We start from the raw sequence: 60948 nt of genomic DNA, 5'->3' as shown, positions 1-60948 counted from the left end.
GTCAACATACGCAAGGCAGCGGGGCCAGACGGATTACCAGGACGTTTGCTCCGGGCATGTGCTGACCAACTGGCAGGTGTCTTCACTGACATTTTCAACATGTCCCTGATTGAGTCTGTAATACCAACATGCTTCAAGCAGTCCACCATAGTCCCTGTGCCCAAGAACACAAAGGCAACCTGCCTAAATGACTACAGACTCTTAGTACTCACGTCCGTAGCCATGAAGTGATTTGAAAGGCTGGTAATGGCTCACATCAACACCATTATCCCAGAAACCCTAGACCCACTCCAATTTGCATACCGCCCAAAGAGATCCACAGATGATGCAATCTCTATTGCACTCCACACTGCCCTTTCCCACCTGGACAAAAGGAACACCTACGTGAAAATGCTGTTCATTGACTACAGCTACAGTGTTGGTGTTGACTACTCAATCATCAAGTTTGCGGACGACACAACAGTGGTAGGCTTGATTACCAACAACGACGAGATGGCCTACAGGGAGGAGGTGAGGGCCCTCGGAGTGTGGTGTCAGGAAAATAACCTCACACTCAACGTCAACAAAACTAAGGAGATGATTGTGGACTTCAGGAAACAGCAGAGGGAACACCCCCCTATCCACATCGATGGAACAGTAGTGGAGAGGGTAGCAAGTTTTAAGTTCCTCGGCATACACATCACAGACAAACTGAATTGGTCCACTCACACAGACAGCATTGTGAAGAAGGCGCAGCAGCGCCTCTTCAACCTCAGGAGGCTGAAGAAATTTGGCTTGTCACCAAAAGCACTCACAAACTTCTACAGATGCACAATCGAGAGCATCCTGGCGGGCTGTATCACCGCCTGGTACGGCAACTGCTCCGCCCTCAACCGTAAGGCTCTCCAGAGGGTAGTGAGGTCTGCACAACGCATCACCGGGGGCAAACTACCTGCCCTCCAGGACACCTACACCACCCGATGTCACAGGAAGGCCATAAAGATCATCAAGGACATCAACCACCCGAGCCACTGCCTGTTCACCCCGCTATCATCCAGAAGGCGAGGTCAGTACAGGTGCATCAAAGCTGGGACCGAGAGACTGAAAAACAGCTTCTATCTCAAGGCCATCAGACTGTTAAACAGCCACCACTAACATTGAGTGGCTGCTGCCAACACACTGACACTGACTCAACTCCAGCCACTTTAATAATGGGAATTGATGGGAAATGATGTAAATATATCACTAGCCACTTTAAACAATGCTACCTTATATAATGTTACTTCCCCTACATTATTCATCTCATATGCATAAGTATATACTGTACTCTATATCATCGACTGTATCCTTATGTAATACATGTATCACTAGCCACTTTAACTATGCCACTTTGTTTACATACTCATCTCATATGTATATACTGTACTCGATACCATCTACTGTATCTTGCCTATGTTGCTCTGTACCATCACTCATTCATATATCCTTATGTACATATTCTTTATCCCCTTACACTGTGTACAAGACAGTAGTTTTGGAATTGTTAGTTAGATTACTTGTTGGTTATTACTGCATTGTCGGAACTAGAAGCACAAGCATTTCGCTACACTCGCATTAACATCTGCTAACCATGTGTATGACAAATACAATTTGATTTGATTTGATTTGACTACAGTTCAACACCAACACATATTTTTCAGCATATTTTCATAAATATGGACAAAAATATTTGTGTAGGCCATGTCCGGCATGCAGCGAGTTCGGCATGACTGGAGAAACCTTTTCTAGGCCATGAATTTGAAACATATTTTTCAGCACTTTTTTTTCTTTTTGTTCCTTCTGGTTCGGCATGACGGGAGACACCGTTTCTGCATCACGAATTTGAAACTTATTTTTCAGCACTTTTTCATGAACATTGCCAAAAATATTTTTCTTTGCTTCTAAAGAAGCACCCCTCGAAGCAAGGCTTGGGCACTGAGCTCTTCATCACACCTTCCACCTCACTTAAATCTCCCTCATTCACATCCATTTGACCTCCAGAGCTCGGTCTAGCTGATATTTTACTCTGTTTGAACTTGACCCCAGTCTTCTTTGACACACCATCTCCCGTTTTATCACCATCTTCATCAAACTTAGATTCAACCTCTGCTTTCCTCATTCTCTACAACCTCTTCTTCCTCTTATTCCTTCCAGTTTGGTGTGGCGCCATTTCCGTTCCAATTCTCTGGAAGCTTGCTTCAGAGCTCGGGTATTTTCTGTATACCAGGGAGCTAGTTTCTTATGAGAAATGTTTTTAGTTTTTAGGGGTGCAACTGCATCTAGGGTATTGCTTAAGGTTAAATTGAGTTCCTCAGTTAGGTGGTTAACTGATTTTTGTCCTCTGGTGTCCTTGGGTAGACAGAGGGAGTCTGGAAGGACATCAAGGAATCTTTGTGTTGTCTGTGAATTTATAGCACAACTTTTGATGTTCCTTGGTTGGGGTCTGAGCAGATTATTTGTTGTAATTGCAAAAGTAATAAAATGGTGGTCCGATCGTCCAGGATTATGAGGAAAAATATTAAGATCCACAACATTTATTCCATGGGACAAAACTAGGTCCAGAGTATGACTGTGACAGTGAGTAGGTCCAGAGACATGTTGGACAAAACCCACTGAGTCAATGATGGCTCCGAAAGCCTTTTGGAGTGGGTCTGTGGACTTTTCCATGTGAATATTAAAGTCACCAAAGATTAGAATATTATCTGCTATGACTACAAGGTCCGATAGGAATTCAGGGAACTCAATGAGGAACGCTGTATATGGCCCAGGATGCCTGTAAACAGTAGCTATAAAAAGTGATTGAGTAGGCTGCATAGATTTCATGACTAGAAGCTCAAAAGACGAAAACGTAATTTTGTTTCGTAAATTGAAATTTGCTATCGTAAATGCACCTCCGCCTTTGCGGGATGCACGGGGATATGGTCACTAGTGTAGCCAGGAGGTGAGGCCTCATTTAACACAGTAAATTCATCAGGCTTGAGCCATGTTTCAGTCAGGCCAATCACATCAAGATTATGATCAGTGATTAGTTAATTGACTATAATTGCCTTTGAAGTAAGGGATCTAACATTAAGTAGCCCTATTTTGAGATGTGAGGTATCATGATCTCTTTCAATAATGACAGGAATGGAGGAGGTCTTTATCCTAGTGAGATTGCTAAGGCGAACACCGCCATGTTTAGTTTTGCCCAACCTAGGTCGAGGCACAGACACGGTCTCAATGGGGATAGCTGTGCTGACTACACTGACTGTGCTAGTGGCAGACTCCACTATGCTGGCAGGCTGGCTAACAGCCTGCTGCCTGGCCTGCACCCTATTTCATTGTGGAGCTAGAGGAGTTAGAGCCCTGTCTATGTTGGTAGATAAGATGAGAGCACCCCTCCAGCTAGGATGGAGTCCGTCACTCCTCAGCAGGTCAGGCTTTGTCCTGTTTGTGGGTGAGTCCCAGAAAGAGGGCCAATTATCTACAAATTCTATCTTTTGGGAGGGGCAGAAAACAGTTTTCAACCAGCGATTGAGTTGTGAGACACTGCTGTAGAGCTCATCACTCCCCCTAACTGGGAGGGGGCCAGAGACAACTCGATGCCGACACATCTTTCTAGCTGATTTACACGCTAAAGCTTGGTGATCTCTGACTGTTTCATCCTAACATCGTTGGTGCCGACGTGGATAACAATATCTCTATACTCTCTACACTCGCCAGTTTTAGCTTTAGCCAGCACCATCTTCAGATTAGCCTTAATGTCGGTAGCCCTGCCCCCTGGTAAACAGTGTATGATCGCTGGATAATTCGTTTTAAGTCTAATACTGCGGGTAATGGAGTCGCCAAAGACTAGAGTTTTCATTTTGTCAGAGCTAATGGTGGGAAGCTTCGGCGTCTCAGACCAGACCAGATCAGACCAGACATCAAGATGCTGACGACAGTACACTACTGTTGTAGGCCTGATAACTGACAACGAAGAGTCAGCCTACAGGGAGGAGGTCAGAGATCTGGCAGTGTTGTGGCAAGACAACAACCCTTCCCTCAACGTCAGCAAACAAAGGAATTGATTGTCGACTTCAGGAAGCAGTGAGGAGGACACGACCTAATCCACATCAACGGGAGTGCAGTGGAAAGAGTCAGCAGCTTCAGGTTCCTCAGCGTCCCCATCACCGAGATCCTCACATAGACAGACAACACCACTGGCCTGGTCAAGAAAGCACAACGGCACCCCCACTTTCTCAGGCAGCTGAATAAATTTGGCATGCCTCCCTGGGTCCTCTTCAAATTCTACTGCAGCACCATTGAGAGCGCCCCGACCAGTTGCATCACAGCCTAGTACGGTAACTGCTCCTTCCATCTGACAGATGGTACCGGAGCATCAGGTCCCAGACATCCAGGCTCAGAGACATCGAGGCATACCCGCAAGCCACCAGACCACTGAACTCTTGAACTGGGACAGGTCTCTTGCACACGCTACTGAACTCTTGAACTGGGACAGGTCTCTTGCACACGCTACTGAACTCTTGAACCAGGACTGACCACCGGCACAAGTCTCTTGCGCTGGCTCCCTGCACCTTGCCACACATGTACACAAACACTCACACGCTACACACACTCCATGACTGATGCTACTGGACTCCTATTTATATTATTGCACAATGCCTATTTCTTATTGCACAATCTATCGCACAATTCAACAGCATCTGTAAATATCCCACTTTAATTCATTCGAGTGCATTCTTGTATTAAATGTTTTGCAAAAATTAATTCAGCTTTTATTTTTTAGTACCCTTTTATTCATTTTTCTATTGTTGTTGCATTGTCGAGTGGTGAACCTGCAAGTAAGTGTTTTGTTGCACTGTGTACTCCACACATATATTACATGTTCAGTGTCTTCGGAAAGTCTGACTTTTTCCACATTTTGTTTGGATACAGCCTTATTCTAAAATGTATTAAAACGTTTTTTTTTCCCCCTCATCAATCTACACACAATACCCTGTAATGATAAAGCAAAAACAGGTTTTTAGAAATGCTTGTTTATTTGGCATTCAGGCCAAATTTGGCACTCTAATTTGGCACTCTTTGGCATTCAGGCCAAAGAGTTCAATCTTGGTTTCATCAGAACAGAGAATCTTGTTTCTTATGGTCTGAGAGCAGTGGCGGTCAGTGCCATTTAAGATGGCGGTCAGTGCCGTTTAACGACTTAGGTGCACATTAGTAAAATAACGTCATCGTCAGCATAGCTAATAAAACTAACGCTACAATCCTGCAGTGACATTACAGTATACAGTCAGTAAACTGTTACACCGGGGGGCCCGGTGGCAATAAATTAGTAAAACCAAAAGCTTACCTAGACTTGGAAGAGTTCCAGTGTTGTGTTGGAAAGTCATAACCAGCTAGCTAACATAACACACCTCTGTTTGAGCAGGGTGTTTCAGTAGGCAAAACTAGCTAGCTGCATTCGCTAGCTAAGTGAAACTGAAAGTGAAAAACAATGACTCTCTCTATTTCTCTCTGTTAAACTGCTCAACAACTGTCTTTCTCTCTCTTTGAGTCAACTACTGACCACATGCTATGCACTGCAGTGCTAGCTAGCTGTAGCTTATGCTTTCAGTGCTAGATACATTATCTGATACTTTGATTGGGTGGACAACATGCCAGTTCATGCTGCAAGAGCTCTTGTAGGTTGGAGGACGTCCTCAGGAAGTTGTCATAATTACTGTGTAAGTCTATGGAAGGGGGTGTGAACAATGAGCCTCCTAGGTTGTGTATTGAAGTCAATGTACCCAGAAGAGGATGGAAGCTAGCTGTCCTCTGGCTACACCATAGTGCTATTCTACAGAGTGCTGTTGAGGCTACTGTAGACCTTTGCAAAATATGTATATTTTTTCTTTGTGATATCCAATTACAGTCTTTTCCCATTACTACAACTCCTGTACAGACTCAGGAGAGGCAAAGGTCAAGAGCCTTGCGTCCTCCGAAACACAACCCTGCCAAGCCACACTGCTTCTTGACACACTTCTCGCTTCCCGGAAGCCAGTTGCACCAATGTGTTGGAGGAAACACCATACTGCCAACCTTGTCAGTGCGCATGCGCCCAGCCCTTCACACGAGTCGCTAGCGCGTGAGGGGAGTAGGACATTCCGACAGGCCAAACCCTCACAACGCTGGTCCAATTGTACAGCTGCCTGATGAGTCTCCCTGGGTCAAACTCGGGTTTGTAGTAACACCTCAAGCACTGGGATGCAGTGCCTTAGACCACTGCTCCACTCTGGAGGACCCACAAAATAGTGTTTTAATCAATTAGTTGGTGACGTGATTATATTTAGTATAGTTTTCTCTAAAAAGGATCACTTTTTAAATGTTTTACCATTTTTATGAAATTCACTGAGGAGGGATGGTCCTCCACTTCCTCCTCTGAGGATACTCCACTGTCTGAGAGTCTTTATGTGCCTTTTGGCAAACATCAAGTGGGCTGTCATGTGCCTTTTACTGAGGAGTAGCTTCCGCCTGGCCACTTTAACATAAAGGCCTTATTGGTGGAGTGCTGCAGAGATGGTTGTCCTTCTGGAAGGTTCTCCCATCTCCAAAGAGGAACTCTAGAGCTCTGTCAGAGTTTTCATCGGGTTCTTGGTCACCTCCCTCGGTAGTCCCAAATGTATTCCATTTAAGAATGATGGAGGCCACTGTGTTATTGGGGACCTTCAATGCTTCAAAAATACACAATCCTGTCTCGGCGCTCTACGGACAATTCCTTTGACCTCATGGCTTGGTTTTTGCACTGACGTGCACTGTCAACTGTGGGACCTTATATAGACGGTGTGCGCTTTTCCAAATCATGTTCAATCAATTGAATTTACCACAGGTGGACTCCAAACAAGTTGTAGAAACATCTCAAGAATGATCAAATGAAACAGGATGCACCTGCGCTCAACTTTGTCTCACTGCAAACGGTGTGAATATTTATGTAAATAAGGTACCAGATTTTATTTATACATTTGCAAAAATTTCAACCAACTTGTTTTCACTTTGTCATTAAGGGGATTTTTGTGTGGATTATTTAAATTATTTATTTCATCCATTTTAAAATAAGGCTGTAATGTAACAAAATGTGGAGAAAGTTAATGGGTCAGAATATTGCCAAAGGCACTGTACTTAGCTTATAAACAAAATTGAACTTGATAACCATCTGCTTCACTAGAATATAGGAAATATATTTCAATTTAATTCGAGAAAGGCTTTACATATGTTCAGAGGGAGAAGAAAAATCCATTTCACTACCATATTAAAAGTCTTTATTGATATTTGGTCAGTACATGAGAAGGATGGAAGTCAGAATAATGAATTCAAGGTACATCGTGTAGAAACTACACACATTGTCAAACAGAAATGTATTTGCCAAGGATTAAAAAAAATAAAAGTCGACATCTAAAAGGTATCATTTAACATTGCAAAGCTACTAAAGTGAACTGTGGTTTGACTTTTATTGAGCATGACTACAACACCAGATGCTTGATCATTTGAGTTTGTCAAGAGTTCAAACAAGAACGTTATCGAGCAACATGTTCAAATAACCAAGAGACCAAAGAAAAAAAGATCTAGCTTGAATCATACAAAACTCAAGTCATATGCACATACATTAATTCATTTCACGTAATGTTCCTGTTTAGCAATGCAATTATTTTCTTTAAATTGTGGAAGAGGTATCACGATAGGCAAAGGAGAGGAGAAAAAGTTCTGGACAGCAGTTCTGTTTTTACCAACTATGTGTTTGTGTCTCGTATAAAAAGAAAAAGACAAATGACGTGTTATTATAAAGTACATTACAAAACTGTGCCACTGCTCGCGCTCAGGCCGTTCTGAGCCTGCCGCGACCCCGCAGTCCTGTTCCCCTTGACGACCAGGGCAGACTTGTCTTCGTGGGGGTCGGTGTTGGAGTCTGTGTCGTTCGAGTGCTGCGTCAGGGACGTTTCGCTGCCCGTCGGGGAGTCCACGCTCTCATACCCTGTGCTCAGCTGGCTCCCGAACCCCCCTGCTGCTGTACCCCCTGCACTGCCACCAGTCTGGCCCCCCGCTGCCTCCTCTGAGTGGTTGGAGAGTTTCGTCTCGCCCTCACCGGGGCTGGAGACCATGGGGGACGGGGGAAAGTCTTCCTCTGTGCTGCTGACCTCGCGGTACAGGCTGGGGGTGGTCGCCACACCCCTCTGGGAGGACGAGCTGCCGTTGCTTGGGCCGTTGGAGACCCTTCCGCAGTCTTTCCCGGCTTGGGCGGAGGGCTGCTCGGGCTGGCTGGGGGGCTCGGCGGAGGGTGAAGTCCTGCTGGGGCCTGCCCCGGCAGAGGCAGCCTGAGCTGGGTTCTGGGAGAGCTGCTGACGGGTCTCCCTGAGCTGCTGCTGGAGGACCAGGATGGTGCTCTGCATGCCCTCTACTTCCTCATCCAGCTGGATGATGAAATCGTTCAACTCTTGGAGGGATGAAAACAGACAAAGACACAGGTCAGAATATAGGGAGATTGGACGCAGTCAGGTTCAAGAAAGAAAGACTGCCTTTATTTACCTGGGGCTAACATTTATTTTTTTGGCCAGGAGGAAAATACACTGAATATTAGAAACATGTCTAACAAATGCCTTAACAAAAGCTCCTGCATCTGAATGTACAGGTCTGCTGAATACACGCAGAGGAGAATATAGCTCCTCTAATGCAGAGGTTACAGACCACACTTTACTGTACCACAGATTAATAACCTGGGGAGCTACAAAGCACACATGGGCCTTCACTGTGCTGAAATTTAACATTTAAAGCTTACATTTTTTTATGGATACTATTTGAACCCAGGTCTGAGTAGATGGAGGTGGGCTGTTGTGTTCTCACCATCTTGGCTGCTCTTGAGCTCCTCGCTGTACTTCTTCTGCAGGGCCAGCTCTGCCTCCAACTGGGCGATACGTCCCTGGGACAGCTGCCTCCCCAGCTCCTGGTTCTCCTGGATCAGCATCCGGCACTTGGCCATTAGCTTCTTCCCCGTCTGGCTGCAAGGGAGACAGGCCTCACATCACACAATGACCCAGGGCACAGCCAAATGCCACCCTCAGGCAAGGACAGCCCAATCAGTCCAGTGACCTAACTTGGTGGTCACTATGGTGGTGTTCCAGGTTATAATTTATGCAGTCAAGCTCTGGAGATTATCAGATCACCTCACATTGCTTGAAGAGGTGTTTAACATTGCAGGTACCACATTGAGATCTTCTGATGTGCAGAACGACTGCAAAAAAAATAAAAATAGGACATGGAACACCACCGTCCCCACCCATCCACTAACACTATGAATCTTGCCTATCCATACAGCAAGTTTCCATTTTCCAAAGTAGTACAGTTACAGATAGCGGAGACCGTTTGGACTTGGCAAAGGATACCAGAAACGATAGCATAGATGCACATTCCGATAAAACAACATTCTTATGCAGCAGCAGTACCTTTACCTTTTGAGTACCCCATGCACATTTTACTACTACAGGTGGGCGCCTACAGTCAGCAGGATGAGAACCAAGTTAAAGTACCCAATTTCAGCAACCGTACATTTGGTTTCTACACACCCAAATTGTACTTTCAACAGCAAATTAGACCCAAAGAAATCCTAGTCTGTCACAACCGACCATCTTCTAATGGTGTGAGTATTACTCAGTCAGCACCTTGGACAAGATCACCTGAGGTAATAATGCACTAACCACTGCAAAGCATCCTCAACTGACTCTTTTAAACAAGGAAAACACATGCTTAAATTGACATTTCAGAGGAACCATGGCAGCCAGAGAAATCAACTTCAGAAGTCACCACGTCACTTAAAACCTAGGAACACTGCATGTCGCATCAGACTATAGATACTTCCTAAAAACACAGCAGCTTGGACACTGGTTCCAGAAGCATGTGTGAAAATCATACTATTGAAAATGAACTGTGAGAGGCAACCGATGAGATTTGAGATTACATTTCGTAATACTTGACAACAATGCATTGTCTGACAAGGATGTTGCATTCAGCTTTACCACTTCAAACAAGCATTTTTGACCATCAATAGAATGACGTTAGCCAGGTATTGGAAAAATAAAAACCAGACATTCTTAGGAGAAACTGGATGAGCAGCTGATAGTGGATTTGAAGTCTAAAAGATTAGAAAACACACAATCGTGTTACTCTGGTTGCTACCTGAAAAGGTCAAGGGCTATCAATTCTTCTTGCTTGCCATCAAAAACGTAAAATGTTGCTTATTTTAAGAAAACTACTTCCAATGGATCATACCCATCATTGCTGGAGTCTTGTGGTGAATACAGCACAATAGTAATTTTACGGGTTGTTCCCACCACGAGTGTTGTAACTATATCGATGGCCAGATATCCAAGGCTGTTTATTGCTCTGTTTGGAATTGAAAAACCAATCAATGAATTGCATATTGCCGATAAATTACAATTTTTCCAATTAATGACATCCTTAAAATGTCAACTGGAATTAACCCCCCCCCCCCGAACCAAAAAAAGGTTTACGGTTGCTAGAGGGGAGGGAGTGTGAGGTCAACAACATAAATACATAAAGAACAATATCATATTGGACTGAATAAATACATTCTCATGAAGTGGTAACATTACTTGTTTCACACATTTGTAATCATTATGAGAAAATATCACTCAAGCACCATCTGCAGTGCGTACATTTTACAATGAACAATTTGGAAACATCAAGCGTCAAAATAATGTAGCCTACTGAATGTTATTTTTTTTCAAGGTCACCAAATCGAACAGAGCAAATGTCTGACACACTGCAGTGCAAGAGTATTTAAGAGAATCAAAAAGAGGAAAGTAAATGAAACAGAAACATAAGAGGCAACTCACAAAATAAAACATGTAAATACACTCTACCCGTATGTGGGCCCATGCTCAAAGACACAGGCAATCAGATCCTCGCTCACGCACGCCTCAACCATAGTCAATTCTGGACTGAGGGTCTGGCTCCTCCCCCAGAGTCTTAAACATTCTACTGGCTCCTCCCTAGAAAGTCTTACAGTTTATCCTAAAACCTTTCCCACAGTATTTTCATTGTATTCTACAATCTGTCCAAGAGTCTTAGAGTCTCAGGAGCACTAGTGGGTATGGGTGTGGCGTTTTCCACTTAAATGTCTTTAGCTAGCGGGGCATTGTCTTTAAATGTTCAATTGGTTATTTAGGCTAAGGTTGCTCTCCCTGCTCCGGCAGTTTGCCCAAGACTGCCTCAATCTCCACCATAACAACCCCCCCCCCCTCTTTTAATAAGGCAACTGTCTGGCTTGGGCTGAGAGAGGGGCGGTGGGGGGCATATCCGTGTCGGACGTGACCACCTCTTCAGGAACAGTCCCGACTCCTTCAGGGCCCCTGGACGGTGAGGGGGGGTGAGAGAGCTGAAACACAAGTGTCACCTGACCATACTGTTTTTTTCATTCAGTTTAGATTATGTGATATGTAGCTGGGGGACAGTAAAAGAGTACACAAAACATGGATGGCAGTTTGTTTTTTGTGTATTTGGTAAAGTCTGAGTCTTGTGGTGAGTACAGCATTTCTCAGCCATCCCCCCCACCATGATTCCTGCATGCCTGCAGAGGGGGTGGGGGGTGTGAGGAGGTCTTGACTTTTTTGTGGGGGTGGGAGGAGGAGGGGGGAGTTATTTTGATTGTCTTTACCTATCTGGTGTAAATTTCCAGGCACTCAGTTCATTTTGGGCCTGCTCCAGTTTGTCTTTAGTCTGTTCCAGTTCTCCCTTCATTTTGAGGAAAAATAAGTTGATGGCCGGGTCTACCATTGATGACCGCAGTTGGGCGGCACTGGGTTGCTGGACTTGCTTGAGGTACTGGATCTGGGTCTGCAGGTTGAAAGAGATAAGTGTCAATAAAGGCACAAGCACATAAACTCAACTTAGAAAATCCCTCCTTAAGCTTCTGAAAGTTAAAAATACATTGACTTAATTTACACAAGAGGCAATGGATGTGACTAATAATTGAGCTTTAAAGGCACAGTCCCCATTACTGTAGCTGAACAAAGTCATGCTTACACGCTATTTATTTAACTTTGTAAATCATTATTGAAAATAGGTTGCTTTCAAAAGACACCTTCCTGTTAAACTATGATTAGGAATGATTAGCCTAAGTGTGGGACTGGACTCATTTTGTACACTATAACTCTGCGTAACATTTTATGCACCAAACTGACCAAGTCAGTTTGATTGAACTCAGTTGCCTGACAGAAGGAATGGATGGCATTTTCTGTTGAGTGAGCCGCTATGCAGTCATTCAGAGAGTGAGAGGTCTGACAAGCAAGACTTCAGGAGCCTTAGTGATATGGGGGGGAAATCGATAGTTACATATTAGGGATATCATTTTTCCAACACAATTATTTTACAATATATTGTATCACTTTGACAATATCGTAATATTATTTTGCGCACCTTGGCTGTAAACGGACCTAAAAGTAGTTACTTAAGCTTGTTCTCGCATCATCTTTTTAAAATAGGGAGTCAATATGTTTTCAGGAATTATTTCCATGACTGATCAAAACTAGTTTAAGACTCTTGTCCCTCTGCAGCAGACATATGGTAAGCAATATGTTTTGAACATCGAATCGCAATAAAAAAAATAATAGAATCGCAATACAAATTGTATCCGCACCCAAGTATCGCAATAATATTGTATCATGAGGTCCCTGGCAATTCCCAGCCCTAGTGGCCAGTGTTTTATGTTAATGTAAGCTCTAGTGTTATTTTGTTTCCATCAGGAGTATGACACTAAAGACTTGGGGCGAGCGGGGAGGAGTAAACTATTGACAAACCATTGATAAGGTGGAAACTCTGCTATACTGTACCCCCCTTTCCCTGCACAGCTTGGGAATAGGACTTAGACTAAGGTCAATACCTACACTTATATCCAAAAGGTTGAGGTCTACTGCGTGACAAACATTTTGTTACTAAAATAGGCCTACATATCCCCTAGTCCCCTCATTTAGAAAAACAGCAGGAAGTATTGCAGTGGGATACTTACTGTACACTCTTGCATTTCCTGCTCCTTGGTTGCGAGCCGCATGACTAGGATGTTCTCCCTGCGTGACGCCTCCTGCTGCTGCTGCTTCAGCTTCTCCTCAGACTCCTTCAGCCCAGTCACATCGTTCGCTGAGACGGTGAGTGGAGAGAAACAACGCACAGTTAACCTGTGTCAACTGAAAAGGAGCCATCAACACCTAAACAAAAACAAACTTAAAAAAGGTGTTAAGTGTGGGTATTTGTTCTTCTAAAATGCGAAACTGATACCCAAAGCCTACCACTAAAAACAAAGGATAATCCTTTCCTATCAACAGCTGACACTCTTATTGTATTGAATGATGACTTGGTAAAATGTTGGAGTAGGCCTACATTGTTTGGGGCACTTACAATTCAGATCAGCATATTTTGCCTCCAGGATCTGAACGTAGGCTTCATGTTGGTTCCACCTAAAGGACCAATAGTAAACATGAACACACTTGTTATCACATCCAAACAGAAACAATCATCCCACCCTCCCCCATCTAACAATAGTGTTATCTATTTACCTCACACACAGTTCCTCTCTGGTCAGGGTCTTCATGTCAGATTCACTGAGGCGAACCTGAATGAAGATGGGAAAGAGTCAGCAAGTTATTGGCTTTAGCTGCATATAACTTGTCAATACTGGAATCTTGGTTAACATATAGAGGCGCCCTCTCACCTTCTTTGGAAGAGGTTCCTCATTTGTCATTCTGAGCTCTGAAAGGGAAGTAAAAGTACCAATTAATTGAGTTGAAGTTTCAAGAGCAAGCCATTCAAAAATGATACATGAGCTGCTACAGCAGATCAAGCCAATATTCTGGAAGTTACTTTTCGTAACAAGCTATGGGCATTAAGGTATAAAATAATGGGTTAGAGACCATTTTCGCTAACAATGATATTAAGCTAGTTATTCTAAACTACTGCGAAAAAGTCACGTCCGGTCGGGGCTGTATAAAAAGTGGCATGTTTATAGGTTCTCTCTAAAGGATTATGTTAACTAGCTAGCGAAATTGCTATTGTTATCATAATAAACCAACTAGCTGCAGTTGATAGTAAGCTTGAAGTATTCAAATATTTGAATGTGCGTGTGTCAGTCTCATCCATTCTCTTTGTTTGATTTAGTTCTAACGTTAGCTAGCTAGTCCTCATGCATCTCCCACGTTAACAGTGCAAATCCACAACACGTAACATTAGCTAGTTTGCTACTGTTCTAGCTTAACTGGCTAACGTTACGTTTAGCCACCTAACGTTAGTTAGTTAAAACCGGACTTCTATTACAACTCTGATTCTTTGTTATAATCGACAAACGTGATAGCAATTCCATTCGTGTGTGTTTGTTTCATTTTAAAGCATTTATTAGCAGGATAATACGCAATGGCCAGCCAACTGTTACATTAGCTAACGCTCGCATGTCTCGACAAGAAAACAAAATAACTAACACCTCACATTTGGCCCACGTCAGACTTACGAGCTACCTTGGAATTCAGTCTAACGATATGTTACCTACTTTTAAGGATGATCTCAAGTAAAATGTGCATCGCCTTAAACTGTTTAACCAAGAATGTTCAGCTAACGTTAGCTACCTGTCGGTTATCGTGTTCTGCTTCTTGTTATCACAAAATGGCGGAGAAAGCAGACTCCAGACTCTCTCCTGCAAAATTAGTGTTCCTCTTCCTTTCGCGGACTCGTGTTCGCTAAAACCTGCCGCAAATGAACACTTACCGGACCCGTTTCCTTCAATATTCGAAACCAGTATGTGTTGACCGTCTTAGCACTAATATGCAACGTTACAATCCGATTTTATTTGGTTTCTATAACTTAATTATTGTTATTCGAATTCGCCACGGTAGGGATTCGGTGTCGCCGCCATCATCCGAGAGACGATGGCAACCACAGCAGCGCATCAAAGCTCTCTAGTTGCTACAGTGCTGAAGGGGAGGGCTGAGTTAACATGAGACATGTTAGGCTAGCTAACTTTGTCACTACAGAATAACACCAATTTCACTATCCATCCAAACCATTTAGATTAAACATGTTTTGACCTTGCCAGATAAATAGTTTTTCAACATCTTCAGAAAATGCTAACAAAAAAAAAAATGGGACCCACAACATGTATTGCTGTAGGTTCATGTCATTAGTTGGCTAGCTGGAAAGTTAATGTGTAATCAGTTGAATTCTGTTTTAAAGTAACATTCAGCAATATTGTTTTAAAATGTAAACCAGTCATTAATACAAGAGTTCACCTGTCAAATTTGCTAAACGTGAGAAATGCAGCTTGGGTAAAAATAAAAAATAAAAAGTCAAGGCCATCCGGAAGCAAAATGGGATGGGTGGAACTATGATATGGAATGGCGTTCTAACGCTCGAAATGTTTTTATTCTGCACAATGTAGCTAATCCCTTTTGCACTAAACGTTATCGTAAGTATACAGTACAAATAATGTTTGATTGTATACGGTTTTCTAGTAAAATGTGTGTGTATAAATAAATACGTATCCGATGCCACCCCCACGTACTGATATGGTATCTTCTAACAGTGATGTTGAATTTCAAGGGCAGTTCTACTTCTATTCTGAACGGTGAACAGCGCATACGGTGTGAAGAAACATGAGCATGCTAAGCAGAGTGGGTCAAGTCCGCAGGTAAAACTACAAAATGCAATGAAGTTATCCATTCGGTAACAAGCCATGATTTATACACGATGAAGGGCGATAACAGACGAACGTTGCTATTGTTACGTTGTTTGTTTTACGTGATGATTGTTAGTTATAGCTGTTTAGCTAGCTTGTGTTAGTAGTCACCTTTTAATAGTTACTAGTAGCTAGCTAGTGAGGTAACGTTAGCTACTCCCATATAACGATAAGCATTACCCAGCGTGTTACTGGCAATTCAGAAATTACTGACAGTAATCTCTTCGTTTATCAAACCGTTTCAACATGTTGGTATGCAGAAATGGTCTTACTTGTGCATGTGGTCGGCCAACAAGTATGCGTAGAAGTTGTCAATATTAGCTATATACCCTGGCATTATTTTTTTTATTATTTATTGCCTTGTTTGTAATAGACCGCATCATGAGTCAGGCCTTGCCCCCTTGACTTGATAACTCAACACCTTGCTCAGGCCGCAACAGGCAACTTCATTATATACTATAGCTAACGTTCTTTTTTATCTCATCTGCCAGGACTTGAGCAAGTTGCTATCTATTCTCAACACAAGTAGCTTGTTAATCTTAGACAAATGTTGCTATGTTGTGAATGATTCGGTAGACCCCCCCCCCCCCCCCCCCCCCCCCAAATCAGAGAATTTCACCCTGTGTGAACTCTCCCTAACTAATCCAACCTCTTCCCAGGCTGTCAGCTGGGGCCATGAGCTGCTTTTAAATGGAAGCTGGCTTGCAGCAACCATTACTGGTTGAGCTGAAAACAGTTTTACTGCTTATGCTTGATTACATTTCCCACGGATGGGAATGACATGACATTGACATCTCTATTTCCTGGTGGTTTTAGGTGTGCTGCCACCGTGACCCCAGTCCTGGGCATGGTGGCAGCCAGATGGAAGCACTCGCTCCCTGACCTGACCTACGACTATGGAGCCCTGGAGCCCCACATCAACGCAGAGATCATGCAGCTCCACCACAGCAAGCACCACGCCACCTATGTTAACAACCTCAACGTCACAGAGGAGAAGTACCAGGAGGCACTGGCCAAAGGTGAGAGGAAAGCCTGCTGCTTAAGACATTAGTGATTTAGAAAAAGTGGTGATATTAGGGATTTTGTAGTTCCTCGATGAGGTTCCTTTTTTAACATTTAATTGAGCCATAAATGCATACCTGTCGTGTATTTACACTTGTAGTGTGTAGCCAATCCGTTACCTACATGTGATGTATTTCAGGTGATGTGACAGCACAGGTTTCTCTCCAGCCTGCTCTGAGGTTTAATGGAGGAGGCCACATCAACCACACCATCTTCTGGACAAACCTCTCTCCAAATGGTGGTGGAGAACCACAGGGTGAGTAGCCTTGGAACATCAGGCTTCTCTCACGTTGTTCAAAGCCTGGGGTAGTTTTTGTAGGAAGAAGCTAAATAGGGGTGGTCTAGATGGAAACTAGTGACTCGTTGCCACAAACCAATCCACTATTTTGTGTGGGTGGAGCTCTGAACAGAGGTGTTATTTAAGATTTTTTTTTTCTGACTTGCATCAAGCTAGCTAGCATAAGATCCCCAAAATAATGCAGCATAGGCTACAAAACAAAATCCGACCTGGTAAGAAAAGAGACTTGGACAAAACAAATAGGACATGCCTCTTCTGAGGGGAAACGTCAGATGTATGCAGAGCCAATCAAATCTAAGTGTTAACAGCCACTGTGCCCATTAAAACGTAACATCCAATACTCAGGTTCTCCAGACTTCCAGATTTAGAAGGCCTCTCAAGACTACATGTTGAGCAGCACTATTCGGAGTTTGAAGCAGCAGTTTGAGAAACTTCTTTCCCCTAATCTTTTACTTGAACTATTCTCCACAAGTTGTTGTATATTATAATTTGCAACTATCACGGTTTATACAATTTGTGGGAAAGTAGCAACAATGGCCTATATGTTCCACTTGCATTTTCAATTCAGACTCTTTCCGGAATTTGCTAAATTGTTGTTATGGGAAACCCATTGGAAACTTGTATGTAATTCATCAGTCTGATCATTCTTTGTTTGTCCATCCTGTCACAGGTGAGCTGGCAGCGGCCATCAACCGTGACTTTGGCTCCTTCCAGGCATTAAAGGACAAGATGTCTGCCGCCACTGTGGCGGTCCAGGGCTCAGGCTGGGGCTGGCTGGGCTTCGACAAGGAGAGCGGGAAGCTCCGTATCACAGCCTGCCCTAATCAAGACCCACTGCAGGGAACCACAGGTCAGTGGCTACTGGCCAGGTCCCAGTACTGTTATATGTTATCTTGTTCATGTCTGTCTGGGGCTCAAACAAGGGTATAGTGCCAGTGAATGATATACAGTAGTGATGCACCTATTACATTTTTGGCCGATACCGATATCCAATATTTTCCCTGCCAAAAAACCTGATACCGATATTTAACATTTTTTGCCTCCTTTTAAGCATTCTAGTATAGTTAACACACACATGGATGCAGCGGTCTAAGGCACTGCATCTCATTGCAAGAGGTGTCACTACAGTCCCTGGTTCGAATCCAGGCTGTAGCACATCTGGCTGTGATTGGGAGTCCCAATTGGCCCAGCGTTGTCCGGGCCGACATTGTAAATAAGAATTTGTTCTTAACTGACGTGGCTAGTTAAAGGTCACACTGACCAAAAAGTTATTTTGTAGGCATTTACATATGTTCCCATTACCAGTAAAACATAATCAAAACCTATTTCTTTCACTTACTTGCTGTGCTGTTTCGTTGTTCAGTCATTTCATTCTCAACCAGGATTTCTATGGAACGCCGTTTGGGTCTTTACGTGTCAAAGTTACATGTAAAATAACACTTTGTCGTGTCAAATAACACTTTGACCAAACAAGACCTGAATATGACTGCACGTCATAATTTAACGTGTTCATACATTTGTTACGTAGTTATTACACTATCACTCGTATTTCATGTGTCTCATCGATACGTGTGCTATGATGCTGGTAAAGTTGTCTCGCGCATTCAAAACACAAAACTAAAAATATGTTAAGCATATGCGTTCATTTGTTAGATTGCAATTCATTTCCTAACTAGACTGATGTTATTGTGGAACAGATGGTCATAAAGATAGCTAGCTCATGGATGCAAACAATGTTCTTCCCCAAAAACAACAATCTAGGTGTCATCTAAAAAACCCTATTTATAAAAGTTATTATTTGATTAATGCTGGTCGGACCCATCTATGTGAAGCTAGCCACAATAAGAATTAGCCACAATAGTAAGCCTTCCAAATAAAAGTATGGTATAATTCTACTATTCGTATTAATTTGCATCACTGTCAATGACATTTATTTTGAAGGCAAACTGCAAATTCCACTTATTCCTAATCCTTATTGTGGCTAGCTTCGCAACACATAACCCGGTCCGGTCGAGCCTCATTAGCCAGATGAAGCAAGCTGGCTGCTAATAACATTATCTTTGGGCAACAGGGTTAAGGGGCTGGCTAGCTATTTATTTTCATGAACTGAAGTTCAATTTCAAACCTAGCTAATACTTACTCACAAGGATTCCTAAATCATTGCTAAGAATAATGAAAATGACTGCACTTTCTACTGGTCATTGTTTTCTGGCTGGTTGTATTGGTGCTACCCAGAAGTTGCGGTCGAACAAATTATGCTTTCTTACCAACGCGGTATTGTAAACACATCGTTCGTGGCCGGTGTTTGCTTGTTTGCAGACTTTGTACAGCTTTGACAGTGCTAATGTATATTTTTTGACACGCAAAGAACCAAATGGCGTTCCATAGTATGTATGTTGTGAAGCTAATAGCGAGTTACTGTGTAACTCTGGTTGGGCAACATCTGAAAAATAGCGTACTTGGTAGTGTGTACCGTTGCCTGACCAGTGTCGTCGGCGCTGTTGGCTTTCGCCGAGAGTGTTTGATTGTCAAGGGCAATGAATTCTATTGTCCTGGCTTTAATGCTTTTCACCTTTTTGAGTTGTCTCGCTGAAATTTTCTTACTCTTTGAAATGACTGCTCGACTTGTTGACTGCTCGATCCACACAGCAGACATTGTGGGCTAGGTTAGGAATGCTGTGTTGCACGTGTACCGCAAAATGTTATGAGGCGTCATTACGTCATATAGGTATGCACGGTAGCTTTGACATCGGTTGTTAACATTGGTGTTAAACTAGACATCGGTCCGATACCAATGTTGGCATTTTTAGCTAATATCGTCCGACTCTGATATTGTTGAAGGAATTTAATCCCTCTGTTTTAATTCCCAATTAAAATTAAACACTGTCAATTCATAAGAATTTGTAAGACCCTTATTTTATAGGAATGGACAGAGCCCCGGTCTTAAAGTCAAGTAACAGCCTTTATTCAAGAGAGTACTGCCACAATACAGGTTACCACAGGTTATAAACTGAAAATGACGTCATTAGTTCTAACACTACCCCGTGCCATCTCCGTTCCAGTACAAAGGCTGTGTATCAAGCCTTCCCACATCCGTCTCCCTACCAATTTAATATAATTTACGAGTCTTGTGTAGATAAGCACTCTAGCCAGTCTGATTCATTTGTACCAAGGAACAGACCGTCATTGTTCTAAACTCTTGACCACATTCACACACACATTATTTTCAGTACTGGGATCAAGAAAGAAAACTCATACATATACAGTAACATAATAGTATTTGGATTAGTACATATACAGTAACATAATAGTATTCTGATTAGTCAGTCCTGATTGAAATGTATACATAATTAGTCATCATTGATAAACATTCCCTTGACATATGTTCACCGATATCGTGCATCCCTAACATACAGTGCCTTCAGAAAGTATTAACACCCCTTCACTTTTTCTACATTTTGTTGTGTTAATCCATTTTAAATTCAGACCTTAAATTGAGATGTTTTTGACACTGGTCTACACATAATGCTCCATACTGTCAGTGGCATTATGTTTTGAGAAATGTTGACAAATTAAATAAACATTATAAGCTGAAATGTCATGAGTCAATAAGTATTCAGCCTAAATAAGTTCAGGACTAAAAATGTACTTAACTTCTTGACCATACTTGAGACGCAGACGTCTCAAGTATGCACCTGGAAATGCAAATGCGCTACGCTAAATGCTAAATGTACTCGTTACAACTCAATCCTTGATCAAAATTCACAAGCAGGGTATTGAATTAAAGCTACACTCGTTGTGAACCTAGCCAGCAAGTCAGATTTTTAAAATGCTTTTCGGCGAAAGCATGAGAAGCTATTATCTGATAGCATGCACCCCCCAAAATGCCAGCACGACACGTAAACAACAGATTTTGCGGTAGCCGGCGCTACCCAAAACGCAGAAATAAAATATAAAACATTCATTACCTTTGACGAGCTTCTTTCTTGGCACTCCTATATGCCCCATAAACATCACTATTGGGTCTTTTTTTCGTTTAAATCGGTCCATATATACCCAAAATAGCTTTGTATGGAAGCTGTGTCATTCAGAAAAAAACATTGTTTTTAAACGCTGCGTAATTTTTTAAAATTAAAAAAGTCGACGATAAACTTTCACAAAACACTTCGAAATCCTTTTGTAATCCAACTTTAGGTATTAGTAAACGTTTATAATCTATCAAAATGATTACAGGGCGATGTATATTCAATAGGTCTTCGCTTGCAAATCAATGGCTGCTAATGTCTTCATCAACAACATCCGGGTGAAGACTGGGAAAATGGATGCCAGATGGATTTTCCAACAATTAATTCAATTGAAAATGACGACAATGGCGACATCGTGTGGAATTTGTATGAATTGCAGGCAGGTCGATATTAAATTCTGTTCTCTTTTAACAACTCGTGGAAGTGACTTATGGAAATTATTTTTAGCTTTCAGAGAGCAGTTTTTCTTGCGTTTTTCAATGAAACACACGATCTGTTATAGTCACAGCCGTGATTTAACCAGTTTTATAAACTTCAGAGTGTTTTCTATCCACACATACTAATCATATGCATATACTATATTCCTGGCATGAGTAGCAGGACGCTGAACAGTTGCGCGATTTTTAACAGAATGTTCGAAAAAGGAGGGGGTAGAAGTAAGAGGTTAACCCATCATTTATACAATTTGCTCAAAAAGGGCGGTTCCAACAGGTTAACTGCATGCTCTCTGACCTCACTCAGGGCGGTGACTACTCACTGTGCAAAGTTATATATGTATTTAATCTCTTATAGCTTCTCAAATCACATCTCTCTCTTAACAAAAACACTTTAATCATTGTTCATATTACTATTATTACTGTTGATATAGGACTCGTTTTACTGTGGGTATAGATACTTTTGTACCTGTTTCCTCCAGCATCTTCAAGGTCCTTTGCTGTTCTGGGATTGATTTGCACTTTTCGCCCAAGTACGTTCATCTCTAGGAGACAGAACGGGTCTCCTTCCTGAGCGGTATGGTGGCTGCGTGGTCCCATGGTGTTTATACTTGCGTACTATTGTTTGTACAGATGAGCGTGGTACTTTCAGGCATTTGGAAATTGCTCCCAAGGATGAACCAGACTTATGGAGGTCTGCATTTTTTTTTCTGGGGTCTGAATTTGAAGGTAGGCTTTCAATGGTAGAGGATGGTAGAGGTCGACCGATTAATCGGAATGGCCGATTTAATTAGGGCCGATTTTAAAGTTTTCATAACAATCGGAAATCAGTGTTTTTGGACACCGATTTGGCCTATTTTTATTTATTTATTTATTTTTACACCTTTTTATTTAATCTTTATTTAACTAGGCAAGTCAGTTAACATTATTTTTTTTCAATGGCTGCCTAGGAATGGTGGGTTAACTGCATCGTTCAGGGGCAGAACGACAGATTTTCACCTTGTCAGCTCGGGCGAATCAATCTTGCAACCTTACAGTTAACTAGTCCAACGCTCTAACCACCTGCCTCATTGCTCTCCATGAGGAGACTGCCTGTTACGCGAATATTGTAAGCCAAGGTAAGTTGCTAGCTAGCATTAAACTCATCTTATTAAAAACAATCAATCAATCAATCATAATCACTAGTTAACTACACATGGTTGAGGATATTACTAGTTTATCTAGCGTTTTCTGTGTTGCATATAATCGATGCGGTGCGTATCGTTGCGCCAATGTGTACCTAACCATGAACATCAATGCCTTTCTTAAAATCAATACACAGAAGTATATAATTTTAAACCTGCATATTTAGCTAAAAGAAATCCAGGTTCAGGCAATATTAACCAGATGAAATTGTGTCACTTCTCTTGCGTTCATTGCACGCAGAGTCAGTGTATATGCAACAGTTTGGGCCGCCTAATTTGCCAGAATTGTACGTAATTATGACATAACATTGAAGGTTGTGCAATGTAACAGGAATATTTAGAGTTATGGATTCTGTTAGTGTTCAAATACTGGAGAGTTGAGACCAAATCACGGACGCTGGACAGAGTGGATTTCAGTTGTAACGAAAGACAGTTTTAATGAGTCAGAGATATCTTGTCCCGCCGTTTTACGTGCACGGACCTAGTTCACATAACTCGGCAAGGAGCCAGGTGAAAAAGAGGCCTATACAATGGTTACACACATTTTTATACATAGAATAAAGTAGGTGGAGTCTTGTCGTTTCGGTCTTCTTGACTGGTCGGAGGGTTGGAGGCGGGCCTTGCTCTAGCCAGAGCGGGCCCCATTGGTGCACAGCAAAAGTTCTTTGCTCTTGGGACCGGCCAGTTAGAGGGAGATGAGATGTGTGTTTATATAAGGAAGAGGGGGTCAGTCTTCTGGCTGGGTGTATGTGTTCTTACGACGGAATGTCTTTGTTTATATGAGCTATGTGTATGAATATTTATATAACAAATCCCCCTCTTCACGTCTATTAGACGTGAAAACTATAGCAGAAAGGTGGCGGTTGCAATCGTGGGTATACATAAGGTGGTGCTCCTAACCTTGTCTGGTTTGCATGGTGGGTCTGTAGGTGTAGTGCTACGTTTGGGACGGGAGTGATTGGAGGGAGTGATATCAGGAAAGGAGTTAGGGACATGTGTAGGGGTTGGTGTATGTGATGTGGCAGGGTGAAATAGTTGTTCAATTAACCATGTGAAAGTCCTAGGGTTACTCCAAATATCAGTAGGAATATCACAAATAAGGGACCAGATATCCCCAGCCTCACCCAGAGAGGGAGAAATTTCCCTCTAACTGGGCGAGGTTCCCTTCTCAGGGGAGGCGGAGTTTGATGCCGCATCACCTGAGGAAGGAGTGTCTTCATTTGGAATCGAATTTAGGCCGCTCAAATCAGCTCTGACTTCAGTCAGTGTTCTAGAAGGAATTGGGGCTGGGGTGCAATGTGTAAGGCGGTGTCAAGGTGTGCCTGATTTACCTTTGACCTGGACTGAGTGTGAAGTAACCTCCTTCACTTCGTACGGTCCAGTCCACCTGGGTTCCAGCCACTTTCTCTTGTGGACTGTAACCCTCACCCCGTCACCAACCTTTACCTTCAGTAGTGGCGTGTCCCCCGGCAGCTCCCCCTCCTGGACCTTGTGAACCTGGGTAGAGAGTGCTGCAGAGAGAACCGTCAGTTTTTTCACATAATTAGACATTACAATTTGTTGTACATCAAGGGCGGGCATATGACCTCCCTCCCTTGGTGGACCATGCATGACTCTACCAGTCATTATCCCAAAGCTATCTTAGCTTTTGGTTTGACGTTCCACCAGATTTTGGGATTGGGGCCTGTACACAGATCCAAATCTGTGGGTTATGCCAAATCTTTCTTCCACCTGTCTCAGGTGTTTGTTAAATGTGAGCCATTTGTCAAATTTGATTTGTCTTGGGATGCCATACCTGGGTATTAGTTTGGTTTGTAGCCACTTAAAGACTGACCTAGCATCCTCCCCTTTTGTTATTATTGCCTCTACCCATTTGGAGAACCTATCTACTATGACTAGGAGATAGAGTTTGCCTTTAGATAAATTTTCGGGGCCCATGTCGGTGTAGTCTATACTAATATCCTGAAAACATGCATTAGGTATTACGTATGAGCCCATTGGTGTTTGATATGGTTTCTTTGGGTTGTGTCTGTCACAACCATTGCATTCGTCACAAAATAAATCATCGTCATAAAATAAGTCAGTCATATTTTTTATGTGAGGGTGCCACCAGATGTGCGAGGCCTTTTTGGAGGGTCTTTAGTTTGCCTTCGTGTGTGGGGCCATGTGTTTCTCATAAAAGTTCTGGGTCCATCAGTGTGGCCTGCTTCATGGGCATGGGCTGAGTCTGTATAGATATTCAGTCTTTCCTTTTCCTCTGATGAGGACCTGCGTCAATCCGATGATTTCAGCTAATTTGGCCGATGCTGGTTGAGGGATGATGGCTGATTGAAGGGTGACATCACGAGGTGAGCTGTTTTTTCAATAGCTTTTGCTACTGCAGCAACGTATCTGGAGCATGTTGACTGTCCTACCTCAATGTGGTCAAGTTTGAAGAGTAGTACATCAAGACCCTTCTCTCCCCCTCTTGTTTCTGGAATAGGACGGATGAGGTGAATCCTTCCCTTTCAGAAACATCCAAATGGAACTTGTTCTTGTAGTCAGGTGCAGTCAGAGCTGCTGCCGCTGATAGATCTGTTTTCAGGAATGCTATGGCTGTTGATGCTTCAGCCGTCCAGGCCAGGGGTGCATGGAGGTTCCTTGATCGTAGGATGACCGGTGCTGCCACCCCCTCTGGGCCACACCCAATGGTACAACACCTGATAGGTGGGGTCAGGTGCATCATGTCTTCGTCCCAGTCTGCAGTGTAGAGGCAGTCATCAGTTTCTGTTGCATTGAGTGTGCAATGGATCTCAGCTTGGGGAGTCTTATATGGGTGCAGAGTGTAGATTTGAGCTTTCAGTTGGTTGAACTTAAACAGGATGTGAGGGGTGGCAGGCCCTGTGGGTAGGCATTTTAGCCAGTACACTTCTTGGGCTTCAGACAGTGTGGTCATCGGCAGGAGTGGCATCCTCATCATTCTTACTGGGTGATCAGGTGTTGAAGTGGGAGGGTTGGTTGTAATCTTGCTGCTCCTGCTGCATGTGGCTAGATTCTGGGTGGTTGTATGCTGGCTGTTGCTGATGCATGGGTGTGGGTCCTGGTTGCTGATGTTGCAGAGGTGGGTTTCCCCCACTTCCTCTTGCTCTCCATTGCTGTTGCTGCGGGGAGAGTGGTTTCATGCAATCTCTGGCAAAATGACCGGTAATTCCGCAGTTAAAACACTGGTAGTTTCCCCCTCTGTGTTGTCCAGTGTAGGGACCCCGTCGAGCCCATACTGGGTGTTGTTGTTGCAGGATATACTGCTGTGGGGGAGGGTATTGGGGTGGTTGGGCCCCCCCTAGTGGCCGTGAGTGAGGCTGCCTGCTGTTGGATCATCTGAGCGACAGTCTGGGCCACTATTTGGGAGATGTCTGTTTTGGTTCCCGGCTCCTTCGTTTCTTCCGCCACCATCTGTTTCTTAGGTTTTTCTCCTTGTTGTGCTTCCTTCAATTGGAGTTTCAGGAGTTGTACCTGGAGGGACTGCACCTGGCTCTCAGCACCCCCTCTTTCCTTGTTGTGCTGGGTCACATGGTGGTGCACATGCGTATTGAATTGGGTCAGAGGAAGTGCAATCAACCCTACCGTTCCTCTGAGTTTGGTTTTAACATCTCCAGGACACCCGTTGACCACCATTTCCTTCCACATGCTGAGTGTGGTATCAGTGTGATCGAATGGTTCTTCGTGGACCGATCTCCATGTGGTCTTTAGCCCTGTCCAGGTATGCTGCAGGTTGCTCACCTGGGTTGATTGTAAAGGAGGATAAGGTGGCATGGTTTCTTTCTGTAGGGTATGCTCTCCGTAGAACTTCCCATAATCTGGTACGGAAGTGGTCTATGGGCAGTGTTGGGGCCCGCCATCCAAGGTCAGCTGCTGTCATGAGGGCCTCCATGGTTCCGTGGTCGGTGGCTCTTGTTAGAAGTGCTTTCATGTCTCCTAGGCAGAGTTGCAGGCCTGACGTAAGTGTCTGCAGTTGATGTAGCCACGCTGAAGCTCCTCCATGTAGGCTAGGCATCTGTCCCATCAGTGTTGTTAAATCAGTCATTTTCCAGGGCTGGTACTCCACAGTGTGTGCATCACCTGGTGTCGGTCGCAGGGGGTACTGTCCTGCCATCTCCTGCTCTCGCTCTCTTCTATCAGCAATTCTGGAGGACCGACGGAGTGTTTCGGACCCCATTGATTCGGTAACTTTGGTTACTGTTCCTCTCATTATGCCTTCCACACGGTAGGCTCCCTCTCTGTTGTTATCTTGGTTAGCTATTAGCTCCCTGAGTTCCTTAGCTCGAGCTATTGATGATTTCAGCAGCTCCTGCATCTTAGTCACGTTTGGAGCTCCCATCGGAGCTGGGGTGAGCACCATGTCAATTTCTTCTTCGTTTTCGATATCCATGTTCTGATGACAGTCCTCCCTATCCGTCTGATAGAAGTGGTTTGAATCTAATCTTGTTTGTAGGTGTCCTCTGGTTTCAGAGGTGAGAGAGTTCACAGAGGAGCATTGCGGCCTCCGTTCCTGGGGGAGGTCTCCTGCTCCTGGAATCCCAGTTTCGAACTGTTCACATACCATATGGCCAGCCGTTATCCCCAGGGTAATTTCCCCTTTTAACTCCCCTTGGTCTATTCTCAGAACTGGAGCCTGTATTGTGGGAGGTGCCCTGGGCAGGAATGGGTTGTGTGACGGGCTCCGGTGATTTTTTCCCTTTGAGTATGGCGGGGGCTGAACTGCCTCCATTGTCAATTGTGGATATAGTGAGGGAGAAACGGCCACAGGGGGAGCCGTGGGCAAGTTCTCAGGCGGAGCTTTAACATCCCCCGACGCCACAATAGCCACGCCCATCATGTCTGGTGTGTTTTTGGGCAGCACCCTCCTACTCTCCTGTATGGCCCATGTACCTATCTTGAGCTCCCCCTCTGCTCTCTCTCTCTCTCTTGTACCTACTTTTTTGAACATGTGTATGTTGTTTCTCTCCGCCTCACTCGCTTTTGCATGCTCTACTGCGTCCTCTAATTCTGTCTGCATATCTTGGAGTTTCCCCCCTGTAGGTGGTCCTCCGCTAAAATAACCTGCTTGTGTCCATCTTATCCGTAATCCTTTCCACACTTTCTCCACTTTCCCATACTGTTTTTTACCTCCCGCTCTATCAATCATACTCTGATCTAAATAATCATTGAATTTTAGTTTGGGCGTGGTAGCTGCAGACATTTTATCTAGTTCGTCTGATAATGTGTATAATGCGTTATTTAGGTATATTCAATTCTTACTATGTGGTGTTTATTTCTATCGTTGTATGCTTAGCCTGTCCCTGGTCGAGACAAAGGGGGTTATCAGTATGTGACGCCCGCCACGTGTGTATTTCACCGGTATTTTATTTGAATTTGTTCAGCGATTCGTTTAGGTATTTTCTATAAATGATTCTGCGATTTCCTTTTGGAACAATATATCAGTGAATATATGCGGTTCTATAACAATTTTCAGAGTAATTCTAGCTCTTTAGGAAATATAGATAGAATTTCTAGACAACTAAGAGTTGTTCAGTGAATTATTTAAATACTTTCTGTAAACAATTCAGTAAATTCCTTTATGAACTTATATCAGTAAATTCGAGCGATTCTATAGCAATTGTCAGAATAATTCTATATATTTAGGAAATATGGATAGAATAGAAAAACCCCAAAATCAGTGTGTAGCTTTTGGCGTCTGTAAAACAAAGTCTGTACTAAGCTCGGCGGCTTATTTAAATACTTTCTAGAAACAATTCAGTAAGTTCCTTTATGAACTTATATCAGTAAATTCCAGCGATTCTATAGCAATTGTCAGAATAATTTTAAACTTTAGGCAATATCAACAGGAATGAAAAAAAAACAAATCAGTATTCCAGCCCGGCTGCTGTCAAAGTTGCACGGCCATTCGATACTAAGGTGGCTTTGTCTTTCAGCACGTGTGCCTAATAGCCCAGTTACGTATCCCAACCTACTCCGCGACAAACGTTTCTTTCAATTTAATTTCCCCCATCTCCAAATCATGGAATGTCAACTCTGGTTCATATTATGTTTATTGTTTGATGTGCAATAGCCACATCATTCCCGATCTCTGTCTTGTGGAACGCCAAACTTACATATCCTGTATCTACTCGACTACACCTCTAACATAACCAATTAAACAGTTTACAACTCATTCAATAGGATCTTTTACATGCAGATTCAGTCGATCTATTAATTAACTAAATCTCTAAACACAACCAATTAAACAGTTTAGAACTTATTCAATAGGAACTTTTACGTGCATACTACACTTCCAAACAAAACCAATTAAACAGTAAACACTTATTTAATAGGAACTTTTACATGCATACTACACTTCTAATAATAGGCCAATTGATAAAAAATAAAAATACAAATAAAAATAAAAACGAGCAAAACAAGATCTCCCCGATCAATGTCTTAGGTTCTTATGTAAAAAATTTGGGCACCGATTCATACTCACGCCCAGTACTTTCTGATCAAAATTTGGTTTAGGCTATAATACAATATGCAGATTTCGATATAACGGGCTCTGCTCACCTTTTATATAGAGCGCTCCGATCAGATTTCCTGAGGCAAGATGAATGGCTGGGGAAGTCACTCTTCCGTCTGATTTTTTAGCCGTGATCAGTCTCGTCCTCTCACACTAACTTATAATAGATCGAATTCAAGAACAACCAAACTCTGCTACCAATTCTGTTAGTGTTCAAATACTGGAGAGTTGAGACCAAATCACGGACGCTGGACAGAGTGGATTTCAGTTGTAACGAAAGACAGTTTTAATGAGTCAGAGATATCTTGTCCCGCCGTTTTACGTGCACGGACCTAGTTCACATAACTCGGCAAGGAGCCAGGTGAAAAAGAGGCCTATACAATGGTTACACACATTTTTATACATAGAATAAAGTAGGTGGAGTCTTGTCGTTTCGGTCTTCTTGACTGGTCGGAGGGTTGGAGGCGGGCCTTGCTCTAGCCAGAGCGGGCCCCATTGGTGCACAGCAAAAGTTCTTTGCTCTTGGGACCGGCCAGTTAGAGGGAGATGAGATGTGTGTTTATATAAGGAAGAGGGGGTCAGTCTTCTGGCTGGGTGTATGTGTTCTTACGACGGAATGTCTTTGTTTATATGAGCTATGTGTATGAATATTTATATAACAATGCCACCCGTTAGATAAAATACGGAACGGTTCCGTATTTCACTGAAAGAATAAACGTCTTGTTTTCGAGATGATAGTTTCGGATTCGACCATATTAATGACCCACGGCTCATATTTCTGTGTATAATTATGTTATAATTAAGTCTATGATTTGATAGAGCAGTCTGACTGAGCGATGGTAGGCAGCAGCAGGCTCGTAAGCATTCATTCAAACAGCACTTTGTGCGTTTTGCCAGCAGCTCTTCGTTGTGCGTCAAGCATTGCTCTGTTTATGACTTCAAGCCTATCAACTCCCGAGAATAGGCTTGTGTAACCGATGTGAAATGGCTTGCTAGTTAGCGGGGTGTGCGCTAATAGCGTTTCAAATGTCACTCGCTCTGAGACTTGGAGTGGTTGTTCCCTTGCTCTGCATGGGTAACGCTGCTTCGAGGGTGGCTGCTGTCGTTGTGTTCCTGGTTCGGGCTCAGGAGCGAGGAGAGGGGCGGAAGCTATACTGTTACACTGGCAATACTAAAGTGCCTATAAGAACATCCAATAATCAAAGGTTAATGAAATACAAATGGTATAGAGAGAAATAGTCCTATAATAACTACAACCTAAAACTTCTTACCTGGGAATATTGAAGACTCTATAAAAAGGAACCACCAGCTTTCATATGTTCTCATGTTCTGAGCAAGGAACTTAAACGTTAGCTTTCTTACATGGCACATATTGCACTTTTACTTTCTTCTCCAACACTTTGTTTTTGCATTATTTAAATCAAATTGAACGTTTCATTATTTATTTGAGGCTAAATTGATTTTATTGATATATTAAGTTAAAATAAGTGTTCATTCAGTATTGTTGTAATTGTCATGATTACAAATAAAAAAAATAAAAAAATAGGCCGATTAATCGGCATCGGCTTTTTTTGGTCCTCCCAATAATCAGCGTTGAAAAATCATAATTGGTCGACCTCTAGTAGATGGGTTAAAAAAAAAAGCTGACATTTTAATATCCCTTTGAGCATATTAATTACACTTTGGATGGTGTATCAATACACCCAGTCACGACAAAGATACAGGCATCCTAACTAGCTCAGAAGCCGGAGAGGAAGGAAACCGCTCAGGGATTTCACCATGAGCCCAATAGTGACTTTAAAACAGTTACAGGGTTTAATGGCTGTGATTGGAGAACTGAAGATGGATCAACAACATTCTAGTTACTTCACAATACTAACCTAATTGACAGAGTGAAAAGGAAGCTTTTACAAAATAAAAATATTCCAAAACCTACATCCTGTTTGCAACAATGCACTAAAGTTTTTTTGTTTGTTTTGTCCTGAATACAAAGTGTTATGTTTTGGGCAAATCCAACGCATTACTGAGTACCACTCTCCATATTTTTAAGCATAGTGGCGGCTGCATGATGTTATGGGTATGCTTGCAATTGTTAAGGACTGGGGACTTTTTCAGGATATAAAGCAAAAAAAGAAATGAAATATGGCTTGGCCCAAGAAACACGAGCAATGGAAATTACTGTTGGAGAGACCAAAAGGACAGATTATCAAATTTCCGATTTTTGGTTCCAACTGCCATGTCTTGTGAGAGTAGGTGAATGGATGATCTCCACATGTGCGGTTCCCACCGTGAAGCACAGAGGAGGTTTGATGGTTTGCGCTTAGTCCCACAATCATTTGTTTTTCAGCTGGACAATGACCCAACACACCACCAAGCTGTGTAAGGGCTATTTCACCAAGACGAGTGATGGAGTGCTACATCAGATGGCCTGGCCTCCATAATCACCTGATCTCAACCCAATTGAGATGGTTTGGGATGAGTTGGACTGCAGAGCGAAGAAAAGCAACAAATGCTCAGCATATGTAGGAACTCCTTCATGACTGTTGGAAAAACATTCCTGTTGAAGCTGGTTGAGAGAATGCCAAGAGTGTGCAAGGCTGTCAAGGCAAGGGTGGCTACTTTGAAGAATCTAAAATGTATTTTGATTTAACACTTTTTGGAGTTTCATAATGTTATGTCTTCACTATTCTACAGTGTAGAAAAAGTAAAAATAATGAACCCTTGAACGAGTAGGTGTCAACTTTTGACTGGTACTCTATGTAAATAGTTTTTCATTTTCAATACATTTGCATGATTTTACTGTGTGTGTGTGTGTGTAGATGGGTGATAATACAAAGTAGTTTAATCCATTTTGAATTCAGTCTGTAACACTACAACATGTGGAATAAGTCAAATGGTATGAACACATTCTGAAGGCACTGTATGCCTAGTTAAGTTTCTGTTGAATGATTTTACTTAATTATTATTTTTATTTTTTTTCTCCCCAGGTCTGGTCCCCCTGCTGGGTATTGATGTGTGGGAGCATGCCTACTATCTACAGTACAAGAATGTCCGACCCGACTATGTCAAAGCCATCTGGAATGTCATCAACTGGGAGAACGTGAGCGAGCGCCTCCAGGCCGCCAAAAAGTAGACCACTGGCTCTTCCTTCCTGCCCCAAACCTTACCCCCGCAGACCTTACTACCTTAAGAGAGCACAAAATACCCTCTTAACCCAAATGAAGATAGCTGCTGTATACTGTACCAGAGAGAATATTCAGTCTAAAGCTGTTTGTTTGTCCGACTAGGTTTCCATCCAATTGGCGGCAGATTTTCATGCGAGTATTATAAAATCGGCATTAGAACAATGTGCATTTTCCCACGAGATGTTTCCATCAAATTGACTTGATGCAAATGCTGTGCGTGATGACATTGCACATAAAAATACCATATGTGGTTAAATTCCCAAGTACCAAATAAAAAAAGCAAGTTAAATGTGTTTCTATTGCATTGAAATCTAATGATGGTTCTAAAAAAAAATGTTGCGTTGTATACCGAGTGTGTCCAGTCTTGTAATGTCACGTGTCCTCTAGTGCACGTATAGCTTACATGATAAGAATATTATAAACAAAAGTGCGAGAATTTTTAAGTCAAACGGCAGACAAGCATCAAGCTCATCACCATGCACTTTCACCTCCCTGTGAAGTCTTAACTTACTTCATCTGTAATAAACTGCATGCTTTCCCGATGAGTTGCAGTGGGATAACCGCACATATCATTGTGTGACTCAGTTGACTTCAATATGATTGTAATTTTATCAGTATTTTCTCATAAAAGCATTTCCACTGATATTTCTCGCATAAGTAATTTAATTACGATTTTCTGTTTCTATCAGGCCTGTCATTACTTCATTTTTTTATTTTGTTTTATCAGACCTGTACTTTACTCACAAAAAGGTTGGATGGAAACCTGGTTAGTGTTGCACAGATATCAGGTAAATGTGATTGAGGCAAATGTTTTTGACGTGATATAATAAAATATTTAGTTTGAATTGTATCTGCTTTGTGGTTTTAATTAGCATAATACAAAAATCTCCATTAAAAAAATCCGCCGCATCTGCGGTGCTAGAGCTGCGTTTGTCAGATCATGAGACATCCCGAAAAATCAGTCTACTCACAAAATCTTCAGAACGGTTTGCCCTACAAACTCATCTGAAGGTCCCTCGGTACCAGTTGAAAAAATTTATCAAAGTTTATATGGAGACTGTTTAAAAAATATATATGGTGTTTAAAAAAAAAAAAAAAAAAAAGTGTTTCCTGATCTTTCTTGCATCTCTCAGAGTACAACCACTTCAAAACAAACTTCCTATTTTAAGGGAGAATCTCTGTTCCATGTAGTGAATCTGTTATTCAATGCGTTTGTATGGGCTAATAGCAGTAAGGCCCTCAAATGTTCTGCAACTTTTTGTAATATTCTCTTAAACTTCAACGGGTCTTAAAATATCAAAGAGCTAAATGATCTTTGGCATGACCTTCTTTAAACAATTCTATAACTTAGTCCCCCCACCAGCTTAGCCTCTGATGGTTAAAGGTCAGTGTCACTCATGTACATGGATTGTAATAGCAACGTAATTAATCCACATGCACAATATCACACTAACAAGCTGTTTGTATGTCTGTATACACATATTTCACAAGATGGATACGCTGTCCTGAGGTTCAAAGGCGTGAGAGAGAAGTTAAAGAGCCGCAAAAGAATACGGAGCACTGTAAGAGTACAACTAATCGTCAGTGTAGTGGAGATGCTTATTGTTTTAATTTAAACTGACATCCACATACAGCAGGTCTGTGGAAACGCCTCTTCTGAAAATTCCTTCAGTGATTTTGAATAATTGGCAAGAAAGGATGCTGGAAAACTGTTTTCATATTATACTGAAGGAGAGACTATTCAAGCAATTTAAACTTTTTATTAATCATAAAATATTGAATCCATAATTACTCTATTTGCTAACTCTCTAATCTGTCACCATAACAGCAGTCAGCTAAATTCACCAGCACAGTCAGTGCTATACTTTGAAAAGGTGACCTAGAAGATGTCATATATAGAGAGAGGACTGGCTTTTTTTGTCTGAACTTGTCATTCTTTACTAACTTAACAAGATCACTATATGATCATGAGACTCATGATCACTGTCATTTAAAATGTTCTCCAAGTGGTGGTGCTACTTGTCAGTTTAATTTTTTATTTATTTATAAAAAATTATTTTACAATGGCATCTTACTCCAACAAACTATTGCTCTGTTTCCTCTCTTTTTATATTGACTTTCTAAGGAATCTGAGAACTAAAGTGTATTGTCAATTCATTGGAGATTAGAGGCTTGGTTCTTGAAAGGTTATTGTCGTCATCATCATGACTTATGAAGTTGGGCTGAGCTGTCTGCATATCTTTGCTTTAGCTTTGATTTGACTTCAACTCTACTACACTCACTTTTATGTTACCCTTATTTTCCTCCCTTTGCTCTGACAATGCCTCTTGAGCTCGACTCCAGAAGATGCTTCTCTTCTTGACATCTGTGCAGTAGGAAACTCCATGCTGCCCTTTTGAGTGGCTCCCATCTCTGTGCAGATTTCTTAAATGTTCATCAATTTTCTGTATGGGTTAGCAGCCTTTGTTTTACCTAGCTTTACCTTGCCTAGCTTCTGCACCGTAACCATAAGAGGTCGACCGATTAATCGGAATGGCCGATTTAATTAGGACCGATTTTTAAAGTTTTCATGATAATCGGAAATCTGTATTTTTGGACACCGATTTGTCCGATTTTAAAAAATATTTTTTAATTTTTTACACCTTTTTATTGAATCTTTATTTAACTAGGCAAGTCAGTTAAGAACACATTCTTATTTTCAAGGACGGTCTAAGAACGGTGGGTTAACTGCCTTGTTCAGGGGCAGAACAACAGATTTTTACCTCGTTAGCTCAGGGATTTAATCTTGCAACCATAACTAGTACAACGCTCTAACCATCTGCCTCTCATTGCACTCCACGAAAGGCCTGCCTGTTACGCAAATGCAGTAAGCCAATGTAAGTTGCTAGCTAGAATTAAACTTATCTTATAAAAAACAATCAATCATAATCACTAGTTAACTACACATGGTTGATGATATTACTAGTTTATCTAGCGTGTCCTGCGTTGCAGATAATCGATGCAGTGTGTATCGTTGCTCCAATGTGTACCTAACCATGAACATCAATGCCTTTCTTAAAATCAATACACAGAAGTATATATTTTTAAACCTGCATATTTAGCTAAAAGAAATCCAGGTTAGCAGGCAATATTAACCAGGTGAAATTGTGTCACTTTTCTTGCGTTCATTGCACGCAGACTCAGTGTATATGCAACAGTTTGGTCCGCCTAATTTGCCAGAAATTTACGTAATTATGACATAACATTGAAGGTTGTGCAATGTAACAGGAATATTTAGACTTATGGATGCCACCCGTTAGATAAAATACGGAACGGTTCCGTATTTCACTGAAAGAATAAACGTCTTGTTTTCGAGATGATAGTTTCGGATTCGACCATATTAATGACCTAAGGCTCGTATTTCTGTGTTATCATGTTATAATTAAGTCTATGATTTGATAGAGCAGTCTGACTGAGCGATGGTAGGCACCAGCAGGCTCGTAAGCATTCATTCAAACAGCACTTTTGTGTGTTTGCCAGCAGCTGTTTATGACTTCAAGCCTTTCAACTCCCGATATTAGGCTGGTGTAACCGATGTGAAATGGCTAGCTAGTTAGCGGGGTGCGCGCTAATAGCGTTTCAAACGTCACTCGCTCTGAGACTGGGAGTGGTTGTTGCCCTTGCTCTGCATGGGTAACGCTTCGAGCCCAGGGTGGAGCGAGAAGAGGGATGGAAGCTATACTGTTGCACTGGCAATACTAAAGTGCCTATAAGAATATCCAATAATCAAAGGTTAATGAAATACAAATGGTATAGAGAGAAATAGTCCTATAATAACTACAACCTAAATCTTCTTACCTGGGAATATTGAAAACTCATGTTAAAAGGAACCCCCAGCTTTCATATGTTCTCATGTTCTGAGCAAGGAACTTAAGCGTTAGCTTTCTTACATGGCACATATTGCACTTTTACTTTCTTCTCCAACACTTTGTTTTTGCATTATGTAAACCAAATTGAACATGTTTCATTATTTATTTGAAGCTAAATTGATTTTATTGATGTATTATATTAAGTTAAAATAAGTGTTCATTCAGTATTGTTGTAATTCTCATTATTACAAATAAAAATAAAAAAATCGGCCGATTTAATCGATATCGGCTTTTTTGGTCCTCCAATAATCGGTATCTGCGTTGGAAAATCATAATCGGTCGATCTCTAGTAACCATACATTCCATCAGTGCACAGTGGTTTCCATACAAGGTGCTTTGATTATGTCAACCACTATCTTTTACCTTTTTCTTGGAGAGCTTAGCAAAGTATCTATCTGGTAATATAGCTAGTGTGCGTATGCAAGAGTGTGTGCATTCAAGAAGGAAAACATTTCTGATTCGAGGGGAAATAAATCTATTAAGGAAAAGTTTAGTGTCTGACCAAATTTCTCCCAACTGTTTTGACACAGTCAGCCAATCCTCCCCTCTGATAACGATTCGGACCCAGCTGGCCAATCGACGTCAGCTCCAAGAGCGCTGCCCACACAATGGAGGCCCCTTCTTACTCCTTGGTATTGTCATGTGGTGATCGTCATCCCATGGTCACTGCTAGCTCACTACCGCTTATGTTGGTATTCTTATCTTATTAATAATGGGGCTTGTGAAGCAAATGTCCCCACTTTATAGCTTCGACATACCTCTTATAGTTAATATTTAGTACTCAACTCTTACACCGTTTAAGCTAGAAACGCCGTTCAAACTTTAACATGAAGACCAGTCTGGATTGAGTTGCTTTTTTAAAACCTTTTTATTTTTTTAAAAATCTACCCATTGTACATGTTTCCTCCAGCATCTTCACAAGGTCCTTTGCTGCTGTTCTAGGATTGATTTGCACTTTTCACCCAAGTACGTTCATCTCTAGGAGACAGAACGCGTCTCCTTCCTGAGCGGTATGACAGCTGCGTGGTCCCATGGTGTTTATACTTGCGTACTATTGTTTGTACAGATGAAAGTGGTAGTTTCAGGCGTTTGGAAATTGCTCCCAAGGATGAACCCGACTTGTGGAGGTCTGCAATTTTTTTTATCTGAGGTCTTGGCTGATTTGGAGGTGACAATTTTCTGGAATTTTCCAAGCTGTTTAAAGGCACAGTCAACTTAGTGTATGTAAACTTCTGTCCCACTGGAATTGTGATACAGTGAAATAATCTGTCTGTAAACAATTGTTGGAAAAATAATTAGTCATACACAAAGGAGATGTCCTAACTAGAGGTCGCCCGATTATGATTTTTCAACGCCGATACCAATTAATCGGCCGATGTTAAAAAATAAAATAAAAAAAACATGTTCATGGTTAAAATAATGCAAAAACAAAGTGTTTAGAGAAGAAAGTAAATGTGCAATATGTGCCATGTAAAAAAAGCTAACGTTTAAGTTCCTTGCTCCGAACATGAGAACATATGAAAAGGAACCACCAGCTTTAACAGCTTCAATATTCCCAGGTAAGAAGTTTTAGGTTGTAGTTATTATAGGAATATTTATCTCTATACCATTTGTATTTAATATACCTTTGCAAGTAAAATAATGGTGTTCAAAACCCATGCTGTCAGTTTTTTTTTCTCACCAGAACTAAGTGTTGGATCTCTCACCGCATGATTTCACTGGGGTGTATTCACAAGACACAAGATGGAAGAAAAGGACTGAAACAGGGAGAAACTACCTGCAATTGTCCAAAAAGAAACTGTACAAAAAGTATCTATATCCACAGTAAAACGAGTCCTATATTAACACAACCTGAAAGGCCGCTCAACAAAGGAAGAGGTCACTGCTCCTAAACCGCCATTTAAAAAAACCAAGACTACGGGTTGGGACAAAGATCGCTTGTAGTTTTTGGAGAAATGTGCTCTGGTCTGATGAAACAAAAATAGAACTGTTTGGCCATAATGACCATCGTTCTGTGAGGAGGAAAAAGGGGGAGGCTTGCAAGCTGAAGAACACCATCCCAACCGTGAAGCACGGGGGTGGCAGCATCGTGTTGTGGGGGTGCTTTGCTGCAGGAGAGACTTTTGCACATCACAAAATAGATGGCGTGTTCCTCATGAGGAGGAACATTTTGTGGATATATTGAAGGAACATCTTAAGACATCAGTCAGGAAGTTAAAGCTTGGTCGCAAATTGGTCTTCCAAATGGACAATGACCCCAAGCATACTTCCAAAGTTGTGGCAAAATGGCTTAGGACAACAATGTCAAGGTATTGGAGTGGCCATCACAAAGCCCTGACCTCAACTCTACAGAAACTTTGTAGGCAGAATTGAAAAAGCGTGTGTGAGCAAGGAGGCCTATAAAACTGACTCAGTTACACCAGCTCTGTCAGGAGGAATGGGCCAAAATTCACCCAACTTATTGTGGGAAGCTTTAAATTTAAAGGGAATGAGACACTCAATTAGTATTTGGCATGTAAACTTCTGACCCACTGGGAATGTGCTGAAAGCAATAAAAGCTGGAAAAAATCACTCTACTATTATTCTAACATTTTACATTCTTAAAATAAAGTGGTGATCCTAACTGACCTAAAACAGGGAATGTTTTACTAGGATTAAATGTCAGGAATTGTGAAACTGAGTTAATTATATTTGGCTAAGGTGTATGTAAGTTTCCAACTTCAACTGTATACGAAATGCTTGTCTGGTTTAGACCCCATCGTAGCATCGACTGCACTCGTGAAGGTGGTAAATGACCTTTCAATGGCATCAGACCAAGGCTCTGCGACTGTCCTCGTGCTCCTAGACCTTAGTGCTGCTGTTGACACCATCATTCACCACATTCTTTTGGAGAGATTAGACGCCCTAATTGTTCTACACAGACACGTTGTTGCCTGGTTTAGAGCTTATCTGTCGGAAAGATATCAGTTCATCTCTGTGGATGGTTTGTCCTCTGATAAAACAATTGCAAGTTTCGGTGTTCCTCAAGGTTCGGTTTTAGGACCACAATTGTTTTCTCTATATATTTTTCCTCTTCGTGATGTCATTTGGAAACAGTGTGAACTTTCACTGCTATGTGGACAACACACAGCTGTACATTTCAATGAAACATGGTGACGCCCCAAAATTGTCTACCTTGGAAGCCTGTGTTTCAGACGGTGTCAAATGTTTTACTTTTAAACTCTGACAAAACAGAGATGCTTGTTCTAGGTCCCAAGAAACTATAGATCTGCTGTTGGACCTGACATTAATCTTGACGGTTGTACAGTCGTCTCAAATAAAACTGTGAAGGACCTCGGTGTTACTCTGGACCTTGATCTCTCATTTGAAGAACATTTCAAGGACAGTTTTTTTTCCATCTTTGTAACATTGCAAAAATCTAACTTTGTCCTAAAATTATGCACAAAAACTAATCCATGCTTTTGTCACTTCTAGATTAGACCACTGAAATGTGGTACTTTCCGGCTAGGTGGGTTAAGCAATAAATCAACTTCAGTTAAAACTAGAATCATGACTAGAACCCAAACATTTGATCATGTTACTCCAGTGCTAGCCTCTGTAAGCTTGTTCAGTATGATAGCGTATAGCTGTCGAAAGCTAGAAATTAGAATTTCAGCATCCGATAGCATAAACTGAAAGTTTAAGTACCCCAACGTTAGCCTACTACCTGCCCCCTAAATTGTATGTAATTCTCTTAAATTAACTTAAACTTGATGTAATGGACCAGGTACATCAATCAATCAAATATATTTATACATTCTAGGGACAATAAGGAGGCCTGCGTCTTGTGACCGTAGGTGTGTACGGTAGGACCAAATCGGGGAGGGAGGTGGAAGCAAGCCTTACCAAGCCCTACACATCAAGTTGAAGTTAATTTAAGAAAATGACATACGATTTAGGGGCTTATTTGAATAGATACCTTTTGTTGTTGAAGTTCACCCATTAAACATGTATACTAGTTGAAGTTTAAATTTAACTTTAATATAACATTCCAAAGGCCACAACAACAGCCTGATCAACTTTGCGATGCAGATGTGTCGCACTGCATGCATGAGGCAAATGGTGGTCACACCAGATACCGACTGGTTTTCTGATCCATGCTTTGTATCTGTGACCAACAGATGCATATCTGTATTCCCAGTCGTGTGATTAGAGCATAATGCATTTATTTCAGTTTGACAAATTTCCTTATAAGAACTATAACTTAGTAAAATCTTAAATTGCTGCATGTTGCGCTTTATATTTTTGTTCAGTGTATTTTCGGTCACGTTCTCAGAAAACATTAAGAAACTACGCTCTTCTGTGGGAATTTCAGCATTATGTTTTCTGCAGGTTTCCTCATGGGTTTTAAAACCCAAAATTGAATATTCCCAGAACAGGTCAAATTTTGACTTCAGTTCTCAGTTACCGGTGAGGAAACTTATGGCTAGCTCGGCATGTGCGTTCATACCCTATCATTCTAATTCTAAATGACAGCACATGGATGACCTCAGCCGTACACACATATGGCTGCGTTTTAACAACCAGGGTACGGCAGCCACACTTCTCCCCGGGGGACAAGACCCAAACACATAACAGTTCCACGCTAATGGAACCATGAAATGGAAGTTGGGGAAAACACACACATGCAGACATGCACAAGCATGTACTCACACACACACACATGTACGCACGCACACACATGCACACACTGGTGATGCCTTGATTGGTCTTACACACTGTGGATTTCCTAGGGGTCATCCTTGCTGCTATAACAACACACAGTGTTTGTAATTATCAGGATTACATCACCTTGTTAACTCTAATGATCAAAATACTGTAATTACTAACAGATCTCCAAACCAGGGAGTATGTGCATGAGGTTAGATGTTGCAAGAATTTTCCTGATGCATCCAGAAATGCAAATGCGCCTGGTGAGTGGCTGAACATGAATAGTTCTCTTTCTCTCCATGCGAGGGCAGTCGAGTCATTGGGATCAGGATTTCCTATTATTATGTTCTCTCTCGCTCGCTCAAACACTAGGCCTAGGTCCTATTACTGCAACATTCAAATATACAAAAGTGTATTTCAAATGCAGCCATACACATCAACAAACGTTGTTTTATATAGCTAAAAAACACAATAATTATATTGGTCTCCACTAGGCTACGACATGCAAGTGTCTAGTGCATTGTAAGGTTACGAATGAACTCAACACTTTGTCCCTGGGGTGGTCTAGCAGTTAGGGCACGCACATATATAAGCCTACCGTGTCGGTGTGGGTTCCGGCCAATGCCCTTCTGAAACAAATAACTCAATCCCCCGATTGACTTGATGTAGTTCCAATTTTCAAATATGCACAGTCCAGGGTTATTTTTACCCCTGACCTTGATAAGAAAAATCCATACCACAGACATTTCTAGAAAACATAAATATGAAGCAATGAAATAATAACAGTGAGTGGGCTACAGCAATATTAGTTTCCATTCATACAAAGTGTCTGTCGGGTAAATTGCCACAGGAGATTAGTTTACTCTTGCTGTAAACAATGTGACCAAGCCACAGCAATTGCACATTAATAAAGGTAGTTGTGGCTTTAGGAACTTGAACCAGCACTAAAATTTGACCAGTGAGGTTAATTTCTTCCCCCTTGTCTCTGCTTGTTCCAGGTTGAAGGACATTCCACTCTAACACCCTGCAGATGTAAAGAGATTGTTATGAACCTCCCAGCCACCAGGGTAATCATCATATCGCAGAATATTGTTCAGTAGTGTGCAACATCACTTTTTCATATAGAAATAGATTCGCCCATGTTATTGTTTCATGTAGTTTTGTCAAAGGATAAATTCTGAAGCTCATTCTAAAATACCCACGTGTTTTCTGTCCCAGGGGATTGCACTGTGAGCAGCTCTTCAATTTAGACCAGAATTAGTCTAATTAGGTGTTAGTGGCTGCAGTTCATCTGTCTAATCCCCTGCAAAGAGAGAGAAAGGCATCAATAATTTTACAATGCCGTATCAATTTAATTTTATTTCATATACAGTTGAAGTCGGATGTTTACATACACCTTAGCCAAATACATTTAAACTCAGTTTTCACAATTCCTGACATTTATTAATGGTAAAAATTCCCTGTCTTAGGTCAGTTAGGATCACCACTTTATTTTAAGAATGTGAAATGTCAGAATAATAGTAGAGAAATTATTTCTTTCATCACATTCCCAGTGGGTCAGAAGTTTACATACACTCAATTAGTATTTGGTAGCATTGCCTTTAAATTGTTTAACTTGGGTCAAACGTTTTGGGTAGCCTTCCACAAGCTTCCTACAATATGTTGGGTGAATTTTGGCCCATTCCTCCTGACAGAGCTGGTGTAACTGAGTCAGGTTTGTAGGCCTCCTTGCTCACACACGCTTTTTCAGTTCTGCCTACAAGTTTTCTATAGGATTTAGGTCAGGGCTTTGTGATGGCCACTCCAATACTTTGTTGTCCTTAAGCCATTTTGCCACAACTTTGGAAGTATGCTTGGTGTCATTGTCCATTTGGAAGACCCATTTGCGACCAAGCTTTAATTAACTTCCTGACTGATTTCTTGAGATGTTGCTTCAATATATCCACATAATTTTCCTCCTCATGATGCCATCTATTTTGTGATGTGCACTAGTCCCTCCTGCAGCAAAGCACCCCCACAACATGATGCTGCCACCCCCGTGCTTCACAGTTGGGATGGTGTTCTTCGGCTTTCAAGCCTCCCCATTTTTCCTCAAGATAACGATGGTCATTATGGCCCAACAGTTCTATTTTTGTTTTATCAGACCAGAGGAAATTTCTCCAAAAAGTACGATATGTGTCCCCATGTGCAGTTGCAAAATGTAGTCTGGCTTTTTTATGGCGGTTTTGAAGCAATGGCTTCTTCCTTCCTGAGTGGCCTTTCAGGTTATGTCAATATAGGACTCGTTTTACTGTGGATATAGATACTTTTGTCCCTGTTTCCTCCAGCATCATCACAAGGTCCTTTGCTGCTGTTCTGGGATTGATTTACAATTTTTGCACCAAAGTACGTTCATATCTAGGACCTTCAGGGGTTTGGGTATTGCTCCCAAGGATGAATCAGACTTGATTTCCCCCCCCCATGCTGTCAAGCAAAGAGGCACTGAGTGTGAAGATAGGCCTTGAAATACATCCACAGGTATACCTCCAATTAACTCAAATGTTGTCAATTACCCTATCAGAAGCTTCTAAAGTCATGACATAATTTTCTGGAATTTTCCACAGTCAACTTTGTGTATGTAAACTTCTGACCCACTGGAATTGTGATACAGTGAATTGTAAGTGAAATAATCTGTCTAACAATTGTTGGAAAAATGTCTTGTGTCATGCACAAAGTAGATGTCCTAACCGACTTGCCAAAACTATAGTTTGTTAACAAGAAATTTGTGGAGTGGTTGAAAATGAGTTTCAACCTTTTTAATGACTCCAACCAATTGTATGTAAACTTCTGACTTCAACTGTATACCAATGGTTTACATTTTGTGGTAAACCTTCTGTATTTTCTCTGGTGAAGTCTATTTTGGATTGTTGACTTTGACACAGATATGCCTACCCCCTGGAGAGTGTTCTTGATCTGGCCAACTGTTATGAAGGGGTTTTTCTTCACCAGGAAAATAATTATTCTGTCATCCACCACAGTTGTTTTCCGTGGTCTTCCGGTCCTTTTGGTGTTCCTGAGCTCACCAGTGCGTTCTTTATTTTTAAGAATATACCAAATAGTTAATTTGGCCACACTTAATATTCTCGCTGTCGCTCTGATGGGATTGATTGGATTTTTCAGCCTAATGATGGCTTGCTTCACTGGCAGTGACAGCTATGGACTTCATATTGAGGGTTAACAGCAACAGATTTCAAATGCAAATGCCACACTTGAAGTCAACTCTAGACCTTTTATCTGCTTCCTTGTAAATTAACTGTTGAAGGAATAACACACACCTGGCCATGGAACAGCTAAGCAGCCAATTGTCCAATTACTTTTGGTCCCTGGTGTATGCAAATAGATTATACAAGTGGTTAGGCATTTTCAACAAACAAATATTTCTTAAAAGGTCTAGAAGAGTAGTAGTTAATTTCTCCTCAACCCTCAAACATGAAAGACTATCGTGCATGTTGTTAATGTTAGTTTTGTGTGTGCAATTAGGGGCAAGGCGTGCTGCTTTGTTTTGAGCAAGCTGCAGCTTTGCTAGGTCTTTCTTTGCTGCATCCCAACCATTTTACCGAACAGTAATCAAGATGGGACAAGATTAAAGTTGATCTTTGTCAAAAAATGCCGAACATCTTTTTATTACAGACTATCATTTTATGTGTGCCCCCCATTTTCACAACTTTGTCTATATGACTTGACCATGACAACTGACCATCCAATGTTAGGAGTTCAGCTTCTTCAATTTGTTCAATGGTCACACCCTTTATGCACTCCAGTTGAGGTTTTGTTCTAAGAGAATACTTTGAACCAAATAGAATGATTTTGGTTTTAGATGCATTGAAGACATTTTTATTGTCAATTGCCCATTCTGACACTGACTGTGAATACGTCTCAGTGAGATTACTGGCTGTGAGTGCTGATGTGTAGAGTGTGCAATCTTCAGCACATAGTAGTTTAGCTTCTTGTAAGACAAGTGGCAAATCGTTTGTAAAAACAGAGAAGAGTAACAGCCCAAGGCAACTGCCCTGAGGAATACCGCACTGTACGTATCTGATGTTAGAGAAGCTTCTATTGGATAAGTAACTCTCCAACCATGTGATGGCAGGTGATGTAAGGCCAAAACAAGTTAGTTTTTTCAATAAAAAATTATGATAAATAACTTCAAAGGGTGCCCTGAAATCTAACAATACAGCTCCAACTATCATCTTATTATCCATTTTAGCCAATCATCAGTCATCTGAGTCAGTGCAGTACAAGTTGCATGCTGAAAGTCAGTAGTGAACTTGTTTGATGACAGCTGGTGCGCAATGTCTAATATTAAAGAAGTCTTGAGGTATTGCTCGCCTGAGGTAGAGTACCTTATGATAAGCTGTAGACCACACTATCTACCAAGAGAGTTCTCATCTATATTATTCGTAGCTGTCTATTTACCACCACAGAACGAAGCTGGCTCTAAGACCGCTCTCAACCAACTCTATAAGGCCATAAGCAAAGAAGAAAATGCTCACCCAGAAGTGGTGCTTTTAGTGGCCGGGGACTATAATGCAGGCAAACTTAAAACAGTTTTACCAAATTTTTACCAGCATGTCACATGTGCTACTAGAAAAAAAAAAAATCCTAGACCACCTTTACGCCACACACAGAGAAGCATACAAAGCTCTCCCCCGCCCTCCATTTGGCAAATCTGACCATAATTCTATCCCCCTGATTCCTGCTTGCAAGCAAAAACTAAAGTAGGATGTACTAGTGACTCGCTCAATAAGGAATTGGTCAGATGACACAGATGCTACACTACAGGACTGTTTTGTTAGCACAGACTGGAATATTTTCCAGGATTCATCCAATGGCATTGAGGACTATACCACATCAGTCAATGGCTTCATCAATAAGTGCATCGACAACGTCATCCCCACAGTGACTGTACGTACATTTCCCAACCAAAAGCCATGGATTACAGGCAACATCCGCATTGAGCTAAAGGCTAGAGCTTCCGCTTTCAAGGAGCGGGAGACTAATCTGGGCTGCCCAGTGACGTGAGCCTACCAGATGAGCTAAATGCTTTTTATGCTTGGTGTCCACATCACCAACGAACTATCATGGTCCAAACATACCTAGACAGTTGTGAAGAGGGTACGACAAGACCTTTTCCCCATCAGGAGACTGAAAAGATTTGGCATGGGCCCACAGATCCTCAAAATGTTCTACAGCTGCACCATCGAGAGCATCCCGACCGGTTGCATCACCACATGGTATGGCAACTGCTCGGCATCTGACCGTAAGGCGCTTCAGAGGGTAGTGTGAACGGGTAGTGTCACCCAAGTTATAGACTGTTTTCTCTGCTACCGCACGGCAAGCGGTACCGGAGCGCCAAGTCTGGGACTAAGAGGCTCCTGAATAGCTTCTACCCCCAAGCCATAAGACTGCTGAACAATTAATTAAATCGCCACCGGACAATTTACATTGACACTCTGCTGCTACTCACTGTCTATTATCTATGCATTGTCACTCTACCCCCACCTACATGTACAAATTACCTTAACTAACCTGTACCCCACACTCTGACTCGTAATTCTTATTATTTTTGTTACTTTTTTATTATTACTTTTTATTTGAGTCTTTTTTAACTCTTCTTGAACTGCACTATTGGTTAAGGGCTTGTAAGCATTTCACGGTAAAGTCTACACTTGTTGTATTCGGCACATGTGACATTGTTTGATTTGATGCGTATGTGTGTTATAGAAGTACCTGTGGCAGCACCCAGAGCTCCACCCCATGATGGCCGACTTCTTGCATTTCCTGTTACTACGAAAAACTGTGCGAAATCTTCATGTTCGCCCGCAAGGACTTCTTCCCTTTGCCTCCTGCCGACCCCTGGAGGGCACCTTCAACACCTCCTCACCTTGAGGAGATACTGGCCGTGTCTCAGTAGTCTAGTAGCTTCCTCTCACAGGCACTTCAGTGAGGACAATACTCTTCTGGTTAGCACTTGTCACTAGTATGTACAGAGGCCCTCGAGATCATCAAATATTCATTATTTGATGGATGTTTTGTATGTTTTTTTGTGCTACTGTTTTTATGGCCCTAGGTTTTTGTTTGTGAGCTGCACTAAAACAAATTCCAATCAACTGTTGATATGGCAATCTCAAGAGTTACACTTATGTCTGTTGGTATGAATAAAATACAATTTATTATGTCATGTGTTGTATATTTTCCATGCTTTACGTCTGTTGAAAAACATAATCCAGTAACTTTATTTCAGTAACTGCTACTTTGCTTTGGCTCTGATGTGATCACCCCATATATTTGTAAGAATAAAGTTGAAATAATGCTAACATTTGGATAACTTTGCTTCCCTTAGCGATATTATGTATACTCTCAACACATATCAATGAATTAAATGAGACAGCTGGTAAAGATGTTAAATGATTCATCGATTTAGAGATGGCAAAGCATTTACTAACTATGAAATGTTAGTAAATTTAACGCATTAACAAACATGCTAACATATTAACAAAATGAAAAACTTTTAAGTCACAATTTCATTGTCAAGATAAAATAGTCAGGTCCAAAATTTGACACCTTTGATAAAGATTAGCAAAAAAAAGACTATAAAATAAATAACACAAATACACCAACGTTACATGTTGGTGGCCCTTATATAACTAATGGTGAAAGCTAGCTAGCTAGAGTGATGGTCAGGTAAAGTTCCAATGTTAGTCACACAGCTTTTACATTGAAAATAAGACCCTCTTATCCACACCCACACCACACCATCTCTGTTCAGTAATTAAATCTTGTGGATGACATAAAAAATAATCAATGCATTCCAAATGATTATCTGTCATTATTTAAGTTTGGATGTTGATTGAACGAACGGTACACCGATGGTTCAGTCAGTGTAAAGAATCATTGTACCATCTAAACCACTGTGAAATATCTTTTCAATAACATAACATATTGTATTTTCAGCTGTATGAAGCTGGTGTACAAAACTGAAAGTAAAAGACACAAAAACTAAACTTAAAGATACCCTATGCAGAAAATGCTCCGCCATTTGCCTAATTTCAGTTTGTAACAAAACAAGCAAGTATAGTGTAGAGAATCTTTGTACCATCTAAACTGCTGTGAAATATATTTTCCATAACCAAAAATATTGTATTCTCAGCTGTTTGAAGCTGGTGTACAAAACCAAAAGTAAAAGATGCAAAAACAAATCTTAAGAACGGGAAGCATATAAATAGCGCCCATAGAACAGATCTAACGCATCTTAGGCTTGCTTTGAATGAGAATGGAAGATCTCTAACTCACATTTCTTTGTGAATTTGGTCAGGTCGTCCAAAAATTACACATTGTAGCTTTAATATTATCTAAAATAAGCTAATTTGTAATCTCATGGACTTTGTATCTGAGGCTACATATATTTATGTGAGCTAACTTCAACCCTTTCCTGGGTAGCTTATATGAAACTGAACTCATAATGATAATAGGTTGTATTTCTAATAATTATATTTCTGATCACAAATAATACATTATCTTGTTTAGCTTGGCTGCAGCAGGGTGCTCTATTCTTGCATAGCTTTCTTGGACTGTTGTCTCTTCTGATTGGGGTGTTTTCCTGTTAGCATGGGGGGTAGACGGGTAGGGGGTTGCTGTCCACTCTGGAAGGGATTTGACATTGCAGGCTGGAGCTGGTCTATCTGGATGGAGCCTGGTGGTGTAGGGTCGAGCTGGGTGGTGTTTGCTGCTCTGGATGGGGCCCGATTTTTATGGTGGAGCTGGCCTCTCTGGAGGGGACACGATGGTGCAGGGTGGAGCTGGCCTCTCTGGATGGGGCCTGGTTGTTTAGGGTCGAGCTGGCCTCTCTGGATGTGGCCCTGTGGTGTAGGGTGGAGCTGGCCTCTCTGGATGTGGCCCTGTGGTGTAGGGTGGAGCTGGTCTCTGGATGTGGCCCTGTGGTGCAGGGTGGAGCTGGCCTCCCTGGATGGGTGTTCAGGGTCGAGCTGGCCTCTCTGGATGTGGCCCTGTGGTGTAGGGTGGAGCTGGTCTCTCTGGATGTGGCCCTGTGGTGTAAAGTCGAGCTGGCCTCTCTGGATGTGGCCCTGTGGTGTAGGGTGGAGCTGGTCTCTCTGGATGTGGCCCTGTGGTGTAAAGTCGAGCTGGCCTCTCTGGATGTGGCCCTGTGGTGTAGGGTGGAGCTGGTCTCTCTGGATGTGGCTTGCTGGTGTAGGGTGGAGCTGGCCTCTCTGGATGGGGTCTTGTTGTTTAGGGTGGAGCTGACCTCTCTGGAGGGGACACGATGGTGCAGGGTGGAGCTGGCCTCTCTGGATGGGGCCTGGTTGTTTAGGGTGGAGCTGGCCTCTCTGGATGTGGCCCTGTGGTGTAGGGTGTAGCTGGCCTCTCTGGCTAGGGGCTGGTGGTCGTGATCTTGAAAGATATATGGCAGAGTTTCTCTTATTTTAGTTTTTGCTTTGTCCCAGAGCAGTTTCTTTCAGTTTCCTAGAGAACACCTTGACATCCTGTTTGTTCAAGTGTACTAGCTCATACATCAGCTGGGGGTGAATGTCACGGTGGTTCACTTGGTAAATATTGTCCAAAAGAGCACAGTGTGCTTGTGTGTGGGTGTGTGTGTTGGGAATGGTAAATGCTACTGTGGCCCCAAGATGTCTACACTCAAGTGCCAAATATCTGTAGGAGAGCAAGCTATTTTATCTGTCTATGTGTCTGATTTTCCCAACCAATACTGCTTCACCAGCAACATGCAGAATATTGGACTTGGGATGGTAATGACATTAGATGATGCAAGTCTGGGATGGAGAGAGGGAGAGCTAGACAGAGGTAAAGGGAGAAGGAGGGAGATAAAGAGTAAGAGAGGGAAGGAAGGAAGAGAGATCATCCTTTAACCTTTCCAATACTGCTGTTAAAGCATTTATACATTGAAGTACACTTTAGAAATACTGCAGGAGCAGATGTCAGATTCTGTGCTTACCTGAAGTTGATATAATTTTTTCCATGATGTGGTTAAATGATCACAATCAGGGTGTGGTGTGTTGGTGGCCTGACCTGTCTGGTGATTTTCAGATTGAGATAATCCTGTATTGTGTTCCTGTAACAGATTCAACTAGTTGATCCTGTTTCAGTCACACTCAGTAAATCCCTAGCCCTTGAGTCACTGGCCGCTGGAACACAGTTCACTGGACTTCAGTGGAACACCATCTGTGAAATGACTTGTATTCTAGGGCCATTGGTCCCAGGGAGATCTGGAAAACCAAGTGAATGAACTCTATGACTGATTGCAAAAATCCCTGAAGCTGGATACTCATATCTCCCTCACTAGCTTTAAGCACCAGTTGTCAGAGCAGCTCACAGATCACTGCACCTGTACATTGCCCATCTGTAAATAGCCCATCCAACTACCTCATCCCCATACTGTATTTATTTATCTTGCTCCTTTGCACCCCAGTATCTCTACTTGCACATTCATCTTCTGCACATCTACCATTCCAGTGTTTAATTGCTATATTGTAGTTACTTCGCCACCATGACCTATTTATTTGCACATGCTGTATATAGACGTTTTCTACTGTATTATTGACTGTATGTTTGTTTATTCCATGTGTAACTCTGTGTTGTTGTATGTGTCGCACTGCTTTGCTTTATCTTGGCCAGGTCGCAGTTGCAAATGAGAACTTGTTCTCAACTGGCCTACCTGGTTAAATAAAGGTGAAATAAAAAATGAATGATACTGTAATATGGGATCAATTAATCAATTATAATTGGATCAATTGCCAAATGGAATGCAGAATCTCTTGAATTTTAGCAAACCAAGCCCTCATTAACACTTCCTACAGTATCAATACTTCTGGCTGTTTCTTTAAGACAGTACAAGAGCAGTGAAACACTAAGTCGCCCAGGGGAATGCATGAATTCCTATAAAATAACCAGCCAGGTCACACCAGATACACTTCAGTATCCGAAGTTTGTACAGGTCCCCAGGACATTGGAAGATGCCTTCAATACCGCTAGGGGCAACGTGAGCCCCTATTACCATCTCGTAGGCTCGCGCTTGCTAGGGCACGAGCCTACGAGGACTTAAACCACGAGCTACGGCTCTGAGGATTATGGGTTCAATCCCAGTGCTAGGAAGTCTAGTGATGCGCAGGTTGACTCATAACCAGCGGGTTGAATAAAGAGAAACAATACTTTGACATTTCCATAAAAGTATAATTCTTCTGCAATTTACAGTGGGGCAAAAAAGTTTTTAGTCAGCCACCAATTGTGCAAGTTCTCCCACTTAAAAAGATGAGAGAGGCCTGTAATTTTAATCATAGGTACACTTCAACTATGACAGACAAAATTAGAATTAAAAAAATCACCGGATCCTTGCTGTAAACTCTGGACCTTGGCTAACGCCACTGCCACGAAGCTAGCACCAGTTAGCCATGAAACAGGCGCATCTCCCGGCTAGAAAACTAAATTCTACAATACCTCTTTCGCCATCTGGCTTGGATTCTCTGTCGACACTGCGCCACGCCGCACCACCACGACTGGTCTGCCGACGAATACTCCATCCGCTGTGCCTTCAACCGGCCTCCGTCGGAGCAGACGCTCCTACTAGCCCCGGGCTACTAACTTTAAACGCCGTGTCGCCCGCGTGCTAGTGTAGTGGAGGCTTCCCTGTTCCATCTGCTGCTGCCCCCTGGACACTATGATCACTTGGCTACATAGCTGATGCCTGCTGGACTGTCCATTAATTACGGTACTCCATTCTGTTTATTTATTTTTTATCTGTCGGCCCCAGCCACGAACTCAGGCTCTGTGGGTAGTTAATCCGACCCTCTCTGCCTAGTCATCGCCATTTTACCTGCTGCTGTTGTGTTAGCTGATTAGCTGTTGTTGTCTCACCTGTTGTTTTAGCTAGCTGTCCCAATCAACATCTGCGATTACTTTATGACTCGCTGTATGTCTCTCTCAAATGTCAATATGCCTTGTATACTGTTGTTCAGGTTAGTTATCATTGTTTTAGTTTACAATGGAGCCCCTAGTTCCACTCTTCATACCTCTGATACCTCCTTTGTCCCACCTCCCACACATGCGGTGACCTCACCCATTACAACCAGCATGTCCAGAGATACAACCTCTCTTATCATCACCCAGTGCATGGCTTACCTCCGCTGTACCCGCACCCCACCATACCCCTGTCTGCGCATTATGCCCTGAATATATTCTACCATGACCAGAAATCTGCTCCTTTTATTCTTTGTCCCCAACGCTCTAGGCGACCACTTTTGATAGCCTTTAGCCGCACCCTCATCCTACTCCTCCTCTGTTCCGCGGCTGATGTGGAGGTAAATCCAGGCCTGCATGTCCCCAGGCACCCACATTTGTTGACTTCTGTGATCGAAAAAGCCTTGTTTTCATGCATGTCAACATCAAAAGCCTCCTCCCTAAGTTTGTTTTACTCACTGCTTTAGCACACTCTGCCAACCCTGATGTCCTTGCCGTGTCTGAATCCTGGCTTAGGAAGGCCACCAAAAGTTCTGAGATTTCCATACCCAACTATAACATTTTTCCGTCAAGATAGAACTGCCAAAGGGGGAGGAGTTGCAGTCTACTGCAGAGATAGCCTGCAAAGTAATGTCATACTTTCCAGGTACATACCCAAACAGTTTGAACTTCTAATTTTAAAAATGAATCTCTCCAGAAATAAGTCTCTCACTGTTGCCGCCTGCTACCGACCCCCCTCAGCTGTGTCCTGGACACCATTTGTGAATTGATCCCAGCCCCCCATCTAGCTTCAGAGTTTGTTCTCTTAGGTGACTTAAACTGGGATATGCTTAACACCCCGGCAGTCCTACAATCTAAGCTAGATGCCCTCAATCTCACACAAATCATCAAGGAACCCACGAGGTACAACCCTAAATCTGTAAACAAGGGCACCCTCATAGACATTATCCTGACCAACTGGCCCTCCGAATACACCTCTGCTGTCTTCAATCAGGATCTCAGGGATCACTGCCTCATTGCCTGTATCCGCTACGGGTCCGCGGTCAAACGACGACCCCTCATTACTGTCAAACGCTCCCTAAAACACTTCTGCGAGCAGGCCTTTCTAATCGACCTGGCCCGGGTATCCTGGAAGGATCATCCCGCCAGTTGAGGATGCCTGGTCATTCTTTAAAAGGAACTTCCTCACCATCTTAGATAAGCATGCTCCATTCAAAAAATGCAGAACTAAGAACAGATATAGCCCTTTGTTCACTCCAGACCTGACTGCCCTCGACCAGCACAAAAACATCCTGTGGCGGACTGCAATAGCATCGAATAGTCCCCGTGATATATAACTGTTCAGGGAAGTCAGGAACCAATACACACAGCTTTTTCAAGCAGAAATTTGCATCCTGTAGCTCTAACTCCAAAAAGTTCTGGGACACTGTAAAGTCCATGGAGAACAGGGGCGGCAGGGTAGCCTAGTGGTTAGAGCGTTGGACTAGTAACCGGAAGGTTGCAAGTTCAAAATCCCCGAGCTGACAAGGTACAAATCTGTCGTTCTGCCCCTGAACAGGCAGTTAACCCACTCTTCCTAGGCCGTCATTGAAAATAAGAATTTGTTCTTAACTGACTTGCCTGGTTAAATAAAGGTAAAAAAAAAAAAAAACAAGAGCACCTCCTCCCAGCTGCCCACTGCACTGAGGCTAGGTAACACGGTCACCACCGATAAATCCATGATAATCGAAAACTTCAACAAGCATTTCTCAACGGCTGGCCATGCCTTCCTCCTGGCAACACCAACGTCGGCCAACAGCTCGACCCGTACAAATCAGCTGGGCTTGACAATCTGGACCCTCTATTTCTGAAACTATCCGCCGCCATTGTCGACACCCCTATTAACAGCCTGTTCAACCTCTCATATTGTCTGAGATCCCCAAGGATTGGAAAGCTGCCACAGTCATCCCCCTCATCAAAGGGGGAGACACCCTGGACCCAAACTGTTACAGACCTATATCCATCCTGCCCTGCCTATCTAAGGTCTTCGAAAGCCAAGTCAACAAACAGGTCACTGACCATCTCGAATCCCACCGTACCTTCTCCGCTGTGCAATCTGGTTTCCGAGCCGGTCACGGATGCACCTCAGCCACTCTCCAGGTACTAAACGATATCATAACCGCCATCGATAAAAGACAGTACTGTGCAGCCGTCTTCATCGGCCTTGCCAAGGCTTTCGACTCTGTCAATCATCCTATTCTTATCGGCAGACTCAGTAGCCTCGGTTTTTCTGATGACTGCCTTGCCTGGTTCAGCAACTACTTTGCAGACAGAGTTCAGTGTGTCAAATTGGAGGGCATGCTGTCCGGTCCTCTGGCAGTCTCTATGGGGGTGCCACAGGGTTCAATTCTCGGGCCGACTCTTTTCTCTGTATATATCAATGATGTTGCTCTTGCTGCGGGCGATTCCCTGATCCACCTCTACGCAGGCGACACCATTCTGTAAACTTCCGGCCCGTCCTTGGACACTGTGCTATCTAACCTCCAAACAAGCTTCAATGCCATACAACACTCCTTCCGTGGCCGCCAAACTTACCCTAGTAAAACTGACTATCCTACCGATCCTCGACTTCGGCGATGTCATCTACAAAATAGCTTCCAATACTCTACTCAGCAAACTGGATGCAGTTTATCATAGTGCCATCCGTTTTGTTACTAAAGCACCTTATACCACCCACCACTGCGACCTGTATGCTCGAGATAAAGCTCCGCATTATCTCAGTTCACTGGTCACGATGGCAACTCCCACCCGTAGCACGTGCTCCAGCAGGTGTATCTCACTGATCATCCCTAAAGCCAACACCTCATTTGGCCACCTTTCCTTCCAGTTCTCTGCTGCCTGTGACTGGAACGAATTGCAAAAATCGCTGAAGTTGGAGACTTTTATCTCCCTCTCCAACCTTAAACATCTGCTATCTGAGCAGCTAACCGATCGCTGCAGCTGTACATAGTCCATCGGTAAATAGTCCACCCAATTGACCTACCTCATCCCCATACTGTTTTTATTTATTTACTTTTCTGCTCTTTTGCACACCAGTATCTCTACCTGCACATGACCATCTGATCATTTATCACTGCAGTGTTAATCTGCTAAATTGTAATTATTCGCCTACCTCCTCACGCCTTTTGCACACAATGTATGTAGACTCTTTCTTTTTTTTACTGTGTTATTGACTTGTTTATTGTTTACTCCATGTGTAACTCTGTGTTGTTGTCTGTTCACACTGTTATGCTTTATCTTGGCCAGGTCGCAGTTGTAAATTAGAACTTCTTCTCAACTAGCCTACCTGGTTAAATAAAGGTGAAATATATATTTTTTTAAATAAAATATCTTAATGCTGGATACCCCCAGCTTGAGTTACATTCAGACTCAAGGTATATAACAAACTTCACTACACATACTGGCCAATTGAGGTACACCAGACTGAACTTTGGCCTAAATTCAGCTGCCGAGGTGTTTCAAAATGCAATACAGAAAGTACTGCAAGGCATTCCTAATGTGAGAAACATGAGCGATGACATCCTAGTCTACGGGTGGGTCTCAAAGCTGTGTTTCAGAGATTGAGAGAGAAAAGCCTCTTTGTGAGCTCACAAGAAAAGATCACACCTGGTCATTTGGACCACAGCACCAGTCTGCATTGACAAAAATAACAATATGTCTGATGCAGCAGACAACGACAGCCTACTTTGACCCAGCCAAGAGGTCGACACTGTTAGTTGACGCCAGCCCAGTTGGTTTAGGTGCCATGCTAAGTCAGCACAACCCTACAAGTGACAATGACGCCCATACCATCGCATATGCCAGCCGTGGGCGTTCAGAGGTGAACAGCACTACTCACAAACCGAGAGAGAAGCTCTGGCGATCATCTGGGCATGCAAACACTTTCACTTGTATCTCTACGGAGCTCACTTTACGGTCATCACAGACCATAAACCACTAGAGCTTATCTTGAACAACCCAAAAGCTACACCCCACCGTGACTTGAGTGATGGAGACAGACTACAAACCTACAGCTACACTGGGACGTACAAAGCCGGTAAAGACAACCCTGCCGACTACATGTCAAGATATCCCATCGCAGGGGAAACACCACAAAGAACCTCCTCTCGCATGGCAGAGGAATATGTGAACTTTATCATTGACAACACAGTTCCCAAAGCGACATTAAAAACACTCTTTTGCATGAGACATCAATGCACAAGCAAACGTCATTCTGAGAGGAACATGGCTCGTTCTTCCAATCTCTCTCCAGAACAAAGCTATCAACCTAGCTCACACAGGACATCTCGGTATTGTGAAAACAAAACAGCTACTGAGTGAGACGGTTTGGGTTCCAGGCATAGATCACATGGTGGAAAAAGCAATTCAGCACTGCATTCCATGTCAAGCTGCCACTGCAGAAAATGTATTTCTCTACCATAAGCCTCCTCCAACGTTGTTTTAGAGAATTTGGCAGTACGTTCAACTGGCCTCACAACCGCAGACCACGTTTATGGCATTGTGTGGGCGAGTGGTTTGCTGATGTCAACGTTGTGAACAGAGTGCCACATGGTGGCGGTGGGGTCATGGTATGGGCAGGCATAAGCTACAGACAACGAACACAAATGCATTTTATCGATGGCAATTTGAATTCACAGAGATCCTGAGGCCATTAATTCGCCGCCTTCACCTCATGTTTCAGCATCATAATGCACGGCCCCATCTCACACGAATCTTTACACAGTTCTTGGAAGCTGAAAATGTCCCAATTCCATGGCATGCATACTCACCCATTGAGCATGTTTGGGATGCTCTGGATTGACGTGTACAACAGCGTGTTCCAGTTCCCACCAATATCCAGCAACTTCGCACAGCCATTGAAGAGGAGTTTGGGCAAAATTCCACAGGCCACAATCAACAGCCTTATCAACTTTATGCAATGGAGGTTGTGCTTCATGAGGCGTATGGTGGTCACACCAGATACTAAATGGTTTTCTAATCCAAGCCCCTACTTTTTCTTTAAGTAACTGTTTGATCATGAAGTAATGTGCACAATTATTGCCCATTCATCCATTCGTCATTCATTCAGTGGGCTGGCATTCACCATCTGCCAGGTCACAGTTGTAAATGAGAACTTGTTCTCAACTGGCCTGCCTGGTTAAATCAAGGTGAAAAAATAATAATAAATAAATAAATGTTTCATCGAAATGTACAGCTGTGTATCGTCCGCATAGCAGTGAAAGTTAACATTATGTTTCCAAATGACATCACCAAGAGGTAAAATATATAGTGAAACTATAGTGGTCCTAAAACGGAACCTTGAGGAACACCAAAATGTACAGTTGATTTGTCAGAGGACAATCCATGCTTTTGTCACTTCTAGATTAGACCACTGCAATGTTTTACTTTCTAGCAACCCGGGTAAAGCACTAACTAAACTTCAGTTAGTGCTAAACACGGTTGCTAGAATCTTGACTAGAACCCAAAAATGTGATCATATTACTCCAGTGCTAGCCTCTCTACACGGTCTTCCTGTTAAAGGCTAGGGATTATTTCGAGGTTTACTGCTAACCTACAAAGCATTACATGGGCTTGCTCCTACCCATCTTTCCAATTTGGTCCTGCCATACATACCTACATGTACGCTATGGTCACAAGATGCAGGGTTCCTTATTGTCGCTAGAATTTCTAAGCAGACAGCTGGAGGCAGGGCTTTCTCCTATAGCGCTCCATTTCTATGGAATGGTCTGTCTGTCCATGTGAGAGACGCAGACTCCGTCTCGACCTTTAAGTCTGTATTGAAGATACATCCCTTCAGGAGGGCCTATGATTGAGTGTAGTCTGGCCCAGGGGTGTGAAAGTGAACAGGAAGGCACTAGTGCGACGAACCGCCCTTGCTGTCTCTGCCTGGCCAGGTCCCCTCTCTCTACTGGGATTCTCTGCCTCTAACCTGTCTCAGTCTCCAATAATTAGGCTGCAATAGTTTGTGTCGGGAGGCTAGGGTCAGTCTGTTATATCTGGAGTATTTCTCCCCCGTCCTGTGTGAATTTAAGTATGCTCCCTCTAGGACCATGCCTCAGGACTACCTGGCCTGATGACTCCTTGCTGTCCCCAGTCCACCTGGTCGTGCTGCTGCTCTAGTTTCAACTGTTCTGCCTGCGGCTATGGAACCCTGACCTGTTCAGCGGACATGCTACCTTGTCCCTGAACTGCTGTTTTCGACTCTCTCTCTATATCACACCTGCTGTCTCTAACTCTGAATGATCGGCTATGAAAAGCCAACTGACATTTACTCCTGAGGTGCTGACCTGTTGCACCCTCAAAACCACTGTGATTATTATTATTTGACGCTGCTGGTCATCTATGAACGTTTGAACATCTTGGCCATGTACTGTTATAATCTCCACCCGGCACAGCCAGAAGAGGACTGATCACCCCTCAGAGCCTTGTTCCTCTCTAGGTTTCTTTCTAGGTTCCTTCCTTTCTAGGGAGTTTTTCCTAGTCACCGTGCTTCTACATGTGCATTGCTTGCTGTTTGGGATTTTAGACTGGGTTTCTGTATAGCGCTTTGTGACATTGGGTTATGTAAAAAGGGCTTTATAAATACATTTGATTTGATTGATTGATTATCTGTTTGTGATTTCAAAATTCGGACAAATTAGCAATGTAAAATACAAAACATTTAGGAAACGTCAGGGAAGGAACAGGAAGTTGCTTTATTTGCATGATTTATTTTGTTTACAAAATCAAATGTCAGTGGCCGTTGGCCTAAGGCAGTTCTAGAGTTAAATAGACTACCCAGATTAGATGCCTAGTTGGTGACAGAAGGCCCAAGCTATTAAATGCCATCTACTGTGGCTGTCTGCTACACTCATTACATTACATTAAATACAACACTAAAGCAGCTGCGAGTTCAAAGCAGTACTGTGTGGATAATTGGGCTCTGGGCCGAATGGCCTCATGTAGGGAATGGAGTCTCACTTCCATGATCAGTTCTGTGTCCATTAAAACATTCTCTTTAAGGACACATTTCTCCCCTTCTCCCCCATTCTCTCTTCCTCAGCATCTCTCTTTTCTCTCCTCGTATCTGTCTCCCTCATCCCTCTCTCTGTTTTTCCTTCTCCCTACTCCCTCACCATCATCCTCTCTCCCTGGGAACCATAGACTTCTACACTCTTAGAAAAAAGGGTTCAAAAGGGTTGTTCGACTGTCCCCATGAGAGAAGCCTTTGAAGATCCCTTTTGGGTTCCATGTAGAACCCTCTGTGGAAAGGTTTCTACATGGAACTGAAAAGGGTTCTACCTGGAACCAAAAATATGGGTTCTCCTATGGGGACAGCCGAAGAACCCTTTTAGATTCTAGATTGCACAATTCTTTCTAAGAGTGTAGCCTGGTTAACATTGTTAGCCTCTTGCCAATGCCCACTGCATTACGTTATAATGCTCATTAAACCAGTCTTAAATCTCTCCTTCTGATCAGCTGATTAAAGGAAAGGGAGGGCAGACAGGGAAGAGTAGGAAAACGAGGAAGAACAAATGTATATTTCGATAATAGATGAAATAGATAAAAAGCACTAACATTCAGTGTTGGGAGTAGTTAACTACATGTAGTTCAACTAGTAATTTAACTACATTTTGCATTAGCTTGGTGGTGGAAGTTGAACTAAATTATAATCTAGGTAGTGTTGTTAGTAGTTAAGGACTTTTTTTGCCATGTAGTGGAGTAGCGAACTACTGGAACTACACACTACTTTTTTTACAAAAACAAAATATATGTTTTCTTTTTCGGCATCAGACCTGCCTAATTCTCACTTGAAACATCACTCTTGTGTTTAATATCCTAAATTAAACATTCTGTGAACATATGACCCCAAAGTGATCTGGTTTTGTCCTTTCAGATTTACATATGATAATTTGAGTCGTTTGGATGTAGTGAACTACTTTTTCAAAGTAACTTTAGTTAAGTAAACTATATTTAAGGGTAGCTTTAGTATAGCTTAACTTCTGAAGTAATTGGTAGCCTGGTATGCTATATTTTTAGAGTAACTTCCCCAACACCACTAACCCCTCTGCAGCTGTTAGGGACAAAAATAGAAAACACGTCATGCTGTTAAAGCGTTCACCAAAGTATCCCAGTTGAAAGTAATGACTCTGAACGCAGAGCTCGGCGCTGACTTGGCTGTGAAGGAGATGTCCAAGTGGACTGGTGTCTCATTAATCCATCATAGTGTTTCAAACCCGACTTCATTAGTGATTTTACAGAGACAGTAAAGATGCTGTATCTGTGTCAATGTCAAGATCACTTCATACATCTCTATCAGATGTTAAATATAGATTCTGCTAAGACAATATAACAGAGAGGTTTAGTGTAGCCCCTAGATAAAATCATTGTAGCCATTACCCACAATCCTCCAGTTTATCCATGTAGTTTATGGGCTAGTTTGTTACCCAGAAACCCTTGGGTTTGCTCTGACGACTTGGAAAGGTTTTCCTCCAGTGACCTCAGAATGTATATTACATATCCGTAATGTCATAAATCTATCTTATTTTATGTTTTCTGATTATGTGTAAAAATAAAATCATGACTGAGGCCTGTGTGTTTGTGTGTGTGTGCGCGCGCGCTGCGTCCACGTGTCTGTATGTCTTTAACAACAGATGAGAGTTTCATTGGCTTCAGATTCCACAGGCAGTCAAAGAGGTAAGTCATTAACAATCGATAAGTCACAGTATTTATACAGTTAAGGGACTGAGAAAGAAAAGACACTCTACTCTCCTCATCCCCTCTCTTCTCTCCTCAATGAAAATGGAAAGTCCAAACTCTATTTTTCC

At 42.3% G+C, this 60948-nt stretch overlaps 2 protein-coding genes and 1 non-coding gene across 5 annotated transcripts; 1 reads left to right on the top strand and 2 right to left on the bottom strand.

Annotated features, from left to right (window-relative positions):
- Positions 1-7278: 7278 nt before the first annotated feature.
- Positions 7279-14998, bottom strand: LOC139415373 (pre-mRNA-splicing regulator WTAP-like). 2 transcript variants are annotated; one of them, XM_071163475.1, is made up of 8 exons: positions 14655-14998; positions 13751-13788; positions 13596-13651; positions 13438-13496; positions 13052-13179; positions 11702-11880; positions 8872-9026; positions 7279-8464 (listed from the first exon to the last, which is right to left on the bottom strand). In XM_071163475.1, exons 2-8 carry the CDS (start codon positions 13778-13780, stop codon positions 7824-7826), a joined length of 1248 nt encoding a protein of 415 aa, XP_071019576.1. In that variant the 5' UTR covers positions 13781-13788; positions 14655-14998; the 3' UTR covers positions 7279-7823. The 2 variants fall into 2 exon arrangements, with proteins under 2 accessions (XP_071019576.1, XP_071019575.1); XM_071163474.1 differs by having other exon boundaries at positions 14794-14993.
- On the bottom strand, positions 8650-8784 carry LOC139415731 (small nucleolar RNA SNORA22). Its single transcript, XR_011635006.1, has one exon. It is a non-coding gene; the product is annotated as a small nucleolar RNA SNORA22 (small nucleolar RNA).
- A 391-nt stretch (positions 14999-15389) lies between the features above and the next one.
- On the top strand, positions 15390-33327 carry LOC139415371 (superoxide dismutase 2, mitochondrial). 2 transcript variants are annotated; one of them, XM_071163473.1, is made up of 6 exons: positions 15390-15490; positions 15625-15712; positions 16577-16779; positions 16962-17078; positions 17791-17970; positions 32280-33327. In XM_071163473.1, exons 2-6 carry the CDS (start codon positions 15678-15680, stop codon positions 32423-32425), a joined length of 681 nt encoding a protein of 226 aa, XP_071019574.1. In that variant the 5' UTR covers positions 15390-15490; positions 15625-15677; the 3' UTR covers positions 32426-33327. The 2 variants fall into 2 exon arrangements, with proteins under 2 accessions (XP_071019574.1, XP_071019573.1); XM_071163472.1 differs by having other exon boundaries at positions 15407-15490; positions 15608-15712.
- Positions 33328-60948: the final 27621 nt, after the last annotated feature.

The sequence above is a fragment of the Oncorhynchus clarkii genome, chromosome 8 (genome assembly GCF_045791955.1).
Source record: "Oncorhynchus clarkii lewisi isolate Uvic-CL-2024 chromosome 8, UVic_Ocla_1.0, whole genome shotgun sequence".
Classification (NCBI taxonomy): domain Eukaryota; kingdom Metazoa; phylum Chordata; class Actinopteri; order Salmoniformes; family Salmonidae; genus Oncorhynchus; species Oncorhynchus clarkii.
Note: the sequence above shows the minus strand (reverse complement) of the source record. Positions and strands in the feature narration are given on the sequence as shown.

Coding starts and splice junctions, on each gene's coding strand:
- LOC139415373 (XM_071163475.1), bottom strand. CDS start 13,780: ATGACAAATGAGGAACCTCTTCCAAAGAAG. Junction 13,652..13,750: donor AGGAACCTCTTCCAAAGAAG/GTGAGAGGGCGC, acceptor ATCTTCATTCAG/GTTCGCCTCAGTGAATCTGA. Junction 8,465..8,871: donor GCTCAAGAGCAGCCAAGATG/GTGAGAACACAA, acceptor CATCCCTCCAAG/AGTTGAACGATTTCATCATC.
- LOC139415371 (XM_071163473.1), top strand. CDS start 15,678: ATGAGCATGCTAAGCAGAGTGGGTCAAGTCCGCAG. Junction 15,713..16,576: donor AGAGTGGGTCAAGTCCGCAG/GTAAAACTACAA, acceptor TGGTGGTTTTAG/GTGTGCTGCCACCGTGACCC. Junction 17,079..17,790: donor TGGTGGTGGAGAACCACAGG/GTGAGTAGCCTT, acceptor ATCCTGTCACAG/GTGAGCTGGCAGCGGCCATC.